A 72,089-nucleotide genomic window follows, 5' to 3' on the forward strand; every position below is an offset into this window, starting at 1 on the left:
GTCACCTCAAGGCGCTTTATATTGTATACAGTAGATACAGAGAAAAACCCAACAATCATATGACCCCCTATGAGCAAGCACTTTGGCGGCAGTGGGAAGGAAAAAAATCCCTTTTAACAGGAAGAAACCTCCGGCAGAACCAGGCTCAGGGAGGGGCGGGGCCATCTGCTGCGACCGGTTGGGGTGAGAGAAGAAAGACAGGATGAAGACATGCTGTGGAAGAGAGACAGAGGTTAATAACAGATATGATTCAATGCAGAGAGGTCTGTTAATACATAGTGAGCGAGAAAGGTGACTGGAAAGGAAAAACTCAATGTATCATGGGAATCCCCGGCAGCCTACGTCTATTGCAGCATAACTAAGGGAGGATTCAGGGTCACCTGGTCCAGCCCTAACTATATGCTTTAGCAAAAAGGAAAGTTTTAAGGCTAATGTTGAAAGTAGAGATAGTGTCTGTCTCCCGAATCCAAACTGGAAGCTGGTTCCACAGAAGAGGGGCCTGAAAACTGAAGGCTCTCCCTCCCATTCTACTTTTAAATACTCTAGGAACAACAAGTAGGCCTGCAGAGCGAGAGCGAAGTGCTCTAATAGGGTGATATGGTACTACAAGGTCATTAAGATCAGATGGGGCCTGATTATTTAAGACCTTGTATGTGAGGAGCAGGATTTTGAATTCAATTCTGGATTTAACAGGAAGCCAATGAAGGGAAGCCAATAAAGGAGAAATCTGCTCTCTCTTTCTAGTCCCTGTCAGGACTCTTGCTGCAGCATTTTGGATTAACTGAAGTCTTTTCAAGGAGTTTTTAGGACATCCTGATAATAATGATTTGTAGTCGTCCAGCCTGGAAGTAATAAATGCATAAACTAGTTTTTCAGCGTCACTCTGAGACAGGATATTTCTAACTTTATAGATGTTGCGCAAATGGAAGAACGCAGTCTTACATATTTGTTTAATATGTGCGTTGAAGGACATGTTCTGGTCAAAAATGACTCCAAGGTTCCTCACAGCGTTACTGGAGGCCAAGGTAACGCCATCCAGAGTAAGAATCTGGTTAGATACCATATTTCTAAGATTTTCAGGGCCGAGTACAATAACCTGAGTTTTATCTGAATTAAGAAGCAGAAAGTTAGCGGCCATCCAGGTCTTCATGTCTTTAAAACATTCCTGCAGTTTAACTAATTGGTGTGTGTTATCTGGCTTCATGGACAGATAGAGCTGGGTGTCATTTGCATAGCAGTGAAAATTTATGCTATGTCTTCTAATGATACTGCCTAAGGGAAGCATGTATAATGTAAACAGAATTGGTCCTAGCACTGAACCCTGTGGAACTCCATAATTGACCTTAGTGTGTGAAGAGGACTCTCCATTTACATGTACAAATTGGAGTCTATTAGATAGATATGATACAAACAACTGCAGCACAGTACCTGTAATACCTACAGCATGTTCTAATCGCTCTAATGGGATATTATGGTCAACAGTATCAAACGCTGCACTAAGGTCTAGCAGGACAAGCACAGAGATGAGTCCACTGTCAGAGGCCATAAGAAGTCGTATGTAGTGAGGAGGTAAAATTATTAACAAGATAATCGACCTCTGTTGGGGGTCAACAACCAGGGACAACAAAGTCAAATTAGAAAGGTATAGTAATCATCCACAACTATTTTCAGTTGCGGATGATAAAGGATTCAGAAAGTTTATTCATGCAGGTCCATATGACAGAGAATGTGCATCTTCTTTTTGTTTTCATAATTTATATTTAATTGTGTTGTGGTTTGCAGTGTTTTGTGTTGTTTCCTTTTAATTTGTTTAAAAGGTAAAAGCTGAAAATTTAAATAGTTAAAAGTTGAAATGTGAATAGTTGTTTTTTGTATTACATGATTCATTTATTACATTTTATGTAGAGTGAATAAATAAAAGTATATTTACGGTGGCCCCTAGAGACAAAGCACGTACAAACTTGAAAACACGTACAAAACACAACAGAAGTGCTCCAGGATGCTAGGGCGCAGTGTTGAGCTTTTGTTACGTAGAGGCTACACAAGCCAGCAAATACCAACGACCGGATTTGGTGTGTGGTAGTAACAGGTAAATGAACATTTTTTTAATTATTTGAATATATATGAATGCTTGTGTATAAATACACAAACAATACACATATGCTTTCAATTGTGTAATATAAGTGATCCAGGTAGCTCTGTTTTGGAAGTTCACTTAACGCTAGAAATGTGTTTTGGAGTTTGTACGTGCTTAGTCTCTAGGGTTCAGCGTATATACAGTGGGGCAAAAAAGCATTTAGTCAGCCACCGATTGTGCAAGTTCCCCCACCTAAAATGATGACAGAGGTCAGTAATTTGCACCAGAGGTACACTTCAACTGTGAGAGACAGAATGTGAAAAAAAAAATCCATGAATCCACATGTTAGGATTTGTAAAGAATTTATTCGTAAATTAGGGTGGAAAATAAGTATTTGGTCAATAACAAAAATACAACTCAATACTTTGTAACATAACCTTTGTTGGCAATAACAGAGGTCAAACGTTTACTATAGATCTTTACCAGGTTTGCACACACAGTAGCTGGTATTTTGACCCATTCCTCCATGCAGATCTTCTCGAGAGCAGTGATGTTTTGGGGCTGTCGCCGAGCAACACGGACTTTCAACTCCCGCCACAGATTTTCTATGGGGTTGAGGTCTGGAGACTGGCTAGGCCACTCCAGGACTTTCAAATGCTTCTTACGGAGCCACTCCTTTGTTGCCCGGGTGGTGTGTTTTGGATCATTGTCATGTTGGAAGACCCAGCCTCATTTCATCTTCAAAGTTCTCACTGATGGAAGGAGGTTTTGGCTCAAAATCTCACGATACATGGCCCCATTTATTCTGTCCTTAACACGGATCAGTCGTCCTGTCCCCTTGGCAGAAAAACAGCCCCATAGCATGATGTTTCCACCCCCATGCTTCACAGTAGGTATGGTGTTCTTGGGATGCAACTCAGTATTCTTCTTCCTCCAAACACGACGAGTTGAGTTTATACCAAAAAGTTCTACTTTGGTTTCATCTGTCCACATGACATTCTCCCAATCCTCTGCTGTATCATCCATGTGCTCTCTGGCAAACTTCAGACGGGCCTGGACATGCACTGGCTTCAGCAGCGGAACACGTCTGGCACTGCGGGATTTGATTCCCTGCCGTTGTAGTGTGTTACTGATGGTGACTAGGGCTGAACGATATATCGCATTTGCGATAATATCGCGACATGATCAAGTGCAATTTTCTAACCGCAAAGGCTGCGATTATACTCTGGACATGTCCAAATTCATGGGCTGCATCCTCCTGAGGCCGCATTTGTAGACCGATTACGTCACAGCGACGCGCCGAAGGCTGTCCAAATTACTACCATATCCCAGAATTCATAGCGCGGCCCAGCCAAACTCCAGTTTCCAGCAATGGCGGCCGCTACTAAGTTTTAAAATTACTCATACTAATCTTTCTGGGTCACAAAATTAACTTTTAACATATTTTCAGGCGAGAAAGTAGTTGTGTAAACATCAAATATCTGCTCGGTTTATCAAGATATCCCATATTTGCAAAAGTGCTTCGACGTTTTCAGAGGCGTCTGCTACCCACCAGCTCGACAGCTAGCTGGGAGCTCGAGGGTTACTGATGCGGCCGAGAACGGCACAACTTCCGGCACATCATTTTCAGATCACCGCGGAGTTTCGCTGCTCGGGTTAAACGTAATATATAAGTCACTTAGACAACCTAAAAATGTTATTGTTGGGCTTTTTTCAGTGTTTTGTTTGTTCGTGAGTAAATCGGTTTGGCTGAGATTAAAGTTATTAGATTAGATAAAATAAAACTTTATTAATCCCCCGGGTGGGTTCCTCCTTGGTTTTCACACAGCTGACTAAACGTCAAACAGAAAACTTATTAAACAGAAGTATGAGACAGTCGAGAATTTACACCAGTGTCTGGTTATATTTTAGATAGCAAGAAGCAGACGGCCGAGTTTATTAAACTCCACCGAGACAGCGGTGACGCTAATCAGAAGGCTAGACCGTCCAATTTCACGCCTTTAAATTTTAAAGGCGTGTTTGTGTGTGTGTCTATACAATTGCTATTATGTTTGCACTTTATGTGTAATGTTACTGACTGCAGAGATCAGTAAGATGTGTGTATTTTTTATTTATTAGTTTTATTTATTTAATATTATTTTTTAATTGAATGACTGTCTAGTAGTTCACAGATGTCGAAAAACTGAGTGTGGTAAAGCCACTGATTTTTTTTATGTATATTTCTGCAATCTGCACATTGTACTGACTTTCATTTTAATGTTTACACCAGGGTTCCTTGTCAGCACTTTATGCTCAGATGTTTGTAAGCTAAAAATAAACTATTGTGTATGTTCAAATATACTGTTGTGATTGAAGAAGTTAAATAAAAATGTCAGTCATCAATTCATGCATCACCTCATGTCATCATAACAGAGGTCTGTCTTCCAGGAAAGAACAGTTTAAAATTAATGTAATATAGTATTGGCCATACTATATGATGTATTGCTTGTCTTTGTTTAATAATACAGAAGACAAAGACCTTAAAAAATAATCGCATATCGCATCGCAATCGCAATATTGGGGCAAAAAATCGCAATTAGATTATTTTCCATAATCGTTCAGCCCTAATGGTGACCTTTGTTACTTTGGTCCCAGCTCTCTGCAGGTCATTCACCATGTCCCCCCGTGTGGTTCTGGGATCTTTGCTCACCGTTCTCATGATCATTTTGACCCCACGGGATGAGATCTTGCGTGGAGCCCCAGATCGAGGGAGATTATCAGTGGTCTTGTATGTCTTCCATTTTCTGATGATTGCTCCCATAGTTGATTTTTTCACACCAAGCTGCTTGCCTATTGTAGATTCACTCTTCCCAGTCTGGTGCAGGTCTACAATACTTTTCCTGGTGTCCTTCGAAAGCTCTTTGGTCTTGGCCATGGCGGAGTTTGGAGTCTGACTGTTTGAGGCTGTGGACAGGTGTCTTTTATACAGATGATGAGTTCAAACAGGTGCCATTCATACAGGTAACGAGTGGGGGACAGAAAAGCTTCTTACAGAAGACGTTACAGGTCTGTGTGAGCCAGAGATTTTCCTTGTTTGAGGTGACCAAAAACTTATTTTCCACCCTAATTTATGAATAAATTCTTTACAAATCCTACCATGTGAATTCATGGATTTTTTTTTCACATTCTGTCTCTCACAGTTGCAGTGTACCTCTGGTGTAGGAAAATGTATGTTTTATATATATAAATATAAATAATATATACATAAATATATATATATATAATATAAAATTGTATGATGGATTATGCAGAAAAAGTAGAATTGGGCTGAAAGATCTATCGCTTTATCACCTATTCAGGTTGTAAATTGTGTTTTTAAAAAGTAACTAAGTAACTAATTACTTTTGAAAATAAGTAATCAGTAAAGTAACTGGATTACTTTTTTGGGGAAGTAATCAGTAATTAGTTACTGATTACTTTTTTCAAGTAACTGGACCAACACTGGTCGCCCGTATCAAAAACTGCTACTGTGTATGATCACATAGAATTTACTGCAACTTTCACACAGTAAACCACCAAAATATAAAGTTTACATCAAACAAACATTACATTTCACCACAAATAGTATATAAAGAACAAAGTTGCTTCGTTACATCCTTGTGAACCAAAATTCAAATCTGGTAAAAACAGATTCTAACACAAAAATCATTTCTATTGCTTTTAAACACAAAAAATTATCGTTAGCAAAATGCTAATTTTAGCAAGAGACTAGCATACTTCTTTAGCAAGCACGTGGTCCCAACTCACCAAGATGGGGTATCAGCACGAACACAGCCACGTGGCCTTTCTAGCTCATGCTCCCGTTAACTTAAAACATTAAAGTTTTCAAGTCAGCTTTCGGACAGTGCAAACACTTGTTTATAACACCTTTTTTCTGTATTAAAACTCACCAAAGCGACTGACAGTTCAGCACGGACCACCTGTCGCTTGTCTCAATTACTTTCAAAGTGTGAAAGACCCAGTAATGCGTGATGGTCATCCGATGATTGGAAGGCGGGACTGCTTCTAACGGTGTGTTCACACCGAACGTGATGGATGCGAATAAAACGCCCCAAACGCCCCTAATTTGACGCGTGTACATTCGCGTCTCAACGCGTGTCCAAGAAAAATCCATCGCGGGTCAAAATATGATATTTTGACACGCGTGAACCGGAAATGTGGGAGGAATGTGGGAGGGAGTTGTGCCAGACCGGTATCTTTGCAAGATGGCAGCTGTCGAGCTAGCGCTTGAAGAGAGAGTCTCCCTTCTCTATGTACTGTGGAGAGCAGAGCAGCGGCGTAAAAGACGTCCTCGCCGTACCTGGGTCCATCAGGTCCTCCAGACGCGTGAGCAGTTTGGTGAGTTTCACCATTTGCTCCAGGAGCTGCGCCTGGATGACGGCAGATTCCAGCGATATCATCGTCTGTCACTCGGCCAGTTTGAGGACCTGCTTTCCCGCGTTGGTCCCAGAATCGCCCGCCTAGACACCAATTACAGGCGCTCAATCCCACCTGCAGAGCACCTGTCCATCTGCCTGAGGTTAGTAAAAGTGTTTATTGATACCTGTGCTAATATATGCTAAACCATCCATTTATACACTGCTAACATGGATGTGCTATGCTAACAGTGAATGCTGTCGGCGTTTACTGATAGCATAGCACATCCATGTTAGCAGTGTATAAACTATCGTTTATACACTGCTAACATGGATGTGCTATAACAGTGAATGCTGTCGGCGTGTATGAACTATCGTTTATACACTGCTAACATGGATGTGCTATAACAGTGAATGCTGTCGGCGTGTATAAACTATCGTTTATACACTACTAACATGGATGTGCTATGCTAACAGTGAATGCTCTCGGTGTTTACCGATAGCAAACTGGTACGAGACGACTGTTTATAATATTTCTAGTGATACTCAGACGGTCTCATCAAGTCCCGATTTAATTCGATTTATGCTGTTATAGTTATGTTAAAGGTAAGTTAGAGAAAGGATCATACTTCCTCTTTTCAAAATAAATATTTTTCAAAATAAAAGAGTTCAAATGCATTTATACAAATAAAAAGATAGAAATAACAAAAGGCGTTTTCGCTACATAAATATCTGTTGATTTGCTAACTCAGCCTGACAGGATTTCAAAATAGATTTTGGCATAGCTGTTAGCAAGCTTGGCTAGCTGTTTTTATTTTATTTGTCACATACACAATCACACAGAGAACACCATGCAATGAAATGCTTGCCCGCTTGGCTATGGCAGGCAGTGAGGTGCGTTTAATGTGTCTCTGTTAATTTGAGTTTTCAATGAAACCCTGATAAACAGGTATTTATGGTTCTACACTTTTATTGGCTGGGTTTATTTTGATAATAGTGTAATTGCAAACCATGCCACATGATGGTTTGTTATATAAAGCTAAAGTAGCATTATATTTTTATGGTGATGTTTCTAAATGCAATTGCCTTTATTTTAATTAGTTCTCACAATGAAGACGCTGAGCGATCCTGATGGCGAACCTGGAATAACTCATCTGTAAACAAAGAACTTGTTCGTGTGGTGGCTAAAAGGAGCAACAACGACTTGTGAGATAATTAACAACTAATAAATACATCTATATTTGTACAGTCAATGTTCATTAAAAGGCATCTGGAGAACTACAAGAAATGTTGAGGAGGTGATTTAGCCATTTGAATCTGTAGCTGTATTTGTAAATGACCTTTAAATTTGGTAAATATTTTTACGTTTGTTTGAAAGGCACTTCGGTTTTATTTTGAAATCCGTGCTTTTATTTTGAAACAGGAAACTGGCACAAAACCGTTAAAGGGCTGTTAGTAACCTTTCTTTTAGGATATGGTAAAATAGTGTGCCTTAAAGTGAAAAATATGTACGTTTACTTTGCCAATTAGTACCTGGCTGACAGTGGCACAATGTTTGTTAATGTTTCCTTTAACGGAATAAGTTACATGCAATCAAAATGTCGTTTAATAGAGTTTATGTTGTTAACCTTGACCTTGACCTTTATGTGTAGTTGTAAGTTAGTGAGGTGATATAATGAATTGAGTGATGTAAATTTGATGTATATGCTATATGTGAGCAGGAGAAATTTGTTTCCTTTGATCTTATGGTATTAATATTGCTGGTTTTGTTTTGCTCCTAGCTCTTACGGTGTCTTCACTGAATGTTTCAATAAAAACATTTCCAATAAAACCTCTGTGAAGCATCAGTATAAGAGACCATCATTCAGCCAGGGATGCTACAGTAAGAGCTTCAGCCTCACGAGTTTCACCTGACTGCCAAAGTCTATGATGAAAGAAGAGGGATTCATTGTGATGGTCTAAATGTGACACTCGCTCAAAATGGAAGCATCTCAGATATTAACTGCAGAAGCAGAAGGCTCAGATCAAATAAAAGACATCTGTCAAACAAGCAAGGATGAGGAACTTTGCAGATCTGATCGCCCAAGAAATCCCACGGAGAAGATGCTTACATTTCAGAGAGAGGAGGCATACAAAAGGGAGAAGCGGCTCATGCACCTTTATGATCAATGGAAGATCCAGGCACGTAAGGCAAGAAATCAGCTAAAGCTAGACATTCCAGAAAGTGAAATCGCAGCTCTCATTGATATCTTAGAGAAATGCATGAATGATATTACGGACATTTATGTACAAATCAGAGATCACCTCACACCATCCAGTGAAACGAGACGTCGTGTTGATGCATGTGAGGCCGTAACAAAGGACATTATTAAAATTGCATATGAAAGAATATCAGGCATAGACGAAGACTATGATAGTGAAGCAGTCAAAGAACGCCTTCGTGAGCTCCTTAACAGAGACTATGCTCATTCCATATATGGATCCACAGTTTCACCTCCAAGTCAACACACTATAGACTCCATTGTCGCAGTAAAAAGAGCAGATGCTGCAGCAGAATTAGCAGCAAAGGAAGCAGAATATGAGTTGTTATTGGCGGAAGGAAAACAAAAGGAAAGGATCCAGCTCTTAGTAGAGCAACAGAAAAGGGATCTTGAAGCTCAAAAACATGAACTAGAAAGACTAAGGGCTGAAAAGGATATAAGAGCAGCACGAGCAAGATTGTCAATTTACAACCAAGATGTAATGCAGGAGGGCAGCTTGTGCTCTGCTAACAGCAAACTAAGGAACCAGGAACATATGCACCCACATCAAGCTGTGTCTCTGGCTCCAGTTCAGCATCTCATAAGATTTCCAGCTTCACCTCCACAGACAGATGTGTCCCACTTAGCTCAAGCAGTACAAGACAGCATAGCCATGAACAGACTTCCAATGCCAGAGCCACCTGTATTCACCGGCGACCCAATCCAGTTCATTGAATGGAAATCTTCATTCATATCCCTCATAGATAAAAGGAACATATGTTCAGCTGACAAACTGCATTACTTGAGAAGATATGTGGGAGGTCCTGCACGAAAGACACTTGATGGTGTCTTTTACAGGGAGGATGATGAAGCGTATAAGGATGCATGGGATCGCCTTAATAGCACGGTACGGTCAACCATTCGTCTTGCAGAGAGCTTTCAGAGAAAAACTAGCTAGCTGGCCAAAGATCCACTCAAAGGATGCAGAACAACTCAGAGCATTCGCCGACTTCCTACATGCATGTCAGCAAGCCATGCCTCATATTAAAGGGCTGGACATTCTGAATGACTGTGAAGAGAACCAAAAGCTGGTCCAAAAGTTACCTGAGTGGGCAGCTTCAAGGTGGAACCGCAAGGTGACCCAGTTTATGAAGGACAGACAGGAATTTCCAGCCTTTCAGGACTTTGTCAACTTCATGTCATTAGAAGCAGAGATTGCCTGTAACCCAGTAACTTCCCTCCATGCATTACGTTTATCAGACTTACCTGCAGAGAAACATCATCTGAAAGAAAGGAAAAATAAATCTACTGTTCTCCATACACAGACACTTACAGAGAATGAGAAGAATGTACCATCCAAGACAAGCTTAAAGCCCCCTTGTACATTCTGTCATGATAACAAACACCGCCTACATAGTTGTCCAGAGTTTAAAGGAATGCCTCTGGAAGAGAAAAGAAAGTATGTAAGGGAAAACAAACTCTGCTATGGTTGTCTGAAACCAGGCCATAATGTTAAAGACTGCCGCCACAGACACTTATGTGATATCTGTAAGGGACGACACCCAACTTGCCTTCATGACGACAGATATTCCAACATGAATGCTGTGTTAGCCTCTAATCAGAATACAGACGAAGCAGTTACGACATTGTCTCTCAATACAGAGACTGAGCACACATCTACGACTACATCCATGATTTTGCCAGTCTGGGTTTCCTCTTCCAACAACCCAGGAATAGAAAGGCTTGTCTATGCTCTGCTTGACACCCAGAGGGACACTGTGTTTATTGATGAAGATGTTAGTCGTAGCTTGACAACCAAGACCTATCCTGTAAGGCTAAAGCTAACCACCATGATCGGAAAGGACACAGTAACACACAGTGAAAGAGTCTCGGGTCTCAGAGTGCGTGGCTATACCTCCACAAATCACATTGATCTCCCTCCTGCCTATACCAAAGACTGCATACCAGCGAATCGAAGGCACATTCCTACCAGTGAAACGGCGAGGCATTGGAATCATCTCAAAGCAATAGCAGATGATATTCTGCCACATTTAGACTGTGAAGTTGGTCTTCTAATAGGTTATAACTGCTCACAGGCACTAGCACCAAGACAGGTCATCCTAGGAAGAGATAATGAACCTTATGCAGTCCGCACAGACCTAGGATGGAGCATCATAGGCTGCTCACCACCTCACCTTGAATCTCCTCCTGTCGCCAACATATGCCATAGAGTAACTGTCAAAGAGCTTCCTCCAGTGACGCCATCCGATGCCATTAAAGTACTTGAGTCTGACTTTAAGGACATCAGCAAGGACAGCAGAACAGTGTCTCAAGATGACATCCTCTTCCTCAATATGCTAAAGGAAAGCATTTACATGAACGCCCATGGTCACTATGAGATGCCTCTCCCTTTTAAAGAGAGACCCTACCTTCCCAACAACAAGCAGTTAGCTATCATCCGGCTCAACCATCTCAAACGAAAGCTGCTGAACAACAAGAACTACAAGACTCACTACGTAACGTTTTTGAATGAGGTAATTAAAAACAATGATGCTGAAGAAGTTCTCTGTGAAGAGAAGGAAGGTGAAACATGGTATATTCTACACCACGGAGTTTATCATTCCAAAAAACCAGAGAAGCTCAGAGTGGTTTTTGATTGCTCGGCGAAGTACAAGGGAACTTGCCTAAATGATCATCTCCTGTCGGGCCCAGATTTGACAAATACTCTAACTGGTGTTCTTATCAGATTTCAACAGAACCATGTTGCTCTGATGTGCGACATCGAAAGGATGTTTCATCAGTTTCATGTGCGTGAAGCGGATAGAGACTACCTACGTTTCCTGTGGTGGAAGGATGGAAACTTCAGTGTGGAGCCACAGGAATTCCGTATGAAAGTTCACCTTTTCGGTGCTGCATCTTCACCGGGATGTGCCAACTATGGGTTGAAACATCTCGCTAAGGAGAACGAGAGCCTGTTTCCTCTGGGCTCCCAATTCATTATGAGGGACTTCTATGTGGATGATGGTGTCACAAGCATAGCAGATGTAGATGAGGCTATTCAGCTTGCAAAAGAAGCCCAAAGGCTCTGTGCTATGGGTGGTCTGCGACTACACAAATTTGTGTGTAACAATGCGAAGGTGCTTGAGAGTATAGCACCATCTGAGCGTGCCACTGAAGTAAAGGCTCTTGATCTTGCCTTTAGTGATTCATCGCTGGAAAGAGCCTTAGGAATCCACTGGCACATTGAGTCAGACAGTTTCAGGTTTCATGCCCATTTGAAAGACCAACCAGAAACCAGGCGTGGTATACTATCCACTGTTGCCTCTCTTTATGATCCACTTGGGCTTATTGCTCCTTTCCTGCTAACTGGGAAAAGGGTTCTTCAAGAAATGTGTAGGCATGGTACAGGTTGGGATGACCCACTCATCAGTAAACTGCAACCAGTCTGGAGATCCTGGAAGAGTGATCTGGCAAATTTGGATAAAATCACCATACCCCGATGCTATGTACCAGCTGACTTTGGAAAGGTCACAAAGAGAGAGCTACATCACTTCTCTGATGCAAGCACGTATGGTTATGGCCAGTGCTCATATTTGAGACATGTGAATGGAAATGGAACTGTTCATTGTGCTCTGATTATGGCAAAGTCCAGAGTTGCTCCAATCAAAGCTGTGACCATCCCCAGGTTAGAACTGACTGCTGCTGTTGTATCAGTTGCAGCAAGCAATACTCTAAAGGAAGAACTGGGAATTTCAGGGATTGACGAATACTTCTGGACAGACTCCAAGGTTGTACTGGGGTACATTAACAACGAGGCACGTCGCTTCCACACATTTGTATCAAATAGGATTCAGAAAATACATCTCAGTACAACTCCTCAGCAGTGGCGATATGTTTCTACTGACAAGAATCCTGCAGACCTTGCTTCGTGAGGTTCTAGTGCAAGCAAGCTTCTGACATCGAACTGGTTTACTGGACCCAAGTTCTTATGGGAGAAAGAGGTATCACCAGAGGTAGAGGTAATCCCAGAAATCCCAGTTGGGGACCCTGAAGTTAATCAGAATCAGAATCAGAATCAGAATACTTTATTCATCCCGAGGGAAATTAGGGGTTACAGCAGGCAGCACGCTAATGGCGCATGCGCACTCACAAAGGAACCTTCTGACCAACTTTATACAAACATCACATTGGGGAGACATGTCAGAAAGGTAGGCTGATAGGAAAAAACAACGAAAAAACACTACATGAGGTAAGAGGAGGAGAAAAAAAACTCCACTCAGACTGAGCTCCTGGTGGGAGAACAGTTTGATAACAGAAAAAACACCTCAGCACAAAAGCACATGACTATCAATACACCATAGAAACACGAGACAAGCAACAGGGGCGGGTAAAGGGTAAGAGAGAGCCGGCGTAGACAGCGCATCCGGTCCTGCAGCATCTGCGCTGGTCCAGTTGACTGCTATCTTCCCCGGTAGGGCACAAGCATCGAAGGCGTTGGAAAGGGAGGGGGATGAGTGAGTGCTTGTCAGTGTAAGTGTGTGTGTGTGTGTGTCCAGAGTTCAGCGGAGACAGTGTCCTTCGCACTATCAGGCTAAGTAAACAGTCTGCCAGCCAACCCAGGTGGCCTTCATGGGACGGGAAGAATAGTCATCACACAGTCGTTATCAGGGAGTTGTTTTGGTGGGCTCCAGCCTTGGGCCTGCAGCTGGCGCCGTGGTGTCCGAATGTTGAATATTGTTGATTTCTGTTTTGTGAGCAGCTCGAATTTTAGCACTCTGAGACTGGTCCCTCAACTTCGCGTTGGAGAGCCGCCTCCCCATGATGGTATCAAACTTCAGTTCCAAGGTGTTGTCAGTCTTTTGATTCTGAGACTTCACAACTGCAGTGATCCGTTCCGCGATGTTTTCCAGCTGTCGCTCAAGGGTGTCATTTTGAGCAGGCCTCTCTCTGATGTTTCCCCTCATACGCTCAATGGTGTTGTTTTGAGCCTTCACAGCAGCAGTAAGCGTCTCCAAGGTGTTGACCATATTACGTTCGTTGTGAGAGGTCGCACCTCGTCCCGGCGCTTCGAATCCAGCGGGCAGCCATGTGGGGGTTTGAACAGCCGGTTCCGCTCTCTTATTTCTCTGATAAAGCAGGGCTAGGCCAACGCCGATCAGCATGAACCCTGTTATCATGGGGTTCAAGCACTAAATTTGGAGTCTGCAGAACAAGTGACTCTTTCAGACCGCTTGTCAAAGTTTTCTTCATGGTGTAAGGTCAAACAAGCTGTTGCGCGACTTCTTCGCCGAACCAAGAGTGACAAGTCAACAAGTCACAGCACAGTTCAGGAGCGAGAGGATGCACAGCGCATCATTATAAGAGATTTACAGAGACGAGTGTATCGAGATGAGATCCAGCTACTTAGTAATGGCTTACAACTTTCACGGCAGAGTAAACTGTTTCGATTGGATGCCTTTCTTGACAAAGATGGAATCCTCAAGGTGGGAGGAAGACTGAAAAATGCATCTCTCCCTGCCTCTCAGAAACATCCAATGATCATTCCAAAGGACCACCACATAACGAGGATGATAATAGCTCATCATCATGAACAGGTTAAACACCAAGGAAGGGGTATAACCATCAACGAGATCAGATCAAATGGATACTGGATCCCAGGAATGAACAGAGCTGTTGCATCTTATGTGCATCAGTGTGTCAAATGCAGGAAACTCAGGGGATCAGTGGAAGAGCAGCGAATGGCAGACCTGCCATCTGAGCGGGTGGATCCATCTCCACCTTTCACTTATTGCGGAATGGACTGTTTTGGGCCATTTTTTACAAAGCAAGGGCGTAAGGTGAATAAGCGTTATGGTCTGCTTTTCATATGCCTTTGTTGTAGAGCAATTCACATTGAAATGGTGAATGATATGTCAGCAGATGCCTTCATTAATGGCCTCCGATGTTTTGTTTCCATAAGAGGAGCAGTACGACAAATAAGATGTGACCAAGGAAGCAATTTTGTTGGAGCTAAGAATGAAATGTATAATGCACTGAAACAGATGGATGTCAATCATCTGACTGCATTCTTGGCTGAGAGGCAGTGCGACTTCATTATGAATGCTCCCCATTCAAGCCATGTTGGAGGTGTCTGGGAGAGACAGATCAGAACAGTAAGAAATGTACTTCGGTCCACTCTTTCACTCTCACCTGGAAGATTAGATGATGCCTGTTTGAGGACATTGTTTTACGAAGCAATGTCTATTGTGAACAGCCGTCCACTCACTGTGGATAACCTGAATGATCCAAATGGTCCAGAACCGCTGACTCCTAATCACCTACTCACTATGAAACCCACTGGAGCCTTACCACCTCCCGGGACGTTCATCAGAGAAGACATGTATGCTCGTAAGAGATGGCGTCATATCCAGTATCTAGCAGAGCAATTCTGGAACCGCTGGAGAAGAGAGTATCTCTCTAATATTGCCACTAGACAACGTTGGCATATTTCTAGAAAGAATCTGAAAGTTGGTGACATAGTCATCGAAAGGATGGATGATCTGCCACGGAACGAGTGGAGATTAGCCAGAGTTGAAGAAACAGTCGCTGATAAAGATGGGCTTGTGAGGAAAGTTAAGATTCGTCTTGGGGACCAGAAAATGAAAAGGGAGGGTCAATGTTCTGGCAAGCCATCCATTGTTGAACGGCCCATTCAGAAACTGATCTTGCTCTTAGAGGCTGTCTAAGACAACGACTATACCCTTTATTGTATGAAAACTTGTGGACATTACCTGCAGGCTCATGCATGGATAATTCTTTGTTTTCGTTATGTAAAAGGCCTTGTGGTTAAGGTCATTTGTTTTTAAAAATCATTCGTGTTATAGTTCTCCCTTTTGCTAAAACACTCATGATTTGGTGGGAGTGTAAATGACCTTTAAATTTGGTAAATATTTTTATGTTTGTTTTAAAGGCACTTCGGTTTTATTTTGAAATCCATGCTTTTATTTTGAAACAGGAAACTGGCACAAAACCGTTAAAGGGCTGTTAGTAACCTTTCTTTTAGGATATGGTAAAATAGTGTGCCTTAAAGTGAAAAATATGTACGTTTACTTTGCCAATTAGTACCTGGCTGACAGTGGCACAATGTTTGTTAATGTTTCCTTTAACGGAATAAGTTACATGCAATCAAAATGTCGTTTAATAGAGTTTATGTTGTTAACCTTGACCTTGACCTTTATGTGTAGTTGTAAGTTAGTGAGGTGATATAATGAATTGAGTGATGTAAATTTGATGTATATGCTATATGTGAGCAGGAGAAATTTGTTTCTAGCTCTTACGGTGTCTTCACTGAATGTTTCAATAAAAACATTTCCAATAAAACCTCTGTGAAGCATCAGTATAAGAGACCATCATTCAGCCAGGGATGCTACAGTATTGGCTCAAGGACACATCTAAAACCTGCAGGAGACCGGCCCTCGAGGCCTGGAGTTGCCCACCCATTGCCACTGAGTCTTCACTGTCATCACAGACAACATACTGTCCTCTGTGTTTCTTGACGGGAAAAAAAAGTATCATTAGAGTGTAAGATCTTCTCCATGTGCCACATCTCAGTAATAGAATAAGCTGAGTTATAAACGTCATATTTTGTTTCATTCAGTGTTTGAAGTACTTATATCTGGAAGTTTATTTTTTTCAGGAACGGCTTGAATATCAACCTCCACCAGTAAGTTTCCCAGATTTATTTTTCTATATTTCCTAATGTTCATGCAACTTAATGCCCTTAAAACAGTGGTTTCTAGGTAGGGTCTCTCTCTCTATCAATATCTATCCTTAGATATTGATCAATATACATATGTATCTCGATAGATAGATAGATAGATAGATAGATAGATAGATAGATAGATAGATAGATAGATAGATAGATAGATAGATAGATAGATAGAATGAGATCTATATACACATCCAGTCTGGACACACCTTCTCATTCACTGGTTTTATTTTTATGACTATTGTAGATTCTCACTGAAATAATCAAAACTATGAATAAACACATATGGAATTATGTAGTAAACAAAAAGTGTGAAATAACTCAAAACATGTTTTATATTATAGATCAGTGGTTCTCAAACTTTTCACAATGAGTACCACCTCATAAAATATATGGCTCTGGAAGTACCACCCTTATGACCGACATTAAAGTACATGTCACGGTCCTGGGCCATGTTGGCCCAGTATTCTTAGTTCTCATGTATCTTTGTATTCAGTTCCCTGTTTAGGCTCTGTTTCCTGAGTTGCCCTGTTGTGGTGTTCCCTGAGTGCTTTCCCTTTATGACTCTACCCCCTGTGTGCCCCTCTGTGTATTCATGAGCCCTCGTCCCCTTTCGTGTTTATTCCGTGTCTCCCCTGCCCGTTATGTTGGTGTTCTACTCGTGCTCTCTCTCCTCCTGTCTGAACCTCTGTACTTCCTGTTTCGCCTCGCCCGTCTCCCCGCCAGTGTTGTGTTCACTCCTGCCATGTCTCGTGATTATTATCAGTGTCACCTGTGTTCCCCATGTGCTCCCACTCCGCTCGTTAACCCTTGGTGTATTTATGTCTGCGTCTCCCTCAGTGCTGTATCGCGTTCTCCCTCATGTTGTGTGGATCTTCCTGTGTCTACCTGCGAGTGTTGGTTTACTTTCCCCAGTTTAGTTTTGTATTTCCTGTGTTCTGCCGTGCCAGCATTAAAGCTGTGTTTCTCGAGTTCATCCCCGTGTCTGTGAGTTTTGCATTTGGGTCCTCCTCCTGCTTGCCACACAGCGATCCATGACAGTACAGTAGTTTAAGCCTATTTAACACCATATACGGTTTACACAGATAATTTTATTTCTTATATTAATGTTATTTATTTTAACTGTCATAAACAGAATGTGACAAGTGATGATAATAATAACAACTGTACTGTATTAAAACATTCACAGCAGGCGGGATATCCGGTCTTTAAGTGACGACGTATGAACCACCACACAGCACATCATTATATACCAGCTAGCCCAACTTCAGTAACCCTACAAACGTCACTGCTGTTTAGTTGTCTGTCTTCATTTATGTCAGACGTGATAGCAGAAAAGTACCTTTTAAATTTTCAGAAATACCTTAGTCAGAACATGGTGTATTATTTCATCTTAAAAATAATTTCTGGAGACTCCCCACGTACCACTAGAGGGAGCCCGTACCACAGTTTGACAATGACTGTTATACATTATTCAAAATAGTCACCCTTTGCTTTCATTACTGCTTTGCACACTCTTGGCATTCTCTCAATAAGCTCGATGAGTCACCTGAAATGGTTTTCCAACAGTCTTGAAGGAGTTCCCAGAGATGCTGAACACTTGTTGGCCCTTTTGCCTTCACTCTGCGGTCCATCTCTTCCAAACCCATCTCAATTGGTGACTATGAAGGCCAGGCCATCTGGTGCAGCACTCCATCACTTTCCTTCTTGGTCACATAGTCCTTACACAGCCTGGAAGTGTGTTTGGGGTCATTGTCCTGTTGAATATTTTATGATGATCCAACTAAATGTGAACCAGATGGGATGGCATGTGGCTGCAGGACGCTGTAGTAGCCATGGTGGTTCAGTGTGCCTTCAGTTTTGAATAAATCTCCAACAGTGTCACCAGCAAAGTACCACCACACCATCACACCTCCTCCTCTGTGCTTCACAGTGAGAACCATGCATGTAGCGACCATCCATTCACCTTTTCTGCATCACCCAAAGACACAGTGGGTGGACCAAAGATCTCAAATTTGAACTCATCAGACCAAAGCACAGATTTCCACTAGTCTAATGTCCACTCCTTGTGTTACTTAGCCCAAACAAATCTCTTCTGCTTGTTGCTTTTCCTTAGTTGTGGTTTCTTAGCAGCTATTCGACCATAAGGTACATTTTGTTAAATGAACTAACTGTTGTGGAAAGTAAAAATCACAGTGATTTAACATTAAAATCTGTTTAGAATTTGCAGATTGATGATGATTAATTTCATGAGTCTTGACACATTCCTTTCCCCTGCATAAGCTACCTCTACGAGTTTAAACTATTGGTACTGGTATCAGCAATATTGGTGCTGCATTTATCACAGTACTGCACAGCACTACTAAGTGGATTCAGTGACAGGCAGTTATTGCCATACCCTTTTTTTACAGCCCTCCTGCCCCATATAAACCGCTCACCTGCCTGCAGACTTGTCACTGGAGGCATAACCCACTGAAGATCAGACCTCAGCACAATCCACTGAACACCATCACCATGGTACGTGGACTTTCTCTGCGTGAACAATAATCTGCATCTGTTACCTTAGTTGTGGCATTATATTCTATCCTGATGTATGTGACCATTTGCTTTGATTCTGTGGCTGAACCTCATACTCTGCCGTTCCATGGTTTACTTTTCTCGTTGCATATACAGTAGTCAAATAGTCATATATTTCAAACGCATAGACTCAATATTAATGAGGCTGAGGAATAAAAAAGCTCAAAGCTTGTGTATCAACCAGTAATATTAATAGAGCGTGTTTTATAGAAGTGATGATGGCTACATATATTCTGTGAACATGCGTTTTGTATACAATAGAGAATCTCCCTTTGATTTTGATTTTGCTGAGGCTATAACCAAATTTAGGCTTTAAGTAACAGTCAAGAAAATACGTAACCCTTAAACTGATTGTGCTCACCTTACAGTTATAAGTATATAAGAGATAATTCTCGAGTCACAGCCTGGTAACAGAAGAAAAATCCTATTCTAAGATTTACCATATGTCACAGTTGAATAATCTGAATAATTCAAATCCCACAGAGGGATTAATAATGTATAGCTTGACTTAATGATCTTCCATCAAATTCCCTGTGAAGTCAGTGATAAACCAGCATGAATCTGAAATGGGTGAGCAGATTAAACCGAGGAATCTGTGGGTGGAGGACTGGAATATAGGGTCCAGCATGATGAACTTCTCGTTTGCCCATCAGGTGATGCCCAGCACATAAATAGGAAGATTAGATGAAAAGAAGAACAGTTTATTGCTTTATTGATCAGGTGAACAGGTTCACTGACTTTGTTAAACATTGTTTAAATGTCATGTTGGGTTTCTCATTTGTATACATGTGAAATCGATCTTTAAACACATAAAATCAATTTAGCCTTACTTCATTTCTCTGTTTGTATAATTGTTAATGGGCACATATTGTACAAAGACATGCTAGACATGACTAGTGTCTGAAGAGCTATAAATCACTGTGTGGGTGTTTTTTTTTTTTTTTTATGGCGACCACGTCAGTGAACAAATACGACACCTTCCTGTTTTGTTAATTTTACAACCGTGGGTACATTGTTTTACCTCGGTTGATCATCAACTGCTAAGATAAGACAAGCGCTAATCATCAGTTTGCTCATGGCAGTTCCGCTGTCTCAAACCATCATGTAGATAGTTCCTAAAATTTAATAAATAAAACTGATAGACCAGATCTATACACACTTCTACAAGGAAGAGTTTTATCATCCAAGAATGAGCATGAGTACTGAAATCTTCCTATTATTATTATTATCATTATTTCATCCTGTCTTCCTTCTAAGAAGCAAACTAAAGTTCCCACCAAAAAGCTCTGAAAGAATGCAAGAATTGGTTTATCTTTCAATGTGTCTATTCCTATGTCGCTTTCCTTTACAGAAAATCCAGGATATGTCAATCAAGCAGGGCTTGGAGTTAAAAGTCCGTGTCAAGCCTGGTGAGAGTGGTGACAGGTGAGACCTTCTCCTAAGATGTTCATGCTGAGAGTGTCCTGTCCATTTCACACAGCAAAGTCGATTTAGTTATCTGTCAGGAAGCAGCGAGTCGAGTTCATGTTCCTTCCTCTCCTCTCCTTCCCGCATCTGTTGCAGTTTTGCCATCAACATCGGTCATGATCGTGAGAACATCGCCATGCACCTCAACCCCCGGTTAGACTCCAACACCATCGTCTTCAACTCTTTATCCGGGGGTAGCTGGGGTGACGAGATCCACGAATCAAACTTCCCTTTCAGACGTGGAGAAGAATGCAAGGTTTGTATGAAGACGTGTGGCGTCTGAAAAATGTAGTCACCAACACACAATACACTCTGAAGAGGTTCGAATGGTTTAAGAAGCAAGGCTTTTACACACTGACATAACCAGTTTAACATCAATGCAAATGCTAAAACACAGTTCTCCAGACGACAGAGAACAAAGTCATCTGTGTTACTGGACTGAGTGCCAATTTCACAATATAAATGAAAGCTCATAAAAGTTACAACGTCTCAATTGTGTATATCAGTCAGATGATAACGTTAACTAAGACAGGGCCTTGATTTGCTGATCCTTTGATTTATAACATCTTTGCATGTCACTCTATGGGCAAGGTTTTATAGCTGATAGCTTTAAAAAATGTAATTGTACTCTTAGACACACACACACACACACACCTGCTGCACTTTAATTTAAAGAGTATTCAGGTAAAGCACACCCTGGGTAAATGAACTGCATTTCCAAGCTGTTATCATTTCTTTGACTATCAGGGTGTAATTAATGGGTTTGGTGCCTGCGCTGTAAGCTGCTAGGTCAACGGGTAATCACGACAGGCTTTATGGGCCCATAAAAGTTAATAGCTGTTGAGAAAGATTGCCCCAGATGTTTCTGGAGGAGGATTTTCTGTCGAAACTGCAGCTTTCTTACAGTTGTGTAACAATGAAATTCAAGGAACTGTTTACTTTCTTGGAAGGGGATCTGCTTGAAGTACTTATCTATAGTCAGTGAATCATCTGTAGTAGATAGCTGCATGCATGGCCACGTTTGGGAGAGGCAGGAGTTAAAGCATCTAACTGCAGTATACTGTGGACAGAGTCAGAAGCAAATGATATAATATCAGCATCTGATTTGTTTTGTTTTTTAATTTGAAGATTCTTACTGTTTTAGCTTGCCTTCAGCCATGTACACAACCGGAGATGGTTGGCGCTGTTAAACAGAGGCGGCCAGAGTGCCAGGCGGCATGGACACCCAAGACTGTAAATGCGATAACTCAAGAAAGGGTCGATATAGGTGTATACCATAGGTGTATCTACAAGGAGGCTGAGGGGTAGCACTTGTGTCCACATGTATTTTTAAAATCTGCTTGGATGACACACACAGTCGTGCTCATGTCACCTAGTTGATCCTTGATATGATATTGATATTTATAACCTGGGTTTTTGTTTTTTTAATAGATGGCTAAAATAAATTTGCAGTTGACTGCATCCACAGCAGCTTAGGTTCTGTCCGTGTCTGAGCCCAAGCTTCAAAAAAACAAAGGTATCCTTTTAACCAAACGATAAATGTCATTCACCTCTTTTTCTCCCTCTTGCTTTTTCTTACTTCTTCAGTTTTACATCAACTTCAACAACGAGGAATTTTACATCAAGCTTCCTGACGGCAGCATGATTACCTTCCCCAACCGCCTGGGTGATGTCAAGTACAAGTACTTCGATGTGAGCGGTGATGCGAGAATCATCGGCCTCAAGCTGAAGTAGAGGCTGACCTCTTCTTAAGCCCCAACCCTTCACCTCTCTACGTTTTGCTTGTTGCTAAAACATTCTCATGTTTTTCAATAGCTGAAATTAGGCTTGACTGCTAATATGAAATCTGAAAAGTAACTCTGGAAATGTCAACTGCTTTAGATTGCTGATGTTGTAATTAGAGGAAATGGCCTTAAGATGGAGCCCCGGCACATCTTACCTTACTATGGTTGGAGGACAGCTCAGCAAAGCTGGATTTGTTAATAAAACCCTAAAAGAAAAGAGTCTTCTTCATTTACTTCCTCTGAAATACGAAACACCACATGTAATTTACACCTACATGTTCTAAAACATATTTCAGACCTGTTTCAGGGTTTAATTTTTATATCATTGTAACGTACAAGAGTAAAAGCAGTGGGTGTTTAAAAACACTAAAAGAAGATGCCAACGCATTTTTGTCAATGTCTGTAATTCAAAAGCAGAATTATTATTTTTGCCTCTTTTTTTAAAGTTATGCAAAGTTTAAAAAAGAGGGAGAAAAAAGAAAACCCAGAATTGTATTGGTCATTATCTTTAATATGTGATGAGGAAATAGGTTAAAAAAAGAATAAAGGTCGACATGGAAAAGGAGGTGAGGTGGGAGATGTAGCACACACTTATACAGACAATTTACAGGAGGACTCAAAAGACAAGCGTCTGGAGGCTGAGGAATGTGGCACAGTGCAACGACATTTCATAGATAGAGATGAAAAGTATTTGTCTGTAAAGCTGTTGGCAAATTGGGCCATTACAAAAATATGAAAACAGTTCTCATTCACTTTTCTATTGTTTTGTTTTTACAGCAGTTTCACTTTAATTGTTACACAGTAAAAATATGTGAAAATACGGTACCAACTTTTTCCATTATTGTAAACTACACATTGTATTTGATCAATTACAGAAACTGTGGATAATGTATATAAAGAGTATTTATGATTTTTTAAAATGGATAAAGTACTGCAGAACATTTTCTGGTCATTTTCTTGTGTTCAGTATTTTGTCCAAAAAAAAGGCCTTCAAAACTTTTCTGTTTTGTACTAAACTGCCAATTCAAATACTTTTTAGATAAAATACTCACATTTCAACCTCTATATCAGTAAATCATAGATGTCTATCTGCTCAACAGAACATAACAAATAGAAAGATAATGAACACAGTGAATTCTAGTCAGTTTAGTCCATGCCTCTCTGCACTTATAATTTTATTCATTATTTAACATTTGAGATATCTCATGTAATTTGGTACAAAATGAACAAAGTTGATAAGATGATTCGTCCTAACCTGATTCGTCAGACTGAGGAAATGTAAATGGAGTCAGAACCATGTTTGTCATTGTGATTGAAATGCATTTGATTCAGCTAAATGTCTAGTTTATTAAATGCATTCAGTCAAGTTTGGTTAATTCAGCTAATTCTACTTTCTCAAAACCCACAAAACCTTAACAAGACTAGTTAACTCTCTCTTTAAGACAGGAGAGGAAGTTAGGTTTTAGCTGGGTCAACTCAATGTAGATAATAAAAAATGGCCTCTCTGAATCAAAACATATTATGACTGGACAGTTTAGTATTATTAACCTTTATTTAACCAGGAAAAGTCCCATTGAGATTAAAAACCTCTTTTTCAAGGGAGTCCTGGCCAAGAGGCGACAACATGTTAAAATTACAAAGTTACATACATATTATAAGTAACAATTACATTTTAAAAAACATTTTTCTCTGGCTCTCTCAATTTGGACTTAAAAGCATTTAATGAAATAAGATATGCTATCTTCCAGTCTTTTTGCATCATGTTCCATGTAAAAGGGGCAGCATAAGTAAAAGCCCTCTTTCCCAGTTCAGTTCTGGCAAATGGAACATTGATCAGAAGAAGATCGCTTGAACGCAGGCTATAAGTAACAGTTAATGCTAATTCACTAAAAGTCCTGCAGTGGGGTTGTCACAGCTGACCCGGGATCAGCCCTGCTGGATCCTGATGACTGTCCTTTCTGTGCTAAATAATCTTTGTAGTTCCGAGTCAGTAGAGTGTAGAGAAATGGATTTATACAGCTGTTTCCATACGTGAGACATGTGACAAAGAAATTTACATAATTATGAGCAGCTGGAGACAAAGCTTTGAGGGACTCTGGAGAGAACAGTTTGGCTAACTGCCATCCCCAAAAAGGCAAGAAGCAAGTCCAGTAAGCTACCACAATGCTAAAGATCATTGATACGACTTTTTGTTTGAGTCGTGTCCTTCTGGCAGAGTGGCTGCTACCCCCTAAGTTAGCCTGTGCTACCCAGTAGCGCCTAGCTAGCCCTGCATACAGTCCAACAATTACCAATCCAGGGACTAAAACACTGGTGAAAAACAGGGCAATGATATAAGCCTTGAAGGCCTCAGGGGTCCAGGTTGGATAGCAGATTCTCTTGACTGAACCAGCCACAGTGGGTTTGCCCTCCCTGAGTCGGATCATCACCATCATGGGAAGCGTTAGCAGAAAAGATAACCCCCAAATAATTCCTGACACTAGCCGTCGGTTGCGGGACGAGGTCTTGTGTGCACTGAAGGGTTTAGCCACAGCACGATACCGTTCCAAGCTCATAACACCCAAAATGAAGACACTGGCATGCATGGTGAGGAGGTCGAGACTCAGTAGGATGCGACATCCGGCCTCACCAAACAGCCAGTCGTGGGCAAAGTAGGTGCAGACTACAAAAGGGATGGTGCAGAGGTACAGCAGGTCAGCCAGAGCTAAATTAATGATGTAAACGTACATAGAACCTGTGCGTCGCAAAGCAGCTGAGCGTGTAACAATAAGTGTGTATGTGTTGCCGGACATGCCCACGACACACATGATAATCAGTGTAGTACCAAGCAGGAATGTCACCCACAAGCCACCACTACCTCCAGCACCAGTACCACTCCCTTGGGACTCGTCAGCTCCTGTCCCTGGGCTCAATCCAAGACCCAGCTGGGGAGTTAAGGTGGCATTAAAAGTGCAGTTCATTTTGAGTTCATGCAGTTCAGTGCAGTTCAGAGAGGTCAGAGGTCAGGCTACAAAACTGAGGAGCCAGTTTACACAAGATTATTGACTCTTACCTCACAGGAAAGGTTTCATCTCTGTGGAAACATTACAGTGTGAGGTGAACTGCAGAAAGAAGATGCCAGTGGACATTACAGTCAAATATTTCTGTTAAAATGAAACATTCAACACAGTTCCTTCCAACTTGTAGTGCTTATTCCCAAATAAGTTCGTGATCAATAAAGACTCCAGCAAAGATTTAAGTCATATGAACACCCCAGACTTAAGAGATGTTTTTAGTTGGGCGTAGAACTTAAGCAGATCCAAGCTGGGTCATTTAAGAGCAGTGGGGAGCAGCACTGCCTTTTAGCTGGACAAACTGTGCTCAAAGTCCCTGATAGAAAGTCCCTCCTGTGCTAAGATGTGCTTGAGAAGGCTTAACTGGCTGACACCTCCAGAGCAGTCTCCACAGCAGGGCAAAAAAATAATCCTTTCTCCTATATTAGCATAGAGTGCTGTGTGGCTCTTAAAAATAAAAGTTGCTTTGCTTGTGCAAAGAAAGATTCACTCAGCAGCTTTAGTACATCCATTCACATTCTCCGTGTTTTTGGTCTTCTATGTTACTGTCCTAATGTGGATTGACATACAGAGCTTTAAGATATCCTTTGTTTTATCCAAGTCATCCATATTTTTTCTGCATAGCTCTTCCAGACCTCTGCGGATCCACTTGGTGACAGATGAAGCTTCAGTTTCTCCCTGAAAATTGAGCCCACCCTTATCTCCAAGTTTTGATACTGCTGTGCTGTGTCTTTGAAGTTGCAGGGTTGCACTTCTCTCCTCCCGTCTCTCCTCAGTGCTCCCTCCTTCTCACCACGGTGAAAAAATAGCAGGGACCTATAGATTCATGTGGTATTCGTCGTGGGCCTCAACCTCCAGTCTGTGTAGTGAGGGTGTAGTTACACAGTAACCAAACCTCATCAATGTTTAGCCTAATGCTTAAATGTAAAAGACATCTATTTTTTCAAAACTTGCATCACATTATTTTTACACTTATTTATTTTACTTTTACTCATAAGTACCTCATCCTTAGTGAAATATTTGAAGAAAGTGATGGTGTTAAGCTCTAACACGTCACTGCAGACATAATTAAAACAGTTTAATGGTTAAATAAAGACACACAAATCTATGCGGAGATCATTTGACAACATTTTAAACATTTCTTTTATTCATGGTCAGCAACAATTTCATATTCTATGGCAGCCATAGTCAAGTATATGCTTAAAAATGCACATATCAACATAGACGAGTACCTTTTAACCAGATGAAGGAAGCGAAAAAAGAAAAAATGTCAACTCAAATGTCTGATTTGGGGGTTTTTTGACACTGATGACAATGTAGACAAAATAACTTAATGGCATTCTTGTCTATTTTAAAAAAAGATTTGAATATATATGCACTTTATGTCACATGAAGGAGCTGTTACACCATCCAAGGTTTTGTTGTGTTAACAGCTTTTCTGCAAACCTGCTTTACTGTCTTTCCAACAGATCTTTGACAGACGACTTTAAAAATATATACATTTGTGTTTGCTTTGCTTGCAGAATAGATGATTAAAGAAATGCCTAAGTACATTATATTGCTTTTAATTAAAAGAATAAAATTACAAAAAACAAAAAACCCTACACATACCTCAGTTTGATTGTACCCACAGTAACTGGATGATAAATGATATGTTCCTGTTTGACTGTGTCTTTTTTCACAGCAGACATTTGGAATTATCACAGTACCAAAAGCACCAAGCAGTAACTGAACAAACCAAGTCAGAAAATGAAATTCAGGTGTCATTAACTGTATAATTTTCACCTGTGATTTTCTCACTGTGACATGTCAAAATGTCTTTAGTGAAAACAGGCACATTTGACTACCTGCACCTCATTAGCGTTACCCAATCATTACAACACATTATACTTAATACAAGAGGACCAAAGCAAATACTTCTAACTTTGAAAGTGTTTTTTGTTAGAATATATGTTTGACATACGTTTAATTCTACTGTCCCTATTTTGTACAGCAGTATTTACATAGCATACCACAGGTCCACGAGAAACAATGGATAGTATTATTTTGTTTACATAGTATTTTATATGGGCAGTGGCCACCATGACCATGAGCCCAAAGAATGCATTTGTAAGTTAAAAAAATAAAAATATTACAAATTTGGTTGAACCGTAAGTAATTTTATCTTACCACTTTCACCAATAAAAGCTAATATCATTGACAATACAATGGTCTTATCAGTCATTACTTTCTCTTATTTGCATTCTTAATATCCTGTCATCCCATTTGAATTATGAAGCAAGCTCCAGTGTGACCACAGTAACAAAGAAGCTGAGACTCCAGGTCCGTGACGCAGAAGCGAAGCAGGTCTTTTGTCGCACTGGTCATGAACTGAGAGGGGAGGTGGTTCTTCAGGCTTCTGATCCATCAGTGCTTATGCCTGAATGTGGCCTCCACTTAAAAAAAAAGAAAGTCCAAAGTTAGGAAAGAAGATGTTCAGTTAACCCATAAAGACCAGTCAATTTGTATGACTGGTTTTTGTTGGTATTGTCATTAAAACTTTGAGTTGTTGACATATGTAAACTGCCATGATGTACTTTATGTTCAGCGCTAATTAGCATGTATGCTAACACGTGCCCCAAGAACACAGTAAATATAATAATAATGGATACTTTATTGATCCCCATGGGGAAATTACTTGTTTTTCTCTGCATTTGACCCATTCACTCAGTGAAGCAGTGGGCAGCCCACTAAGCAGGCGCCCGGGGAGCAGTGTGTAGGGACGGTACCTTGCTCAGGGGTACCTCAGGGTAGCCGTTAAGTGGATTCGAACCGCCGACCTTCCGATCATGGGGCGACCACTTTACCTACTGAGCTATCCCTGCCCCAATATGCAGTTATTATTACTGTCAGTCAGTTAACACGACAACACATCTACTTATTAGACTACTAATGTTAACATACAAACTTTGGACTTTAAGGAAAATTCAGCTTTTTCTACACACTTTGGCCTTTCATCAATATATAAATGACAAGTCACTCAAAACTTTATAAAAACTTGTTGACATCAGACAGTGCACCATGTTGTATTATATATTTTATTATATTGTATTATTGTATTATACTTTGGTTTTTCTTGGTTGTGCCTGATGCTGCTTTTTGTATTTTTGTATGCATGGAGATATTTTCAAAAACAAAGCGGAAAATCACTGTTTTTAAAAAAAAATACCCATGTATGTGTATCCATAAACTAGAAGGATACATTTGTGGAAATGAGTACACTAACTAGTGTGTTTGAAACTTTCATAAATGAAATGCTAGAGTATCTGTGATATGCACAAAGCTTTTTTACTAATACTAATATTTCTGAGGATTTTGTTTTTTACCTTCTTTACACAATTTATGTAAAGAAAACACAATTTCTTAAAATGAAGGCTTGGTCCTTCTCAAGCTGTAAAATCAAACACTAGCAAATAATGCCAAAAAGTCTGATGTGGCAGACTGGAACAATAATTTCAGACCAGAAAAGTTAAAAAAAATTTGGCCACCATGTTTATTCAAATACAAAGTTGATTTAGAAAAATGATACAAACCAATAAGCTTACCTGAAAACTGTTTCTAAAACTGAGAATCACAGCCCACACAGATGTAAAAGGGATGCAAAATAATTAGTCTACTCTTTTTATGAGTGTCTGGGAAGCATTCAAGCATCAAGGAAAAGCATGTTAACAGTCAAATTAACACAGAAATTGAACAAAGGCTATAGCAATGTACCTTTAACAAAATAAGTATGTACGATTTGGCAGGTGTTTTTGAGGGACCCGTCGCTGTCCATCTATCCATCCATCCATGCATTCATCCATGCATGGATGAAGATGCCTGAAGCACCTTGTTCAGGAGGCATCCATGAGGCTTCCTAGTCAAATACCCAAACCAGTCCACATCCTTTAGATCAGGGGTGTCAAACTCAAATAAACAGTGGGCCAAAATTCAAAATGGAACAAAGTCGCGAGCTAACATTAATATTTATTGAAAAAAAAATCTTCCTCCAGATATAAGAATGAATCTTTTCTTATGGACTCAAATAAGTTTTGCTGAAAAACTGAATATGGAACAAGCAAAGCATAATACTAAACAATATATATATATTAGCTGTATAATACCAGTAGGCCAGCTCTAATAGTAATTTGGTATGGCTTCGCGGGCCAAATGTAATTAGGCTGCAGGCCAAATTTGGCCCGCGGGCCAGAGTTTGACACCTATGCTTTAGATGTAGAAGAGAAGAATTCTCTCTTGCATGACTTAACTCATCATCCCATCTCTGAGGTTGAGTCCAGCCAACCTTCACAGGAAACTAATTTCCACAGCTTTTATATGCAGTCTCATTCATTCAATCACTACACAAAGATTGTGGCCATGGTTGAACATAGATCAACTGGTAAATTGCTTTCACCTTTCTTCACCATAACAGATTACAACCTTTGCATCATTGCTGATCCTGCACCAATCTCTCTGTCAGTCCACTCTCCCTTCACATGTGAATTTGGCCTGGAGTACTTCCACTTGGACAAGTAACTCATCTCAGACTTTGAGTGGGTACTCCACCCTTTTCCAGGTGAGAACTGTACCCTTGGGCTTAAAGGTGGTAATTCCCATTCCTGCCACTGCACACACGGCTGAAAATTGCCCTAGTGTAAGCTGATGAAGCCACATAATGAAACCAACATAAACACATCATCCTCAAATGGTAAAGATGAGATCCTGAGGCTGTGATCAAATGCTTTCTCTAGATCTAAGTCCTTCTCGAGCAGTCTGGCATAGGCCTTCTTTGGAAGGCTGAGAAGTGTGATCCATGCAACCCTCTGGTTACCCTTCTCAAAAAGGAGAGCCATCACCCCCAGTCTGCCAATCCAGAGCCACAGCCCCAAACACATTTCAGAGACATGTCAACTAAGACAGGCCCACAACACCTAGAGCCTTAATTAATTCAGCACAAATCTTGTTAGGTGGACAAGATTGGTGTCCATCTGCATACAGGTTTCTGTTCAGTCCCATTACCCACTGCAAAGCTACATTACATTGACTTAGCAATGGTGGTGCAGATTTGGTCCGCTCATACTTAGTGTCCCCAGTCTCCCTCAGAAAGCTAACGTTTTGTTAGGTGGGAATTGAAGATTTCACGAACTGTGGCCTCTGTTTTAGCTCCCAGCTCAAACTCACTATACGTTTGGGTAAACCACGCCTGTCTAGCATCTTCCCCCATCGCCTGATCCAACTCTCCATCAAGTAATAATGATTTGACAGCGCAGCTCCATTACTTCACCGAATGTCCAAGATACATGGCCACAGATATGACTGAAGATCTATAATTACAAAATTGATTATCAACCTAATCTATCCCAATCCCACATGCACTTTTGAGCACCATATGCTAAAACATGGTGTTTGTTACAGACAAACTGTAGTTGGTGCTGTAATTAATAACGATCATTTAAATAACATGAAAAGCCATTTGCAAAAAAAGAAAAAGCAATAAATAGATTTTTAGTCTTACTTAGAATATAAAAGTCTTACTTGTATATTCCTGTGGGGACATCTGAGCACTCATGATATCATTGAAGTGCTTCAGCCAGTCCTGCTGGTCACTTTCTGTCTCGCAAGTAAACAGAAAGCAGCGGTCAGGTGTTTGTATGGTGATACCATATTCAAAGGCACCATTGCAGTGGGTGCCAGCAGGCAAGCCGGAGGAGGCACTGTAACCATAGTTCTTGTTCCCAAGGAAAACTTCACCTTTGGCAAAGGCATCCTTCACGTAGAGAATAAGAGAAAAAGAAGTCAGCTGTATAGACTTGTCATCATGTATATGAGAGTGTTGATTAAGAAATACACCCCTTATTTCTTTGGGAAGTAGGTGCAGCATTTTTTTTTTAAATGTGCACAAATATACATTGAAATACAGTATTTAAGGCAAAAACAGAGTTTCTACTATTCTAACAAGCTTGAAAGTCAATATTTCTATTCATTAACAGCCTGAAGTCTCTTAAGAATTCTCAAAGCTTTATTGTAATATCTTTATTTTCACTGCTTTTTGTTCTGTTATCTGATGAGGCGATTCCACATTGCCTCAGTGTTGAGAACCAGACTCTGCGAGGAGACCAGTCAATGACTAATAGTGTTCCTTTGTGCATTGTGCCAAAGAATGCCTTCTTGATAGCCTCATTTACACTGTGACCAGTTTTATTGAGGCTTCATCAAAAAGTAGATGGTTCAGCTGAAAGGCCAGATGCATGTTTCAGGTCCTGCATCAGATCTTGTTTTCTTGCTATTCCTGAACAACATGACTTTCAGATGCTGTTCATCTACTGTAGCTTGCTGCTTCGTCTTTTGTCAGGTTTCCTCAATTTCTTTAAGGACACACTGCACACCCGGTTGAGATATGTCGTGTTTACACCTAACAACTCTTAGTGCAAAAGTATAATATCATGCTTGTCAAACTGTGTTATCTGTGGCTTTTTTATGGGTTCAGTTAAAGAAATTGGAAAAAATCTTGTGTTTATGTGACAGGTAAAAGTGACTGAAGAAATGTGGTTCTCTATAATGAGTGGACACAAAGTTAGTTCATCCTATGAGTTAGGCCTTTTTTATGCTTGAATGATTCAAATGTAAGACTCTGATGGTCAGGTACAAAGACTGGCCTGAAAATGAGTGAAAAGTTCAAAGACATGCTATGAAACACCCTCAGAAAGCCGGAGAACTATTACTCAAGATAATATATAAAGAAATGTGAAGTTACTAAAGATTTTGCACAGTACTATAGGACAATAATCTGCTATCCTATAAACCAAATTATTTATTTTAGTATGTTATTATGATTCCAAATCGAAACGGTTTGTAATACTGTGTAACCAAGCATTTGCCCCACAGTAACAATATAAAGAGTAAAACAATGATTATATTTACACCTGGTCACTTTCAAGTGTTTGTGTTGTAGGTTTCAGTGATTCGTTTTGGGAGCAACAGTGATAAAGTGGCAATGTTTGTTATGTGAAAATGCAAAATTGGAAGAATATTTCAAATTTAGTTTATTTCCTCTTTTTTCTCTTCAAAATAAAAGCTCATTATTATCTGCATGTTTTCTTTTCTTCATCATCTTATTTTTTCCTCATCACCTATCTAAGAACGGGCATTTTGCTTCGCTTTTGTTTTTAAAGCTTTGCATTCACACAAATACAGCCTTTGAATTACGGCATAATGCTTTAAGGAAAGCACGTGGTAGAGGCCAAGGGAGTAAAATGTGCATCTTTCAACTGCAAGACATTCAGTTAATTTGCATATCTTAGCCACTTTAGGAACCCCAAGCCATCACCAGAAGTTTTCTGAAATGAAGCTGACCCTGTTTCAGATGCTTTGTTATGGGATTTAACATCACGATGGCTCTAAAGCACCTGAACTAAAAAGCAGCAAATCATTTCAGCCTCAGTTCAAAGCACTTGAACTGAGGCTGAGGAAAATTAGCATTTTTACTTAAAAAGTGTTTGAAATGTGTGATCTTGTGTCAAAGTTTGAGCTTGTAAAATATGGTGGTTTAAAACTACCATGTTTTGCAAAGCTCACACACACACACACACACACACACACACACACACACACACACACACACACACACACACACACACACACACACACACACACACACACACACACACACACACACACACACACACACACGCACAAGATTATCACTAGACTTCCTCTTTCTTTCATCTTCTAGATTTCCTTGTCTCTCTTGGGGTAAGTTGGACAATTCAGGAACTTCTATACGTCTATAATTATTACACCTTTCCACTGAACTATTGCGTCACCAGCAACACTTAGATAATCTGCTTTGGTTATCTAATGTTTTTAACTCAGACTTGGGCAATCTGAGCTACCCCCTCTTAAGGTCTTTGGCCAAGTCTGTATGATAATAAAATTGTCTGTAATCATTCAGGATTTTCTCAAACAACATCTCAGCATTACTCAACATCAGCTATCTGATAAAATAGGGTGTCTGCACACAGCGTTGTGTGTAGAAGTGTCAGTGTAGCACATTCCAGGCTGCATCAAGGCACCTCTGTGCTCCACAATTTGTGGTCAGAGTGAACCAACCACATGCCTAAAATACAGCAGTCTTTCAGATGTGTGCAGGTCTTTGTAAAGAAGACATACCAGTGGATCTTTGAAGTACATGAGCCGCCTTTGGTCCAGTGTAAACCAGCGTTTCTTGAAACCTTCTGTTTGCTATGTAGACAAAGAGGCAGACGAGTGAGTAAGACAGACAAAGACTGAGAAAGACTGCACAAAGATACAATGCAGCATTGTGCTTTTAAATAAGAAAAGTGAGTCTGTCCCGTTTGTGTAGTCTTGCAAGACTGTAAGTTCCGACACTTCAAAACAAGGTCTTCAAATTTAGTCCGACCAATAGTCTATGATATGCAATATATAAAAATGGAGCTGTTACTCATTGGAGACGAATCATGTCAGCTGTAAACAAATTTGTATCAAATACGACATTTAAATACTGAAAATTGATGGAAACCGTAAGAGCATGCAATGACTGTTTTTATCCCAACTGTGCAGGGTATTTTACTTTTCATGAATGAGGGGTGTAGCCTGCTTTCGTATCTGTGATTTAGCCATGAATGTGCGTTAAAGCTGATCTCAAGATTTCAACGGTGATATGAAAGCATTCCTTATTGTTAGGCACTTAACATTGTCAAACAGGTTTCCTCTTGACAACTCCCATCTGAATGTTTATCGCACTTCTCTCATAGCACTCATGTTTAATTTGAAAACTTGTCACGGCTGAAACTTTACACGAGTGCTGCATTTTCAAATCCACTGTGAAAGCAGCTATCGAAGAAAAGCGAAGCACGGCACCTTTGGAGAGTTTACTGAAGTGCACAAGCAGCTTGAGCTCTTTTCAAATAATCAGGACGCTCAGGTCCCCGACTGCTGCCAAACTGTGCTCGTAAAAGTGTTTGATATTGTCATTGTGCTGAACAACTGACTGTTCCCTTCTCATTTTGCAAGCCGACTCCTTCCACAAGGAAGGAAATGAATTATGACATCTAGTAAATCAGCCCAACGCAGCAAGTTGGTGCCTTCTTTCATCTCTCAGCCCGACAGACCAAGATTAAACCGAGTGTTTGCGTTTGCATGCCTCTGAATGCAGAGTCGCTCGTTTCGCGGAGGATCAGGTTGCTGTTTCCTGTGCAGGTACTTGTGTCTGAATGATTCCTCTGTGTGACAACAGCTGCCTGTCTGTGCAACCGTGTGTGAGTACGTGCCTGTGTACAAATCCCCTCTTTGCACGTCTGTGTTTCATGTGTGCATTTGACACCTGGGAATTTAGTCCAGCCTCAGCTGGAAGCCCTTCATTCCCTGTCGCACAGATGCAAGTAGGTGCTCTCAGCTGTCACTCAGCCTGTTAGGCAGAGGTGAAAGGCAGACGCGCTGACGGCTCAGCTCGTTAGCCTATTATCCCAGCTCCTATTCAATTAACGATGGGAGAGTGAGAGCTGGGATCACTGAAGATTTAAAGGAAGGAACTGTGTCTGACTTGTTGAACAGAAAGTTTGTCTCGATCCTGGTTTAGTACTCAAATTTGGCTGAGGTATTTATTTTGCTAAATTCAATAAATAAGGGATTTTAACATTTTTCCCTTTATAGGTAACATCAGAATTGCCACATTAAGAAGTTATCTATAATAGAGATCTCTTCTAGATTATTTAAACTGAAAATCTTGTTTTAAAGTGGTAACCATCTAGGCACTGCAGTTGCATCATTACTACATGACTACTAAAAGAACACCACCTGACATTTGCCGGCTGTAAATAGGATTTTTACCGAGCCTGCCTCTGTGTTAAGATGTATGCATAGCTCCAGAGGAGGTCGTTTCCTGATTCACCACAACAAATCACCTCCCTCCATCTCACCCTATCTCCATCACCCTCATCTGTCACACTAATAATGTCTTTTTTTATTCATTCTGTCTCCTGCACATACCTCCACCTCTTCAGGCTGTCTTCGACTTGCTCTCTACTCTCACAAACATTATAGTCCACGTGGACTCCTACCTGGCCTGATTTGTCAACCTATCCATCATTACTGCAAACACGAAGGGGCTCAGAGAATATCCCTGATGTAATCCCACTCCTACCTTTAACCCATCTGTCACTCCTACTGTCCTGTGCTGTCCTCACACATGTCCTGCACCAGCCTAACAAATCTCTCCGCTACTCCTGACTTCCTCATGCAGTAGAAGTTCCTCTCTTGGGACCTTCATAGCACATAATCACATGCTTTCTCTAGATTCCAGGAGAGGTCTGGTTATCAGCAATAAATGATGGCTGGATAGCAATGACAAATCTGAAGCCATTTTAAAGACAGATTTAGGGAAGTCCCACACTTGGTCATCAGAGTGTGACATTATGACCATAAGGAGTGCTTCCCAAACCTTCCTATGTGAGGAGGTGGGACTGAGAGTATTCTCGCTATTGCGGAGACAGATGCATTAGGGCGTCTACATAACCTTGTCTGTATCTCTGGCAAAATGGCAGGCTTGCTGATTATGGCTCAGAGAAATGTATATAATTTGTAGGCTGATGTAATGGTATAAAGCACAGTTCCTACTACCTACGTGAGAGCTATTAACAAGTAAAGTACAGTGGATTTAATGTAGATTATTAACCGGGTCTATTGACCCACTGTTGAGACAAAAACTGCAAGCATGTGGTTAAAAAAATAAGAAACAGCAGACACCACCAACACCAAGTATACAGCTCTTCCTTATTTTTAAGTATATTTAGCAAAATCTGCTTTTATTCTTTTGTTGTTCTTGTTTTTTTTTAATGAATTGTAAGGTTTTTTTCAGTATCTCTAAATCTACATTTTTTGACTTGTGGAAAATATCCCCGTGTGTTTGAGACTGCCACTGTAAGGGTCAGTGGCTGCATTGAGAAATAGAAGGAAATGGAAAGGCTAAATAAAGCAAAAAGAGGTATGAATCCATAAATGTTTACTTGCCCTGGGACCTGTCTTTTCCATATATCCTTCCTTGATAAAGTTTCGGGTAAGTCTGGGTACCAGCTAAGAGCAACAAGCAAAAAGAAAAAACAATGGGATTAAAAATAAAGAATATTATAAGAATATTATTGTTTTAGTGTAATGGAGTTCTACACTTCAGACATAATATTCATGAGCCTGCCTATTAAAAGAAACCTAAAAACAATGTAAATATTTATTTTAAGGTAGGTGGGCGTGCATGTGTGTGTTTACCTCAGCATCGGTTGCCCCGGGAAAGGCCACCTTTAGATAGTGAAGCTGAACAGCACGAATTGAATTAAACCAGTCTACAATCTCCTGAAAGGTTATAGGATAAAAAAGACAGTATTTAGTTCTTACTCTATTTTTCTTGTCGTTGTCATTTAGAAAAGAGGAGGTACATTTTTTATTTTTTGGACCAAATTATAGGAAAATCCAGGAACAGTTAAAGCCAAAAATGTTAACCTCACTGACTATAGGATGATTATCGCCCTCATTATGACATGAAATGGTTTGTCAAATCCAGTTTTGAAGCCTCTACTTTGAGATTTTGCCTTTTTGATGTGTTGAGTCAAAAGTGAACAAGTCTGAAGCAGAGTGTGAGGGGCAAGTGTTTAGCTAATGCTTGCAAGCTTTGTTAGCACCTATCCATTTGTTAAGTCTAATGGCATCAACAATTTCTGGGTCCAATGCTAACTCTGGCAGTAAGAAGCTAGCAGGTGGTTACCTAGCTAGTTTTAACCTAAAGATGATATACCATGTTATGACTGAACTATTTCTAAAGAAAAAAAACCCCCCACAAAACCCCCCTAAAACCTATGGCTCTGCTTTCACTTTGGACATAGGCGAAGAAGACTAAATACCAGCAATGTTTGGAGGATTAGTGAAGTTGGGCTTGTTGGCATATAATCTAAGCTACAACATGCTAAAAAGATGAAAGCCTCTAGCTGAACTGAACAGATGTCTGTCTGTTAGTACAATAACTGTAACTACATTAAAATTATCCAAAATACACCAACTGAGCACAAATAGTTCAGTTTAGCGACAGTTGGCATATATAATAGCTATTAGGTAGCTACTGGCTGTGTGAATCTACCTGTTAGCCAAAACCCAAATGAAATAGCTGAGTTATATAAAACATAGTTGTGACATGTGTACATTTGTTATTATGAGGAATAAAAGCACTATAAGGTTTTATAGCTGTAGAGAAATCAGTAAAACACTTCAGGAAAGCACACTGAAGACAGTTTTACTAGCATTTACCTGTTTGCCACTGTTTACCACGTGGATTTTCCTTCTTTGTACTTTGTATCATTATTTTTTTCAATTTTTATCTTTTATATGTTTTCAGATATAAATATATATATGAGTAATATATGAGTTTTCTTATGCCAAAATGTGCAATATTATGTATAGACTGGAACAATGACTTTCCAAATCAGAAGGGATTTTATGATAGTGATGTGATTTTGCAGGAGACTCGAGTCAGCTACAAATAACTCCTCGGCCTGATGGCAGTTCTGAACTGCTCCATAGTTTCAATGTGGTCTGAGTGACACAGAATAATGGATGCCATGCTTCAATGTCATCTGCAAATGGATTCCGTCAGCCTGCACAAATTGGTACAGATGGTTTTGTAAAGGTTTGGAGACTCTCCCCCGATGACAAGAGCCAGGTAGTTTCGAACACGTCTGTCTCTGTGACAGATGACAAATATCCGATACCACCTTCTGCTGTTTAAATTAGTGGACAGTCAAGAATACACAAAAAAGCTTTAGATTTTCTGTAAGAAAGGTATTGTATTCATTCAGTCTGAGAGGTTCACACTGCTTCAGTGCAAAATTCCTCACTATTTCTCCTTAGGACTTTTACTACATGCTGATTGATTATAAAACAGCGATTACAGAAATGCAGACCTTGCCATTGTCATGGTAGACAAACATATTTCGGGTGCTGTAGTCTTTGAGGTAAGTAATCTGCAGGCCGTTGGTGTTTCCTATCTTCTCTGGCTGGAAGGTTGCATTGATGCTGTCCACCTTTATCAGTGCTTTGGGCTCCTTAGCCTGCAGGAAACAAGAGGGAAATGACTGTGTATTTGTATGAAATGCAGCAGTTTGCATAGATAGATAGATCTCATAATAAGCCATGGTTAGAGCTGTTTGACCTATTATTTCCACATGTTTTATGCTGTTTAACATAATAATTAACATGATTAATTGAAATATAAGATTTTCTAACCAAGGCTGTTGTTACATGCTCCTGCTATATGTGTAAAAATATGCCTAATGCATCTTGTGGACACACTCTGATAAATTACTACAGTGAAATTAATTTGGGATTCAGGGAGTGAAGTGCTACAAAAAAGTGTTGCTATCTCAAATCATAAATATATAGAGCACATGAAAATCCACTCTTTTTAATCATGTTTTATAGAAAAGGCCTCAGAGATTCCAAAAAGAAATAATCCTGCAATTTTCTTTTGTGGTCTTCAATGACTAAACATTTCTCTCTGGGACAATCACACTTTTACGGTTTTGAACAGGTGTGGTAATAAAAATAATAACTTTTTTTCATCACTGCTTAACCAGAAAAAATGTATATTGATGCAGTGAGTATCTGATTGGCATCACACCCTAAGCCTGTATTTTGTGTTGTGTCACTGCATTCAAAGCTATTATCTACACATCGGTCCGCATCACTGATAACCATCATCTCTAAGACCGACACTAATCCCAGCAAACATGTTTGTGGATGCTGTGCTTTAATCTTCCCTGACTTGAATTTAGATGGGCATCTTTAGAAGCCGAATCTATGTCCGTTCTTTTGTCCTTGCCTTTCACAAAGAACAAATACAGCTATGGTTATTTATGAAAGATTTGACAGTTGATGACAATTTCCCTACTTGGTTTGGGTTTTGCCTCTTGAGCATGATAAATCAGCAAGAAATGTGAAACTGGCTGAGGAGCAGCCAGTTGGAGCTGAACATTTTGCATACCTCAAGCTTTTCCTGAGTTCCAACCAACCTAACAGCATAGAAAATCTAAAAAGAAATCTAATGACACTTTTACCTTTACTACTTCTCACACTGCATGAGATTTGTTTTTTAATTGTTTGCTATAGCATATTCAGCATGGCACCTACTTTCCCCCCAAAAAATATATTATTCCCTCTTCCCCTGAGCTGGTTTACTGTGACAAACAAAGTGCTCCCAGTGCTTCAAGGCCTAATTGGTTTGGGTGGTGTACAGCTTAGTGAATCAGCCACACTGACAGAGAGGACAGACTGTTGGTTAAGCTTGTCTGAGCACGCTTGAATGCAGCAGAGGGTGCAAGTACTTATTTTGCTCTCTCTTGGTAGGTATACATAATTAATAAGAGTGTGTATAACAAAATACTGCATTTGTGTTGTGGTATTATGAATGGGAATTGGTACCTGCAAGAGCCTTGTCATAAAAAATTCTTACATCATATTTGGTAAAATACTTCAGAGTCCCCTCCGTCTCTGAAAGGACAAATCGTCTGCTGAGGAACTGCCCGTTGTCCCGCCCTCTCTTCATCAACATGCCATCTCTTATTCCTGCAGGAAGCCAACAAGGTCAATCATGAATTTGAATTTGTTATAACACAGAGGCGGTTTGTGTCATTATACACCTGTGCACTCACTTTCTTCATAAGTGAAGTTTCCAGGCTCAGAGAACTCCCTCCTTTGGTACTTTGCTCGTATCCACTGCTCCCTCAACACCCTGAGCACACAGATGAAGTGTAAACAGAACTCGCTTGCAAAGCTTGTGCTTGTGCAATAAAAGCACACTAATAGTCCTGTGTATTTTGTGAACAGTAAACACAACACCAAAAATGAAAACCAATTCAGATACACGAGAGACTCACAAAACAGTCCTTTTTAATATTCCTACTTTATGTGAACTGCATGCCTAAACAGTGACATTTAAAGTCTTTAGAAAGATGACTCTGGCAGCATCTTCTTTCAGCTTGTTAAATTGCAACTATCCTGCAGTTATATATCCTGCAGAAATTACATGCAGATTATTGCCTTTGCAAGTAGCATTGCACCTGCTGCGTTAGGCTGATAGACATGAACAGACACACGCCTGAGTGAAAACATCAATCCTGGTCTGACTGTAATTTACTGCATCAGTGTCAATTAGAACTTGCATATGCTACTTTAAGATGTACAGCAACACTGAGCAGGTTAAAGCATCCTAAAAATCTCCAAATGAATACATAAAAGGATATCGGCAAAATGTTAGCATTTTCCATTAGCAAAATGCTAAGGCCAAATATTGAGGATCATTTTACTCATAAATCATAGAAAGCTATCGAAGGCTTCAGTCACACCAGAGTCAAAATAGGACAGCAACCTCCGCAGCTGGGAATGATTGTGAGTACTTGCAGCTGCCAACTGAGCGCCCAAAACATGAGGCTGCAGGGCTTCAACCACTGAGCGAACATTTGTGGTTACAGGGCACCTGATTTCCAGCCTGTTTCAGTCAGTCTCAGACTGATTACAGTCACTCTCAGATAGGTCTGCAATTAATTGCTATCTAATTTAAAAACAATAAAAGCAATAATGTGTGTGATAGTTCCCACTAGGAGTGTTTATTTATTTGGCATTAGAATGAGTTATCAAAAAGGATGTGCAATCGGCACGCCTGGATGGCTCAACGTTGTGAGCGCAGTGCCAAAACCTTTACTCTGTAATAATCTGTTTGGCACAAGCCCCACATATTCCAAAAACAATAATACCAGAATGTTTATTGAAACACAGCAGAATTGAAATGAAGTTATTTCATTTTTAACCTTAATTTATATTTTATTCCTTCCTAGTTAAATTTACCCTTATTCATAGCCTTTTCCTTTTTTTTCTTTAGGTCACGAGCAGTTGTCCAAGCATTTCACTACATATCGTACTGTGTATGACTGTGTACGTGACAAATAAAATTTGAATTTGAATTTGAAGTTAACGCTGTGTCTGAGGGAGGAGGACAATCCTGACAAAAGATGCATACAAGAATACAGCCTGTTTTCCTTTCCACAGTGAGCAGAGATGCCAGTATTTCAGGCTTTTAGTCACATTTTTACAGAGATTAGTACATAATGAAAACATCTCCCCATCTTTTCTCAACGCAAACACAGAGCAACATTCATCTTTCTTTCAATTCCCTTGAAAAGGCGCATATTACACAATATATGTTTGTAGCTATTAATGGGTCTGTGTTAGTGTGCTACAATAATGTGTAAATGTTGCAAAATGTTAGGGGTGGTTAAATTCATATGTGTAGCATTCGAGTAATCTCGATATAGGGAATGGGACATCGTGTTATATTTACAACAGCAGATATTTGGAGTTTGAAAACTAACAAATATGTGACAATAGCTCTGTAACATGTTTTACAACATCATGGGCCACAGTGAATGATGGCCAGTTTATGGTTTAGCGTTTCACTCAGGAGCGTGGCTGTTCCTCTCTATCAGCCCATCACAGTGCCTGCCTAGACTATGGGATGTGAGACATCAGCCTCATTGCATATTTATACTTGAAAGAAAAATGGTGCAATACTTGGCTCCATTTTGAGCACCAAATTTAGAATTCCCTAGGCAGATATCTGGTTATTATTTAAATAAACTAGCTGCATGTGTTTGTTTATAAATGTATAAATTTGCCCAGCTTAAATCTGGCACAGCCTGTGGCTGAGAAAGTCACACATGAGCGTGGATAACCACTGACGACGAGTCCATACCGGCTCCTGTAAAGCGCTACTGACTGTAGATATAGATGCCAACAGAATTCGAACAGAAGGCAACACATTTTTTCTTAGTTAATTGCAGAATAATTGCGAACAGAATGTAAGTGCCAAGTTGACCAGTTCACTTAAAAACTAGCAGACTAACTCCATTTTATTGCCATGTTATTCCAGTTTCACCGTCATCTTGACCCACCAAAGTCAGTTTGACGACAGCAACTGACTATGAGTGGTCTCAGACTTGGACTCCATCTTTAAAGCAACATTTCAAAGGCAAGGAGACTGCAAGAGTTTCAGTAATTTGGTCACAGATTGGTCTCCAGCCGCTATCTTCCACTATATTCTAAATGACATAATGAATTTGCAAAGATCCCACTGTCAAAGGATACCCATGAAGAACTAAGCGCTGTAACATTAGAATCACAGAAGAAAACATATGTAAACGCAGGCGTCTTAAAGATAGCAGCAAAAAGAGTGGAAATAATTTACCACCTATTTAAGAGATATTGTCTGTGTTAGGCTGAGGACAGAGCAATATTTTGGTCAAGAGTAACTGATTCACAGCAGAAAGCCGACAAAAACATAACAAAGCCAAAAGTAAATAAAAGTATTGATGCAACTACCACCCTGCATAATAACTTTATTACATTGATGCAGTGCTGACTGAAACAATTACACAATTCACCGAAACAGATCAAATGGATTTAGACTCTCCACCTACTTTTATTCTATGCTAATAAAAATAAATGCTGTTAGGATTCTCTGTATCCTGTGGATTATCACTGCAGAGCAAAGGCTAGATTAGATAATTACAACCGGTCCAAGAAATAAATCAATTTAACCCCATATATGTCGCAGGAAAATGACTCAACAGGGTCAAACTAAAGGCTGAATATCTGGCCTGAGTTTTATACATAAGCTAAGTACTGAACTTACTTCAAAAAAGAAAAGAAAAAGACAGCAGCGCTGTAAACAACGGTAGACTGGTGGGTAATAAGCGAATGAATAATACAGAAAACAGAGATTGGAGACAGGAAACTGTTCTTGAAGTATAGAGAGAGATAGAGAGAGAGCTAGCTGTGCATGAAGTGTGATTTTAATAGTCGTGGAAGCAAAACAGCAAAATTCATGACGACATTGATCGAATGTGAAGCGCAGTTTGCTGCTTCTTTTGCTGCTGGCTCGGTGAATTTTGGTTGGAGAGAGACAAAACCTGCAGCTCAGAATCAGCGCAAAAAGACGTAATCACAGCGCGGACCGGACGCATCAGAATCGCTAAGCTCCGACAGCGTGTCCGTCTACGGGCCGCCCGAGAAAGACAAAGCTGATTCTGATGCGTCGGGTCCGTTCTGTGTTTACGTCTTCGTGTGGAATCCGTGTACGTGCTCTCATTTGCTGTTTGGTTGTTGTTGAAATGGTTTTGTGAGCTTTAATCTGAGAATCTGGCGTTTCTGGCAAAACACAGTTATATTTAAAAGTCGATTCAGGATTTAATGAATTGATATCGCTTTATTCAAGCTACTCACCTCCCACTTCCACCTGCACTTTCAACTGGACCACGGCCAATGAGAGAGGTCCCGCCCCTTACTATCTCTGATTGGTTTAGTCCACGATAGGGGCAAAATGTGTGTCTGTTGTTGACCACAGGGAAGATTGCAGATTTTTTTTTTTTTTTTTTTTGCTACCCGAACAGTTGGTCGCACAGGTGCAACCAAATATTTTTTTTAGTCGCACCACTGAAAAATTTGGTCGCACTCTAGAGCCCTGCAAGAGCTCCTGTAGATTTCAGCCACAGGAAGTGAATAGCTGTTCACTTTACACTGAAAGATTTCAAAGCTGAGCGTGTGGGGATAAAGTGCAACGTAACAACACGTCAGCTTTGCAGGGAAATGAGAACATGGATGTAAACAGTCAGCTCCATGTAAAGGTATTTATTGGGAGGAACCGTTTAAACTGTGTAATTATCAAGTTTATTGCATCCAATCACGGGCGAGTGTTTTGAGCATATCAGTGTTCCCCTTCTAGTCAATTATAGTTAATTAATTATAGTTAATACTTATAGTTTGGCTGGAAAACAGGAGATTTTTCTTTAAAGAAAAAAAAACACACTTAGGTCTAAAAAATAACTCATTGCATGCACATTTTTTCCAAAAACCTGTCCAAAATAAGTTATGTAAGTGTGATATATGTGTTACTATGGTTACTCACTGGCAGTCCTTGTGGGTTGGTTTGTAGTAATAGACTGGAACAGCGGCCTCATATTTGCTCTTCATGAGCTCATTGCCATTCTGTGCCATGAACTATGAAAACACACACACATACACATACATGACATAGACATATTATTTGAGGATGAATGACATCTTGGCAGAGCTATAGACAGTTTTACGGCTAAAGGACACATTTTCTCATCTCCTCAGCAGAAGCATTGAATTCCTAGAATAAATCTTCACTGATGTTACTGGGAACCGATTTCAGTTATGGGAAGATGACAGATGTGGCAACTATTTTAAGATAAAGATGTTCAGAGAACCCACATCCTTAATTATCTGATTTCCATGAATCCAGTATAAAAATGTTGTGGGCAGGAATGCAGTGTTTTGACATTCCCGAGGACTGATTTATCATAGTGATTTATAATAAAGCATTTTGAAGCAAAATTCTTGAAGCTAATTTTTTGTCTATTTAAAAATGTGGTTTTTGGTCGTCTAGGTTTGTGAAATGTGTATGTTAGATTCTTCTCAAAGTGAAAAGCCCACAGGTGAGCCCATCAAAGACTTGTGGCATCATACCTGATCTGGAGGCCAAAGCTTCTCTAAGAAAAAAGACTACACAGGTAAGTTCACCTTACTTCACAATGGGCATCGACCTAGCTCTGACAAAAAAAATGACTGGTTTCCATTAAGGATTACAAATAACTGCACAAACAGTGTAAATAAAACCCTCAATTGCTCATTTTAAAAGGTGATATCTTGGTTGGTATGATCAAAAATCACTGTATCATTATTAAGATCGTTTCAGGATACATGGAGATATACATGGGGGAAAAAAAAACCACGAGTACAAAACAAAAAACAACAAATAATGTATAATTAGGCTCTGGTCTAAGCATATAAGGAATAAGGAAACCACTTGGTAACTTTCGTTTCTTGAGAACAGGTGGTTGACCAGCCGTGGCTGGAGAAAAACAAGTAAAAAGAACCTCCAACTCATGGTCCTCCCAGCGGGACAGGGTCAGCGACTTGACCTTGCTGATGTCAGGAATGTTGCGGTGAATTCCAGAGCAGGCCAGGCAGATGAACACTCCCAGGGTGCAGGAGCCCCAATTAGGGTCTGCAGAGAGACAGATGGAGAGAACAGTTACAGTATGGTAGGGCACTACCTTTGTCAGACACAACAGACCGAATCTGAAGCTTCATCAGATATAAGAAAAGAGACAGTATGTCTATATTTGATAAGCTGGATTCACACAGCATCACTGCTCTTTTGTTTGTTTTCTACATGGGCTTTTTTAAATGACTTGTATGACTTCTTGACTAGCTGTCTGTCAATTTTTCCAACCAATACATTTACTGAAAAATGAATAGAAGCCTTAAGGCTAGTAAAAAACAAACCAGTCCAAAATGCACATTATTCTTACATTTTGAAAGCTAAATTTTAAAAAATATTTATTTTAAAAATCCAGGTTAACGTCTTTAAGTTGTCTTCTGTGGAATGTTTTCATACATGATTTTCATTCTTCCAGCTTGATAATTTATGTTTTATCTCCTTGAGATTTAAACGTAGCAAACAACTTTTAATGCATCACTGCTTAATAGCATAAGAAGATGGGGCTTCCTTTTCATTTTTGTTGTGACAGAGATTCTCAGTATGCCAATGTGCAGACTATATTTCAAGGTACCAACACAAGCTAGCAGTGCGTTGCTACATTTTAATAGTAATTTAAAGATTAACATAGCCACTGTGATGTCACCCTGAAAATCTATGGACATTTGATGCCCCAGTATTAGTGTTTTAGCCTTGCCATGTAGTTTTTGGGGGGGTTTGGGACAAGAAATAATCTAATTTGGGGGCGCTAAGTTAGCTAATGCTAGCAGACTTTGATTAGCAAGCTTCTAAGTATATGTGTGCTTTTCACAGGTACACACATCTACCTAAGTAACAGACAAATAAAGAAAGAAAGAAATCAAACAGCACAAAATATAGATGTAAGGTTCAGGTCAGTGACTCAGATTAGCAGAGGTAAAGCCTAGCAGCCAGCTATTAGCTACAAGAGCCTGTGTCAGCATCCACTTGTAATCTCAATGTGGCCACTCTTCAACTTAATCATTAAGAAAATCTAAATACGTGAGCTATTAAAAATAAATAAATAGAATTTGCCACCTTTAATTTGCTAGGAAAGAAAATTTACAGACCCAAACAGTCCTTTCTTTTGTGCCAGACTGTAGACATTGTTTTACAGTCATATTTGGCTCTTTAAATACTGTAAATTTAGGCACTTTAAACATAGGCGACATAAACTCTGCAAATATCAGCCAACACCTGTTGCAAGACCTAGACAGCTGACAGCTGGAAAATTTGAACATATAACAAACCAGTTATCACTACAACATGCCTCACACTTAAGGCTCACACTAAACAGGAGAAAGCATTTTGTCCAAATCAATACAAGCCTTATGTCGGCAAGCATATTGAAATCTCTGAGCTTCCAACCAGATAAATGGTACAAAGCGACAAGCCTGAAACCTATAAGGGCAATTTATCTGCCTCACCTCTAAACTCAAAGATACGAGAAACATTTTCTTTGCTCTGGCCACACCTGTCTTATCTTTCTGAGAACCTTTCGAATTTCCTAGTAACCAGCGCGAGGGAGGCTTGGTCTTATCAGTATAAATCACAGATGTCTGAGCAATGAGGGCAGTGTTTAATTTCCCAACCATAGAAGGCAGATTGGAATACAATGTGCCTGGCTGGTTAACTCATGCCTAATTTTTTGCAATGTTTCACAATGGGCAGACACAGCAGAGTAAAACGAAACCAGCCCACGTGCGCACGGGGCATCAGAAACATAAAGGGATTCCCTTTAGTCTCTAAAACTGAGGACACATAGTAAATATGCTTGAACGTAGCCAGAGCCGATGCTGGGAATCGGTAAAACCTGTCTTTGAGCAAGGAAGTTCCTCTCCAGCAATGCATGCCTGGCTTCTCAATAGTTTTTTTTTTTCACTATACAAAGATTAGGAAGCGAGATACTATCTCTCTTACATGTCTCCAGGGCATACATTCAGTGATTATTTTGGTTTTTTTCCTTCTGATGTACTGAAACACATTATGTGCTGTGCATGACGGCTCTCAGCATACTGTAACACATACAAAATGTAGTGCCAGCATGTTTGGGCAAAAATAACTTTGTGCCATTTTAACTGCCACAGCAGGTTATTTCTTCACACATGGATAGCTTGTATAACCTAAACTACTGCTCCACATTCCACACACTGACTAGATAATCTGTCAATCACGGAAGATGGCCTTACAGGCCTTCAGTTTCTCTTGGTTTTCTCATAGATACCTTTATATTTGCATCATCCAAAGGCAGAGGCCAGAGGTAATTATTTACCTACATTGTCTGCTGATCATTTCTTAGCACAAATAATCAGCCTAAAAATATATTTAACAAAGAAAAGTCCATTACAACAGCCCAAAAGAAAACCTATTGTTATTATTATCATTAATTATCCACTATCTACACATCTTATATACAGATATGGCCTCTTTATAATGGAGTTCCCCATATGTCCCCATTGTGTAAATAGTTTCTATTAAAAAACCTATAACCAACTAAAACAAAAAAGATCACGAAGAAGACCTCCACTGCTGAGCTCGAGTGGATAAGGGTGTGTGCAGGCCCTTGTACTGCATGTCGAGACATGATCAGCGCTGAACTTCTCTTCTCTTGGCTCCACCACATCGCTTCACTGCTTCAGCTGCGATCTTCTACACCTTCAGGGAAACTCCTCCCTCCGTTCCTAACTCACCTTGTTACACTTACAGTCAGAACAGCGCCGAGCATGCCTGGAACCCTTTGAAATATGTTAAAGGTCTAAGCAAGCATTTAATCCTATGCCGTAGTGACTGTAGCATAAAACGAAGGAGACATTAAGGTGCACTTTAAAAAACGGCTTTATCAGCAACGTTATCATAGATCCCGCATAGTCTGACTTTCCACTTTCTTCTCCCCCCCAACCTACCTGGTGCGCCACAGTCTGCGCAGGCGTCATTTCCAGGCTTCTGCAGGATCTCTCTGAAAGCTCGGGTCGATCTTTCATTTGCGGACATTTCAGCGAGCTGATCTGTTATTCCTCCGCTTTCAGAGAGCGGTAGAGACTGGGTTGGGGCGGCGAATAGCCAAAAAAACAGGGAGAGGTGTGTCTGCTTGGGTTTCACGCCCCTACTCGGGGTGCGGACAAGTCCGCACAGGTGGCCTCCTCAGCGCAGAGGTATGCCTCGCATTGAAGGGGATGAAAAAAGAAAAGAAAGAACGTGAACTTCAATGTCCTTCACAAAGTTTCCACAGCAAAAAGTCCCAGTATCTCTCTTTGTTTGCTGAGCCCAAAGCCCACTAGTGGCACTCTTCAGGTGCGTCTTCAGTCTGGGACTGGCTGAGCGGAGCGGATGGCATGAAACTCTACACTAGGAAGTGAAATACAGAGGTTGTTGAAACTTGCTTTTCCGCATAATTCGAGGTTAGATTGCATACCGCACCGGCGCCAACTACACAGGGCTTATTCACTTAAAAAGCGCCTGTCGGACTATTATAGGCCTACCCGGTGAATAATGATAATGTAAATCACTGCAGATTTGGATCTGATGTCAAGTCAATACAGAGTCAGTATTGCCGATACTAATAATGGCAGCTTATGTATGGAAAAGCAATGTGTTGTGATTTATGAGATGAATCATCATTAACGTATCAATTCACACACATTTTAATGACCAATAAATCACTGTGATTTTTCCAAAATACTGAGTAATACAACAAAACACACAATTCAGCTTACATGGAATATAACTGTGCCTGTCTCTAAAGGGTCTTTGGGTCAGCTTCTGTTGTTTAAATCTGCTATAGGCAGTAAATAAAATAAACTTGACAGTTAGCACGAAAAGGTTCAGGCATTTTTCCCCCCCTAAAATACCAATATCGTAAGTTGGTATCAACACTATTGGTAGTTGGATCAATCTGCGGACTGTAGTTTAAATGTATATTAAAGCATGCTGTTATCTTTACTCCAGCATAAAAGAGTAGAGATAACAGGATGTGGTTAGAATATAGGTTTTGGGTTGTTAGTGCACACAGCAAAGTGCAGCTGATTTTAACACCTTTTCACCTTCTAGATAAGTGTTGTCTTGTCTCTGACAGGAAACACAGAAAGCAGGAGTTTCGAACCATGATTCTGCCCCTTTATTCTATTTAAGAGAAGACGATACAAAGACTAAGTTTGTGGCAAGTGGCTATTTGGGGGAGGGGGAGAGGGGCTTTTGACTTTGTTCAACAGATCTTCATATGTTTAAAAAAAAATAGAAAAAAACATAAAGATATGTGTAGAATTTGACCAGACCCTCATTAACCACCAATGGTCTTCTCACTCATGTTGTTGCAATTGAATATCGGAAATTTCTGCAGCCAGGTTTGGTAAAAGGTAAGCACCAAAAAGCTGTTAAAGCAGACAGTCTATCCCCACATGTGCAAATTAAAAGTCAGCAACAACATGTGCATCTAATATTTATATATGGGACACATTTATCATTGCATCCATTTTGTTTTATAGCTTATTGTAGCTCCGTATTTGGCCTGTAGATGGCAACAGCTCACTACTCTTCTGCACATATGAGCACCAGGATGCCTCCTGTCAGTGCTGCACCTTTGTAGCCTCATATAATGTCATCAAATATCACTCTCCTACTCTCTGGATCATAGAGAGTGTGAAGCCCTGCTAGATGCTTAGGCTAGTGGGAGGGTGCCTGATTACACGACTAATCAGCACCTCGGTAGTCTTCCCATTACTTCCCAAGGAAATGATAATCTGTAGAAATATAATGGCAGGAAACAAAAAAAAGTTCCCTTGCACCCGAACGTTCACTCTCCTAATTTGGTTCCCTAAGTGAGACAGATAATGGTTAGGCCGATTTGACAGTCAGTGAGGGTTTGATGTCATTTTGCACTGGCGGATTTTCCCTGTGACAGCAAAAGGCTAATGCCCCTTTACCAAGCTCATTTGTCAACACCACTCCAGCAGTGAGTCGTTTGTCTATTTTTCTAATGCCTCAGTCCCTAAATCTTCTTTTTCTTCTGCCAGTTGTTGAGTTGGAATCTGAAAGCTGTCAAGTTTTGGGTTTGCTTTGCAGCAGCAAATTGATTTGGAGTAAACTTGGTGTCAGTGAAGGACAAGATGTGTTGAGGAACAACTTCAATCAAATGTTTTTTCACAGATAAAAATTAATTAAGGAGATGATTTTGTTATTGTGAGTGAAAGCAGTGACAGTTGTGTCTCGTATCTGTTATTTTTATGTTTGATACCTCTTTGACCCAGTCACAGTATAGTAAAGATCTCTGGAGTTATTTGTGATTTGTCATTGTATTTTATACAACAGTGTTTATTACTTGTACTCTTTCCTTTTTCCAAAAAGGAGTTGACAGAACACCATCTCCATGAAAATACTTGCTTATTACTTCTTTAAAAATTCTTAGTTTTCATAAAAAGTTAAACATTATTATTATTATTGTTAATCTCAAGTTGCATTATATTACCAAAATTATTCACTTGGCTGCCTTCACACACATGAACCTGAGTAACATCCCACCTTAGTTCATTTACAATGACAGCAGCCCACCTTTTGCAGCTATAACTCTTTGGAGCTATAAGGCTTTCCACAATGTTTAAGAGTGTTTATGGGAATTTCTGACCATTCTTCAGAAGCACATTTGTGAGCTCAGACACTGATGTTGGATGAGAGGGCCTGGCTCAGAGTCTCTGCTCCAATTCATCCCAAAGGTGTTGAGGTCAGGACTCAAGTCTTCCACACCAAGCGCATTCATCCATGTCTTTATGGACCTTACTTGTGCACTTGTGTGCAGTCATATTGAAACAGGAAGAGGCCATCCCCAAACTGTTCCCACAAAGTTAGAGGCATGAAATTGTTCAAAACGTCCCTGTATGCGGAAGTATTAAGAGTTACTTTCACTGGACCCGAGGAGCCGAGCCCAAGTCCTAAAAAACAACCACACACCATAATCCCCCCTCCACACAACTTTACACTTGGCACATCCAGTTGCACAATCACCGATCTCCTGGTAACCGACAAACCCAGACTCAGATGGAGATGTGGTATCGGTTATTTCAAAGATCACGTCTCCACTGCTCAAGATTCCGGTGACAGTGAGCTTTACATCACTGCATCCAACACTTTGTATTGAGCTTGGTGATATAAGGCTTGGTAGAGTCCAATTCTGTCTTCCTGTACTTCTGCCAATCTGGTGATTCTGCTGGCTGGGAGCCGGGAGGGAAGAGAGTTCAGCAGTCTCACAGCCTGGTGGATGAAGCTGTTGGTGAGCCTGGTAGTGCGGGAGTGGAGACTTCTGTATCTCTTTCCAGAGGGCAGGAGGCTGAACAGACAGTGCGCGGGGTGGGTTGCATCGTTGACAATTGTGATGGCTTTGCGGGTGAGGCGAGTGGTGTAAATGTCTTGCAGGGAGGGGAGTGGTACACCAACTACAGTGGGGCAAAAAAGTATTTAGTCAGCCACCGATTGTGCAAGTTCCCCCACCTAAAATGATGACAGAGGTCAGTAATTTGCACCAGAGGTACACTTCAACTGTGAGAGACAGAATGTGAAAAAAAATCCATGAATTCACATCGTAGGATTTGTAAAGAATTTATTCGTAAATCAGGGTGGAAAATAAGTATTTGGTCAATAACAAAAATACAACTCAATACTTTGCAACATAACCTTTGTTGGCAATAACAGAGGTCAAACGTTTACTATAGGTCTTTACCAGGTTTGCACACACAGTAGCTGGTATTTTGACCCATTCCTCCATGCAGATCTTCTCGAGAGCAGTGATGTTTTGGGGCTGTCGCCGAGCAACACGGACTTTCAACTCCCGCCACAGATTTTCTATGGGGTTGAGGTCTGGAGACTGGCTAGGCCACTCCAGGACTTTCAAATGCTTCTTACGGAGCCACTCCTTTGTTGCCCGGGCGGTGTGTTTTGGATCATTGTCATGTTGGAAGACCCAGCCTCGTTTCATCTTCAAAGTTCTCACTGATGGAAGGAGGTTTTGGCTCAAAATCTCACGATACATGGCCCCATTCATTCTGTCCTTAACACGGATCAGTCGTCCTGTCCCCTTGGCAGAAAAACAGCCCCATAGCATGATGTTTCCACCCCCATGCTTCACAGTAGGTATGGTGTTCTTGGGATGCAACTCAGTATTCTTCTTCCTCCAAACACGACGAGTTGAGTTTATACCAAAAAGTTCTACTTTGGTTTCATCTGACCACATGACATTCTCCCAATCCTCTGCTGTATCATCCATGTGCTCTCTGGCAAACTTCAGACGGGCCTGGACATGCACTGGCTTCAGCAGCGGAACACGTCTGGCACTGCGGGATTTGATTCCCTGCCGTTGTAGTGTGTTACTGATGGTGACCTTTGTTACTTTGGTCCCAGCTCTCTGCAGGTCATTCACCAGGTCCCCCCGTGTGGTTCTGGGATCTTTGCTCACCGTTCTCATGATCATTTTGACCCCACGGGATGAGATCTTGCGTGGAGCCCCAGATCGAGGGAGATTATCAGTGGTCTTGTATGTCTTCCATTTTCTGATGATTGCTCCCACAGTTGATTTTTTCACACCAAGCTGCTTGCCTATTGTAGATTCACTCTTCCCAGTCTGGTGCAGGTCTACAATACTTTTCCTGGTGTCCTTCGAAAGCTCTTTGGTCTTGGCCATGGCGGAGTTTGGAGTCTGACTGTTTGAGGCTGTGGACAGGTGTCTTTTATACAGATGATGAGTTCAAACAGGTGCCATTCATACAGGTAACGAGTGGGGGACAGAAAAGCTTCTTACAGAAGACGTTACAGGTCTGTGAGAGCCAGAGATCTTCCTTGTTTGAGGTGACCAAATACTTATTTTCCACCCTGATTTACGAATAAATTCTTTACAAATCCTACCATGTGAATTCATGGATTTTTTTTTCACATTCTGTCTCTCACAGTTGAAGTGTACCTCTGGTGCAAATTACTGACCTCTGTCATCATTTTAAGTGGGGGAACTTGCACAATCGGTGGCTGACTAAATACTTTTTTGCCCCACTGTATCCTCTCAGCTGTTCTCACAATGCGTTGTAGAGCTTTTCTGTTATAGTCAGTGCAGCTACCGCCCCACACAGTGATGCAGCTGGAGAGGATACTTTCAATAGTTCCTCTGTAGAATGTAGTCAGGATGGGTGGTGGAGCACTTGCCCGCTTGAGTTTGCGCAGGAAGTAGAGGCGCTGTTGTGCTTTCTTGGCCAGTGATGCTGTGTTGGTGGTCCAAGAGAGGTCCTCACTGATGTGCACCCCCAGGAACTTGGTGCTGCTCACCCTCTCCACCGCAGCGCCGTCGATGGTCAATGGGGGGTGACAGGTGTGGCCTCTCTGGAAGTTGACAATAATCTCCTTGGTCTTACTGACATTTAGCAGGAGGTTGTTGTCTCTACACCACGTGGTCAGGAGCTCAACCTCTTTCCTGTAGTGGGTCTCATCGCCCTTGGTGATGAGCCCCACCAGCGTTGTGTCGTCCGCAAACTTCACAAGGTGGTTGGAGCTGTAGGTTGGTGTGCAGTCATGTGTCAACAGGGTGAAGAGCAGAGGACTGAGCACACAGCCTTGTGGAGCCCCCGTGCTCAGGGTGATGCTGTTTGAGACCTTGTTGCCCACACGCACCGCTTGAGGCCTCTGGCTGAGGAAATCCAGCAGCCAGTTGCAGAGGGAGGTGCTGAGGCCCAGTCTGTCCAGTTTACAGATGACTTGTTGTGGTATTATGGTGTTGAATGCTGAGCTAAAGTCTATGAACAGCATTCTCACATATGAGTCTTTCTTGTCCAGATGAGTTAGGGCCGGGTGGAGGGCAGAGCAGATTGCATCCTCTGTGGATCGTTTCGCTCTGTATGCGAACTGGTGTGGGTCCAGGGTGGGAGGTAGGGTGGATTTGATGTGTGACATGACTAGTCGTTCAAAGCACTTCATAATAATGGGTGTCAGTGCCACGGGGCGGTAGTCATTGAAACAGGCTGGGGATGGTTTCTTTGGCACAGGTATGATGGTGGCAGTCTTGAAGCATGATGGGACAGTGGCTTGCCTCAGGGAGGTGTTAAAGATGTCTGTGAAGACATTCTTCAGCTCCTCTGCGCAGTCTTTCAGCACACTACCAGGGATGTTATCTGGACCCGCTGCTTTCCGGGCGTTGATGGTGATGAGTGTCCTCTTCACGCTGGCAGCAGACAGGCACAGAGGCTGGTCGTGTGGAGGTGGTGGTGTTTTCTGTGGGCGTGTGTTGTTCTGTGCTTCAAATCGTGCAAAGAAGCTGTTCAGGTTGTTGAGCAGAGTGGTGTCGCTCTCACAGCTATGCGCTACAGGCTTGTAGTCTGTAATAGCCTGGATGCCTTGCCATAGGCTTCTTGCATCCTTGCTATCATTGAAGTGGGAGGTTATCTTGTGTGTGTAGTCCTGTTTCGCTTTCCTGATGCCACGGGACAGGTTGGCTCTCGCTGTTCTCAGGCCTATTTCATCCCCAGCTCTGAAGGCCTTGTCTCTGGCCTTCAGCAGCCTGTGGACATCTCCTGTTAGCCATGGCTTCCGGTTGGCTCGAGTTGTGATACTTTTCACTTGTGTTACATCATCAATGCATTTGGTGATGTATGAGCTCACCGTGTCTGTGTACTCCTCGATGTCTATGATGTTATTGTAGGTGGCTGCTTCCTTGAATATGTCCCAATCAGTTGACCCAAAGCAGTCTTGAAGAGCAGAGGTGGCCTCCTGTGGCCACACTCTTACCTCTTTCATAACAGGTTTGATGACCTTCACTCTCTGTCTGTATGCTGGCATTAGCATAACAGTGAGGTGATCAGAGGTGCCGATGTGGGGGAGGGGGATGGCTTTGTATGCTCCTTTTTCCTGTGTGTAGACCAAGTCCAATATGTTGTCTCCCCTTGTTGGAAAATGTACATGCTGATGAAACTTTGGGAGAACAGTTTTAAGATCAGCATGATTAAAGTCTCCTGCGAGGATGATGAAACCGTCTGGGTGTGCTGTTTGTTGCTCACTGATGGCCTGATACAGTTCGTTCAGCGCCGCATTTCTATCGCTGTTGTTGCTAGATGGAGGTATATAGGTAGCGACCAACAAGATCGAACTTACCTCCCTGGGCAGATAGAAAGGGCGACACTTCACGATCATGAACTCCGCCAGTGATGAGCAGTGTTTGCGTACTACAGTGGCATCACGACACCACTCGTCACGGATGTAAACACAGACCCCGTCACCTCGGGTCTTGCCTCCGTCTACGAGAGCCCTGTCGGCTCTGTAGCATGCTAGCTGCTCCAGTTGTATGGCCGACTCCGGAATGTTGTCATTAAGCCATGTCTCGGTGAAAACTAGCACACAACAGTCACTTACTTTGCGATTCGCTGATCTCAGAAGTCGTATGTTGTCCATTTTATTGTCCAGAGATCGTACGTTGGCTAAGAGGATCGATGGTATGGCTGGGCGAGTTGGCTTAGCCTCAAGCCTGACTCGGACACCTCCGCGCTTGCCCCGCTTCCTTGTCCTAGCGCACCGCTTTCGACACCTCCTTGCCCGGGGAGGGTTAGCAGGCGAGTCCGGTGAGTTGCTAGGCCAGCTAGCAGGCTGTCGCAGAAGTCCTATCTCCCTTAGCATCTCAACGTTAGTGTTCAAAACTTGGCAAATCTTGCTTCTCCGAATGTGTAAGAGAGCCTGACGACTGTACACATATTCCGACGTGGACTGGCGAGAAACACTTGCAGAAAGACACTTACTTGACGAACAAAACATCGCATTTTCAGGAGAGCGTGAGGTCGCTGCGTCTACACGCGCCGCCATGTTATAATTGAAGGCCGCATGAAGTTTAGAGGTCTGTAGTTATTGATTCTGCAGAAAGTTTGTGACCTCTGCAACCTTCTGCCATGATTTTACATGGCCCACCACTCTGTGGCTGAGTTGCTGTTGTTCCCAATCACTTCCAGTTTGTTATAATACTGCTAACAGCTGACTGTGGAATATTTAGTTGTGAGGAAATTTCATGAATGAACTTGTTGCACAGGTGGCATCCTATAATGGTACAATGCTGGAACTCACTTAGCTCTGAGCTCAACCCATTCTTGATTTTATACACCTGTGACAGTGGAAGTGATTGAAATACATTGATTCAATTATTTAGATTACCGATTTAATACTTTTGACAATATAATGTATGCTTGAGGAAATTACAGCATTGTGCAAAAGTCTTGAGCCAATATTCATTTATGATCATCTTGCAAAGAGAAGAGAACAAAAAAAGGAAAAATTCAAAGAGGAGCCTTGAATTTCTTTCAAGAAGCCTGGAGAACTGTTCCTGAATGAAATGACAAGAAAGCTGTCCCATGCCTTACATACTTTAATAATCAGAAATTTCCCCTTTTCCCAGCAAAATATTAAAAAAATGTGGATCAACTCTAGACAAATACAGTATGTGTTATTGTATGCTTTTTTTTTCTCATATTTTTATTGAGAGACAAGTGTACAGTGGTTTACAATGACAATACAATCTGTTCCCCTCACATATTTTTTAGTTTTTCTTACATGAACAGATACGATAACACACACACACAGGCACACCCACACACACGCTTAAATAAACAAACAAAACAAAACCTAATAAGAAACCCAAAACAAACACAAACAACAAACCCCAAAACACACAAAAAAAAAGAAAAAAAGAAAAGGGGGGGGGGGGGGGGAAGAGATATGATATTAATCAGCTGGTAGAGCGTGTAATGACTTGCAATAGTCTACGAAGGGGCCCCAGATACGATAAAATTCTCTGTATTTGCCCTTCGCCACAAGGCCTATCTTTTGCAATTTAAGAAATGACATCACATCTCTAAACCAAAAAGAAACTGAAGGTGGCTTTGAAGATTTCCAAAGGAGTAAGATGCAACGTCTAGCCAAAAGTGATGTAAAGGCTAAAATTTTGAACTGTGTAGGGTCGGTTAGACCAGTGTTGACTGGAAGCCCAAAAACAGCTAGAAAAGGGTCCATGCAGATTTGGGTCCCAAGAGCCTTGGAAAGAATAACTGAATACTGACTCCAGAAGCCATGGAGTCTTGGGCACAGAAAGAACATATGGCCTAGGTCACATGGGGTGGCATGACATCTCTCACACTGATCCATCACTTGTGGGTAAATCTCAGACAGACGAGACTTTGAATAGTAAACCCTGTACAACACCTTGAACTGGATAAGTTGTAACCTGGCACAGGACGTACTATAACGGACATTGGATACTGCCTTCTCCCATTGCTGATCCGAAAAAATTACTCCTAACTCCCGCTCCCAAGCAATTTTAGCAACTGAATGGACATTTAAATCCATAAGTTGTTTATATATTAAAGATATAATTGACTTCTTATTGGGTTTAAGGGATAAGAATTCCTCCCACGGTTGGACATTTGGAAGAAGAGGGTAGGAGGGGAAGAGAGCAGAAGTGCAATGCCGTGCCTGAAAATAACGGAATAGATTGGTAGCCGGAAGATTTGTTTCTGAACACAGGTCTAAAAAAGTTAAGAAAGTACCATCTTTATAGAGATCCTTAAACGTATTAATACCATGATGCTTCCACTGTACATAGGTACCATCAATGAGGCCAGGAGTAAACAGATGGTTCTGCGTGATGGGCATGTGTACTGACGCAGAGATGTACTTAAAATGACTCCTGAATTGTGACCAGACCCTTAGACTAGACTGTACCACGGGATTTTGGGTGAAATGAGAAGGCTTAAGTGGTAGTGGAGAGAACAATAAAGCTTCTAAGGATGAGGAAGTGCACAACAGGCGTTCCAGTTTGCACCACAGCAGTTCTTGAGATTCAAGCCAATGGGTCAATTTGTGAACATGAGAGGACCAATAGTAAAATAAAAAGTTAGGCAAGGCAAGACCACCATCAAATGTCAGTCTCTGTAATAATGATTTCCTCACCCTGGGGTGTTTCCCTCCCCACAAAAACGATGTAACTAGCTGGTCTAACTTTTTGAAAAAAACTTTAGGTAAAAATATAGGAATACTCTGAAACAGAAATAACAATCGAGGCAAAATGTTCATCTTTACAGCATTGATCCGACCAATTAGGGACAAAGGTAGCGATTTCCATCTCTGAAAATCCAATTGAATTTGAGTCATTAAAGGGGAGAAATTGGAAGAGTATAGAGAAGACAAAGTACGAGTCACGTTAACTCCCAAATACTTAAAGCCGGCAGGGCTAAGTCTAAAAGGAATGTCAGATTGTTTAAGTGTAAGACTTAAAGAATTTATGAGGAAACATTCACTTTTAAGAAGATTTATTTTGTAACCTGACAGAGAGCCGAACTTGTTTAATGGAGACACAATCGATGGTATGCTAGATAAGGGATCAGAAACATATAGAAGCAGGTCATCTGCATATAAAGACAATTTTACGTCAAGGCCTGACCGGGAAATACCACGAAAATGAGGAAGAGCCTTCAAAGCTATAGATAGGGGTTCAATTACAATAGCAAAAAGTAGACTCCTAAAATGGCGGCGCGTTAGCTAGACGCACACTTCCCTCCTCCGTGAATCTTTGCCAAGACACCTAACGTAAAATCAACTTTTGAAGTTAAACTCTAACGGTATCCGCGCTTAGGACTCTTTTATGTCGTCTGCACCAGGTAAATCGGGCAGGGGTCGTGGTAAACCCTCACAACCTAAAATTGATTTTGGACCAACTAAACAAAGTGGAAAAGCTAAAGCTAGCGCCATGTCGGAAGAGTCAATTAGCGCTGAAGAGGAAGGACCAAGTCACGCTCCGATTCTTGAAGCTATCAAAGACTTGAAAACCGACTTCTCCAACAGGTTTGACGGAATAATGGCTGCAATTGAGGGAGTGAGAAACGAGGTCGGAGAGTGTAAGGAGCATATTGTAAATGTCGAGACATGCATTTCCGACACTGAGGACACGGTCGATAGCCTTCAGAGAAAAGTCCAGAGTCTCGAAAAGAAAACCAGAGATATGGAGGACAAAGTAATGGACTTGGAAACAAGGGCCAGGAGGGCTAACCTGAGACTGGTGAATTTACCGGAGAAGGTGGAGGGAACGGATGCTTGCGCATTTCTGGAAACCTGGATCCCGGAGACGCTGGACATCCCTCTGCTGAAATCAAAGCTATTCCTGGAAAGGGCGCATCGAATCGGCCCGAGAAACGACCCAAACGCCCCCCCAAGAACACTGATCATGAAATTCCTGAGCGATAGGGATAAGGCAATGGTGCTGAAAGCGACCAAAATCAAAAAGCAAATACTCTACGAGGACAAACCGGTGCAGTTTATCTCAGACCATGCCCCAGCCAGTCTGGTCTATTTGGATCCAGGGCTAGTACGAGATCCCCCAAAATGGAAATTTCAGCAAAAATGGATAAAGGACAAAGACTTACTGGCGTACCTTGACAAACAAATTACTGATTACTTTAAGCTCAATACTTCTGAAACATCTCCGTGTATTAGATGGGAAGCATTCAAAGCCTTCATTAGAGGCCAAATAATTAGCTTCACAAGCTCAAAATCTAAGGAGGCCAGACAAGAGCTGAAATTATTGGAATCAAAAATTAAAGCTACTGAGGATATGTACTTTAAGAACCCCTGTCCCAAGCTGCACCAAAGTTTGCTGTTATTAAGAACCCAATATAATGAAATCTCAGCTTCAAAAGCTACAGCTAACTTATTAAAACTTAAGCAGTCCGTTTTTGATCAAGGGGAGAAATCAGGTAAAATTCTGGCTTGGCGTATAAAACAATTCCAATTGGAAAGATCAATCACTGCACTTAAAAATGATAAAGGGGAAACGATCTCTGACCCTGCTGCAATAAGTGACTCTTTCAAGGCCTATTATGAAAGGTTATACAGTTCTGACTTAAACCCAGGTGAACCAGACCCCAATTTTTTCACTTTTCTTGACAATATGAATATCCCCAGAATAGAAGAAGAGGAATCCTTGAGACTGGGGGCTAAATTGACTCTGGACGAAATCTCAGAGGCAATAATGAGTATGAATTCTGGAAAGGCTGCAGGGCCAGACGGTCTGCCAATTGATATCTATAAGAAGTTTGTATCCAAATTAAAGGCACCCCTTTTGGAAATGTTTTCTGAATCTGCTCAAAAGGGGATACTCCCACCCACTCTGAGAGGGGCCTTAATTACACTTCTTCCCAAACCTGGAAAATCTAATGATAAATGTGAAAACCTGCGGCCAATTAGCCTCTTAAACTCAGATTTAAAGGTACTCTGTAAAATTCTAGCAAAGAGACTGGAGGGCCTTTTGCCAGACATCATCAAGGAAGATCAAAATGGGTTCATGGTTGGGCGTCAGGGATTCCACAATGTTCGACGAGTGTTAAATATTTTACACGAGCAAGGGGGGTCTTCAGATACAGCTTTCTTGGCACTAGATGCCGAGAAGGCTTTCGATAGGGTCGCTTTGGTTTGGGAGTGGGATTCTGTAACTGGGTCAGGCTTCTATATAATAACCCATATGCAGAAATAATTACCAATAATGTTATCTCAAAACCAGTTGAGATTGGAAGAGGTTGTAGACAAGGTTTCCCCCTATCCCCCCTTTTATTTGTAATTGCAATTGAACCACTTGCTATTGCTGTAAGAGAACACTGTGTGATCACGGGTATAGAGATCGGAGGGTTCGACCATCGAATAGCTCTTTATGCTGACGATGTGATCCTCTTTCTTAAAAATCTGGGAAAATCTATTCCAGCCATTTTAGACCTAATTGGAAAATTTGGACATATTTCTGGTTATAAAATCAATAAATCAAAATCTTCTATAATGCTTTTGAACTCAGAAGAAAGGATGAATCCACCTAAATACACCTGCCATTTTAGAAATGTGAATCAGTTTACTTATCTAGGTATTCAGATTGTCCCGAAATTGGAAGAGGTGGTGAACCATAATTATAGTCCAATTATGACTGACATATCCAAATCAGTGGAGAGATGGTCGAGTCTCCAAATTTCACTGATTGGTAGAATAAATATACTAAAGATGAACGTGCTCCCTAAGCTTCTGTATCTGTTTCAGAATATCCCCTTGCCACCCCCCTCAGACTTTTTCCTTAAAATAAGAAAACTGTTTAATCAGTTTTTATGGAATAACAAGCGTCCCAGACTTCGCTTATCACTTTTGTACTTGCCCTTTGATGCAGGAGGGCTGCAATGTCCTAACATGGTTTGGTATTACTGGGCAGCCCAGTTAAGAACTATAATGTTCTATTATGCTGCAGAAAAGCCCCCCGCATGGAGAACTATTGAGTCTCTCTCTCTTAGGCTTCCACTTCCTACATATGTATACTCTGATAAATATAATAAACTCAAAGACATTACGCTTAATCCTATAGTTAAAAACATGATTTATATCTTACATGTCACTCAAAGATATTTAAACGTAAAATCTCCCCTCTCCGTTTTTAGCCCGATTTGGGGCAACAATTATTTTGCCCCGGGTAGGGCGGACGGTGGTTTTAAAATGTGGGCAGACTCGGGGCTGGGACTGGTGAAGGATGCTTTCGGGGGTGATGGAAGACTTTTAAGTTTTGAACAACTAATCTCTAAATTTAATATTCCCCGAAAGCACTTTTTCAAATACCTACAGTTTAGGAGTTTTATCAGGTCTTATCATAATGATTTTACACATATTCCCCCGCTGTCCACATTAGAGAACCAAAAACCCCAGTGGTAGAGGGATGATATCAGAATTATATAACTTGATGATGACATCCTCTCCTGATTCATCTGCTGCTAAGCTTGAAGCTTGGAGGTATGACTTACAGGAGGACTTGACAGTGGAACAATGGAGTAGAGCATGTAAGCTAGCCCAAACACAGACAGGGAACACATGTCTAAAATTGCTACAATTTAATTGGTTGATGAGAGTGTACATAACACCAGAAAAACTTAACAAATTTAATATGCAGATTCCTGATATCTGTAATAGATGTGAAGAAGATAAGGGCACATTGCTCCACTGTTTATGGTCATGTCCAAAAATAAAGGAGTTTTGGGAAGAGGTTGGAGCAATGATAAAGGAGATTTTGTCAATTAAACTTGTGATGGATCCCAAACTTTTCCTACTGGGATTATATCCTGTAGGGTGTAACATAGATCATTTTGAAAAAATCTTCATAAACATGGGAATACTACAAGCAAAGAGAGTGATAGCTCTAACATGGAGGAGTCTTGGCAAACCAAGTATTTCACATTGGTTCAGAGAATTGTCTTTATGTTTACCATTAGAGAAAATTACATATACTCTAAAAGATAAACAAGAAATTTTCCAGAAAATTTGGGGGCGCTACATCCAGTATATTGGGAATAAAGATCTATCTGGTTTACTGTGTGAGACAGGGACAGCCTAGCTATTCCCTGTACAGGACCACAACCATATGCTGCAATCTGAAAATTATTCTTTAAAATCTGTCAGAGGTCTCATGGACTCAAGTGCTTTCATTGAATGTACCTTGTGTTTCGTTTATTGTGTAAATTTGTTTGTGTATGTACTTTATATATGTATATATGTAAAACTTTAATAAACATAATGTTGAAAAAAAAACAATAGCAAAAAGTAGGGGGGACAGGGGGCAACCCTGTCTCGTGCCGCGTGACAATGAGAAGTAGCCAGAGGAAACACCATTTGTATAGACACTGGCTTGGGGTGCCTTGTACAACAGTCGAATCCATGAAATGAATCTGTCCTTGAAACCAAATCTTTGCAAGACCGCAAAGAGAAAGCTCCACTCCACACGATCGAAAGCTTTCTCAGCATCAAGTGAGATAACTACTTCTGAATTAGTGGTCGAGTGTTGGGAAAGAATGACATTCAAAAGCGTGCGGACATTAAAGAACAGCTGGCGGCCTTTAATAAAGCCATTCTGTTCATCTGAAATAATAGTAGGAAGAACCTTTTCAAGGCGAATTGCTAAAATTTTAGCCAAGACTTTAACATCAACATTCAGCAGTGAAATAGGCCTATACGAGGTGCAAGACGTAGGATCCCTACCCTTCTTTAAGAGAACAGTAATTAGTGCTTGAGACAATGTAGGGGGCAATAGACCACGTTCAAAAGATTCATTATACACTGAAAGAAGTAGTGGGGCTAACTTGTCTACAAATGTTTTTAAAAATTCAACTGAAAACCCATCAGGTCCTGGTGCCTTACTATTGTGCATGGTCTTGATTGCATGCACAATTTCATCCAACCTAAAAGGGGCATCTAACAGCTATAACAGGATCGACAGTGGGCATTATAAGACCGTTAAAAAAGAAATCCATCTCAGAGGCGTCAGCAGCAGATTCAGATTCATATAGGGAGGAATAATACGTCTTAAACACCTCGTTGACTTCCTTTGAATCAGAGACCAAGTTGCCTGCCGCATCTTTAATTTGAGAAATTAATCGAGAAGAGGCCTGACGTTTTAACTGATGGGCCAAAAGCCTTCTGGGCTTATCACCATGTTCATAATAAGTCGCACGCGCACGAAGTAAGAGTCGTTCAGCATCTGCTGTAGAAAGTAAATCAAATTCGGTCTGCAAGTCAAGTCGTCTTTTATGCAAATCAGGAGTGGGACTGTCAACAACCTGTCTATCTATGTCACAAATTTGTGTAGTCAAAGTTTGAAGTTTGGCTTTGTGGCTTTTAGTGGAATAGGCAGAGAAAGAAATTATTTGCCCACGCACCTATGCCTTAAGAGATTCCCAAAGCAATGACCTCGTAACAGTATCGCTGTCGTTAAACACCATAAATTCATCAGTTGCGGATTTGATAAAGGTAACAAACCCCTCATCCGAAAGCAACAAAGAGTTAAATCTCCAGGGTGAGGAAAAAGAGGACTGGGCTATGAGCTTGATGTCAACGCTAAGTGGTGCGTGATTGGAAATGACAATAGGATGATATGTAGATGACAGTACTTTTGGAATAAGGGAACCGTCCACAAAAAAATAATCAATCCGCGAAAAGGACTGATGTACCTGAGAAAAGAAAGAGTACGCTCTGGTAGTAGGGTTAGAAAACCTCCAGGGATCTACAAAACCATTCTGAGACATAAACTCTGAAATAGACTTGGACATAGAGGATTGGGTCAGGGTCCGAGGATTCGAGCGATCTAAGGCAGGATCAATAACACAGTTTAAGTCACCACCCAATATCAAAAGATGAGTATCAAGGGGAGGGAGACTACTCAAAAGTGCATCTGTAAAACCTGGATTATCAAAATTTGGCGCATACACATTGACTAAGAGGACGGGTACATTGTACATGGTGCCTACAACAACCAAATATCTCCCGTTTTTGTCAGCTTTAATCTCAGAGGCTGTAAACTGTGCCCTTCTGTTTATTAAGATCGCCACCCCCCTGGCTTTTGAATTAAACATTGAATGGAAAGTATGACCCACCCATGGGCACCTGAGCCTAAGATGATCCCGATTTCGCAAATGGGTCTCTTGCAAAAACATTACATCACTCTTTAAACGTTTAAGATGCGAGAATATTTTAGATCGTTTAATTGGGCTATTCATACCTTTGACATTCCAAGTTAAAAATCTAATACCACAATTGCCTAAGGACTGACCTGAAGTACTGGTCATTGCAGAAAGATAAAAGAGAAAATACTTATTTCTTCACCCCCAAAGAAAGAACAAGTGGGAAAAACACACTCACACTCACCTTGGCCTCATCTGGCGAGACGAAGTCGCGCTGCATTCCTTGATAAGTGATCCGTAGTCTTGCCGGATAGAGGATCCCAAATCGGACTCCCTGGATGCCGCGAAGCTGGCGACGGACCTCATTGAAAGCCGCACGGGCCCGCGCTGTCTTAGCGGTGTGGTCGGGGAACACAGAAATGGTCATATTATTTATCTGCACCCTCTGCAGCTCCCTGGCCTTCTGGAGAATCCTAGCACAGTCCGCGTAATAGTGCAGCTTCACAACCATAGCACGGGGGCGTTCACCGGTGTTAGGTTTGGGGGCCAAAGTTCGGTGGGCTCTGTCTACAAGCGGCTCCTTCCCAAGCTGAAATGCCTCCATCAACAGCACGGACACATCTGTAGCGGACAGGACGTTCTCCTCTGGCACACCAACAATGCGTATATTATTGCGGCGAGACCTGGACTCCAAATCCTCGCATTTATTCTCCAATTTGGCCAACTCCTTTGACATCGCATCCACTTTGGCTTGGAGGTGGACAATATCATCCGTGCATGTGGAGAGAGACTGTTCCATCTCCGTAACTGTGCTCCTGAGGCCAGCGAATTCCTGCCGCATGGTAGTTATATCTGAGGAAAGGTCCGTTTTTAGTTGCTGTATGTCGGACCTGATAGACGTGAGATTCTCCGCAAACGCTGCCGTCAGTTCCTTTTTAAACAGTGCTGAAATTTCTTCACGAAGTTCAGAGAGGAGTTCAGCCTTCGTGAATTTTTCCGTATCGACGAGCGGCGTGTCGGGTGACCCAGGCAGTGGCGAAGTTTTACCACGAGGCGGGGATGCAGTGTTAGCAGCAGGCCGCAAGTTCGGCTGAGAGGTGCTTGCGCTCTTATTAACCTTACGCGACATTGTAAACACAAAAAGCAAAAACAGTCTTGTCTCGGAACTATACAAAAAGAAAAAACCCGTCAAAATGTGCCTGGAAATGCTAGATAATAACTAGACTCTGCAGGAGCTACACTCGGTGCGACCTACGCCATAGTCACATAAACCGGAAGTCCGTGTTATTGTATGCTTGTCCCTTTTAACACCTAAATATACAGTGGCTTGCAAAAGTATTCGGCCCCCTTGAACTTTTTCACATTTTGTCACATTACAGCCACAAACATGAATCAATTTTATTGGAATTCCACGTGAAAGACCAACACAAAGTGGTGTACACGTGAGAAGTGGAACGAAAATTATATATGATTCCAAACATTTTTACAAATAAATAACTGCAAAGTGGGGTGTGCGTAATTATTCAGCCCCCTTTGGTCTGAGTGCAGTCAGTTGCCCATAGACATTGCCTGATTGATGAGTGCTAATGACTACATAGAGTGCACCTGTGTGTAATCTAATGTCAGTACAAGTACAGCTGCTCTGTGACGGCCTCAGAGGTTGTCTAAGAGAATATTGGGAGCAACAACACCATGAAGGGATAAAGTTATTGAGAAATTTAAAGCAGGCTTAGGCTACAAAAAGATTTCCTAAGCCTTGAACATCCCACGGAGCACTGTTCAAGCGATCTTCTTTGCAAAACAGCTCCAGCTCAGTCAGATTAGATGGACAGCGTTTGTGAACAGCAGTTTTCAGATCTTGCCACAGATTCTTGATTGGATTTAGATCTGGACTTTGACTGGGCCATTCTAACACATGGATATGTTTTGTTTTAACCCACTCCATTGTTGCCCTGGCTTTATGTTTAGGCTTGTTGTCCTGCCGGAAGGTGAACCTCCGCCTCAGTCTCAAGTCTTTTGCAGACTCCAAGAGGTTTTCTTCCAAGGTTGCCCTGTGTTTGGCTCCATCCATCTTCCCATCAACTCTGACCAGCTTCCCTGTCCCTGCTGAAGAGAAGCACCCCCAGAGTGTGATGCTGCCACCACCATATTTGACAGTGGGGATGGTGTGTTCAGAGTGATGTGCAGTGTTAGTTTTCCGCCACACATAGCGTTTTGCATTTTGGCCAAAAAGTTCCATTTTGGTGTCATCTGACCAGAGCACCTTCTTCCACATGTTTGCTGTGTCCCCCACATGGCTTGTGGCAAACTGCAAACGGGACTTCTTATGGTTTTCTGTTAACAATGGGTTTCTTCTTGCCACTCTTCCATAAAGGCCAACTTTGTGCAGTGCACGACTAATAGTTGTCCTATGGACAGATTCCCCCACCTGAGCTGTAGATCTCTGCAGCTCGTCCAGAGTCACCATGGGCCTCTTGGCTGCATTTCTGATCAGCGCTCTCCTTGTTCGGCCTGTGAGTTTAGGTGGACGGCCTTGTCTTGGTAGGTTTACAGTTGTGCCATACTCCTTCCATTTCTGAATGATCGCTTGACCAGTGCTCCGTGGGATGTTCAAGGCTTAGGAAATCTTTTTGTAGCCTAAGCCTGCTTTAAATTTCTCAGTAACTTTATCCCCTCATGGTGTTGTCGCTCCCAGTATTCTCTTAGACAACCTCTGAGGCCGTCACAGAGCAGCTGTACTTGTACTGACATTAGATTACACACAGGTGCACTCTATTTAGTCATTAGCGCTCATCAGGCAATGTCTATGGGCAACTGACTGCACTCAGACCAAAGTGGGCTGAATAATTACGCACACCCCACTTTATTTATTTGTAAAAAACGTTTGGAATCATGTATGATTTTCATTCCACTTCTCACGTGTAAACCACTCTGTGTTGGTCTTTCACGTGGAATTCCAATAAAATTGATTCATGTTTGTGGCTGTAATGTGACAAAATGTGGGAAAGTTCAAGGGGGCCGAATACTTTTGCAAGCCACTGTAGATGAACTGGTGACGCTGTAACACAACAAACTAAGAAGAATACATCTGAGTGCCACATTTAACTAGAGGGCTGGGGTGATAAAGTAAACCAACTTGGTCACTTGAAGGTTAATCAGTTCAGCAGACACTTATTGCCCCAGTAGTCTTCAAAGTGACAACATGCATTACACTCTTTATAGCATAATTACATTTTGACAGTCTCATATATGGTTGTAAATCCTCCCCTTATCTGTAACAACAACTGGAGCTAAAAATGCCCACTTTATCCCTTTTCTGCACCTCCCTCTGATGATTTATATGCACGCAGTTGGTGGCATTTTGAAGCTCACTGAGTATGACAGGGACTAAATGGCAGGAAGTCCAGGCCATTAGTATGTGTCTTGCTGGGTGCTGCTGACATATCATGCCCTGCGCGTGGCCCTGCCTTTGAGTCTGGACTGTTATGTGATATATCGCCACAGATTAAGCAACAGGAGTCCAAGAAAGTTGAAATCAATGTGGACTGATAATCGAACAGCTGAAGACTTTCTATTTTTAACAGTGCTCAACTCTGACGTCATGTCAGGAAGGGTACAACCAGTCATGGTTACAGCGCTTAGAAAATCCAACAAACAGGAGGCAATCAGGAGCTGGCACTAGCAGGCAGAAAACCGTATTGGCAGGCATCAAGGGTAAAAGCAGAAATAAAAGCACATCAAGCAGGCAAAGACTGTCATTCACTGAACTGGTAGCCTCACTGGGACTGAGAGCCCTAAGAACAAGTTGATCAGGAATTGTCAACACAAATCAGGCCGACAAGATCATATGTAGCACACAGTATGTAAATATGGCACTCTGAACTAACTGCTACACATATAGATGCAACAAATAGATTGCTTTTTAAAGTGCAACTGCTGTTTAATGACCATGTTTACCTAGCATGTGTTATGTGAATTACAGGAAAATATCACAGAGTCTTTGCCTGTGTGGTTCACAGCAGCGGGGGTTCTTAACTCAGAAAATCCTTCTAAAAGGTTCTTTGGTTTTTTTGGTTTTATTTCAGTTGTTGGATTCTGCTGTAAACCAGACTTACTCATTTCAGAGTGTTACAGAACTTTCTGTAATGCAGAGCTATTGTAATGACTCTTCAGCAGGCCTCATTAAATGAAGTCTGGTGGGTGGTTGTTGCTACACCAACTGCACATTTAAGCTGATGTGACTGCAGCACTGCAGATCTGCCTCTCTGTGTTCCCGTTGTGTACATGTCTAATAAGAGCAATGTTCTAAACGGGTTAGGCAAACCGTGATTAAAAAGAAGAATATGCAGTAATACAGTTAAAATACCATTATAGCAATTGTCCATCATATCTCAGCATAGGGCAGCCTTTATCCTTAGACTGGACTGTCCCAGGCTCACTCTGTTGGGCTGTTAGACTTATGTAGCTAGTGTGCGTAAGGGGATTAAAAAGTCTTTATTCGAGAGGTAAAAACTGAGTGACGATAAAGACAGTCATTCACATATGTCCACAAGGCTGCAGGCCCTGATGGCATCCCCGGGCGTGTTCTCAGAGCGTGTTCTGGGGAGCTTGCAGGAGTGCTCACAGACATATTCAATCTGTCCTTGGCCCACGCTGTGGTACCGGCCTGCTTCAAATCCACCTCCATCGTCCCGATACCCAAAAACTCCAACCCATCTTGCCTCAATGATTACCGCCCAGTAGCACTCACCCCCATCATCACTAAGTGCTTAGAGCGACTGGTCCTAGCACACTTCAAATCCTGTCTCCCCCCCACCCTGGACCCCCACCAATTCGCATACCGCCGGAACAGGAGCACAGAGGATGCAGTCTCCATCGCAATGCACTCTGTCCTCTCACACCTGGACAACAACAACACCTACGCCAGAATGCTGTTTATAGACTTCAGTTCAGCATTCAATACAATCCACCCCTCACAACTCATCAGGAAACTGACAGACCTGGGTATCAGTTCCCTCATCTGCAAATGGTTACTGGACTTCCTGACCAATCGCCCCCAACATGTCCGGCTGGATAACCGCTGCTCATCTACCATCACAATGAACACCGGTGTACCACAAGGCTGTGTGATGAGCCCTTTCCTCTACTCCCTCTTCACCCACGACTGCAGACCTGCTGATGGTTCCAACACCATCATTAAGTTTGCAGATGACACCACGGTGATTGGCCTCATCAGTGACAACGATGAGGCCGCCTACAGGGAGGAGGTGGATCGTCTGGCTGAGTGGTGCGACAGAAACAACCTGCTGCTTAACACCGAGAAGACCAAGGAGCTCATCATGGACTACAGGAGGAATGCTGACCCACATCCACCCATCCACATTAAGGGGACGGCTGTGGAGCGTGTGAGCAGCTTCAAGTTCCTGGGAGTCCACATCTCCGAGGATCTCACCTGGACGACCAACTGCTCCAAGCTGGTCAAGAAGGCTCACCAGCGCCTCTTCTTCTTGAGGACTCTGAGGAAGAACCACCTGTCCTCAGACATCCTGGTGAACTTCTATCGCTGCACCATCGAGAGCATCCTGACCAACTGTATAACAGTCTGGTACGGGAACTGCTCTGCCTCGGACCGGAAGGCGTTGCAGAGGGTCGTGAAAACTGCCCAGCGCATCGCCGGAGCACCACTTCCTGCCATAAAAGACATCTACAGGAAGCGGTGTCTGAAAAGGGCTGGGAAAATCATCAAAGACCCCAGTCACCCATCACATGGACTCTTCACCCTCCTGCCCTCTGGGAGGCGCCACAGGAGCCTCCGGACTAAGACCACCAGGTACCGGAACAGCTTCTTCCCCACAGCTGTCAGACTCCTGAACTCTGCCTCCTGACATCTGACCCACGTTAAACTCATGGACTGAACATACACACACCCACAATGGACAACTGTACCCTCAAACACAATAATAACATGGACTGAACCACCACTCACAACCACTAGCACTTTATATAGCCTCTGTAGGAATTATATCTCACTTATCTTAACTGCACTACTGTATAGCTCTGTGTAAATAATCATTCTGTACATTCGATAATCTTTAATCCTACAACTGTTTACAACTTGCATAGTTCCCATTTCTGTATAGCTGTATATCCCAGATTCTGTAAAGTTATTTATTTCATATTCTGTATAGTTTTTCATATTTATATCCTGTTCATATCCTGTACATAGCTTGTACTCACTACAGCCTGTACATACTTATAGTTATAGAATATTCACAACATACTTCATACCGTGTACATTATAACACACCATAATAGACCCATTTCTGTAATATACTCACATATCTATATTATTGCTAATATATATTGTAATATATCTATATCACTAAAGCACTTCTGGATGGATGCAAACTGCATTTCGTTGCCCTGTACCTGTGCATGTGCAATGACAATAAAGTTGAATTCTATTCTATTCTATTCTATTCTATATGACAAGGAAATTGTTGCAGAGTGCTCCCCCAATAGCTGTAATTTGGAAATAGTTGGCTTTTCTAACGCTGTGTAAGTATTAGAGCAAGAAGTTCTGGTGACCTGCGTCCACAAAGATGGAAAAGGTCCCTTTCACTGTTTTCCATGCCACCGAAGACAAAAATGTGTGTTCTTAAACCACTACGCCACAAAAGCTCGCTAATAAACATCCTGTCGTAACTGGGACCAGTATCAATGTGTCACTTTGGGAGCTGCATTTTTCTCATTAATATATTCTTATTTGGTTAGTATTATGTGTAACATGCTGTATGTTGATTATCTCCAAAACAAAAACTACTGACAGGTGAAGTAAATAACAATAATCTTCTCATTGCAACATATTTTTTACTTTTAAACTTTGCTACAGCTAACCTATAGCCCACCTTCCCAACGGCAGAGCAATGCACCTTTGCAAAAACTGTTAAAAGATCAAGAAACCACATCACAATACAATCAAGCATAAACAGCTCAGTCCAGGGCTCAAACGAGCTGCTGCCTGTACCCTGGTGCCGCAGGATATCCCCGGAGGTCCTTTGTCCATGGACGGGTCAGCACTGTTTCAGCAGCACAAGAGGAACCTATGGAATATAAGGGA

At 41.4% G+C, this 72,089-nt stretch overlaps 3 protein-coding genes across 3 annotated transcripts; 1 reads left to right on the forward strand and 2 right to left on the reverse strand.

The window, feature by feature from the left end:
* The first annotated feature begins 18,891 nt into the window (after positions 1–18,891).
* On the forward strand, positions 18,892–22,503 carry lgals2b (galectin 2b). The gene is made up of 4 exons (XM_085458474.1): positions 18,892–18,975; positions 20,387–20,460; positions 20,599–20,758; positions 22,090–22,503. Exons 1-4 carry the CDS (start codon positions 18,973–18,975, stop codon positions 22,234–22,236), a joined length of 384 nt encoding a protein of 127 aa, XP_085314600.1. The 5' UTR covers positions 18,892–18,972; the 3' UTR covers positions 22,237–22,503.
* Positions 22,504–24,172: 1,669 nt separating this feature from the next.
* uts2r4 (urotensin-2 receptor 4) lies at positions 24,173–25,246 on the reverse strand. The gene has a single exon (XM_085460731.1). It carries the CDS (start codon positions 25,244–25,246, stop codon positions 24,173–24,175), a length of 1,074 nt encoding a protein of 357 aa, XP_085316857.1.
* Positions 25,247–26,455: 1,209 nt separating this feature from the next.
* Positions 26,456–48,835, reverse strand: LOC146707140 (arf-GAP with dual PH domain-containing protein 1). Its single transcript, XM_085458475.1, has 11 exons — positions 48,413–48,835; positions 45,367–45,497; positions 44,373–44,464; positions 40,066–40,145; positions 39,867–39,979; positions 38,320–38,466; positions 36,638–36,721; positions 36,386–36,448; positions 33,527–33,598; positions 30,893–31,124; positions 26,456–27,774 (listed from the first exon to the last, which is right to left on the reverse strand). Exons 1-11 carry the CDS (start codon positions 48,498–48,500, stop codon positions 27,746–27,748), a joined length of 1,131 nt encoding a protein of 376 aa, XP_085314601.1. The 5' UTR covers positions 48,501–48,835; the 3' UTR covers positions 26,456–27,745.
* Positions 48,836–72,089: the final 23,254 nt, after the last annotated feature.

Source organism: Copadichromis virginalis, linkage group LG6 (assembly GCF_057382275.1).
Source record: "Copadichromis virginalis isolate Kocher_CV1m ecotype Utaka linkage group LG6, C_Virginalis_male_GT1.1, whole genome shotgun sequence".
Lineage (NCBI taxonomy): Eukaryota > Metazoa > Chordata > Actinopteri > Cichliformes > Cichlidae > Copadichromis > Copadichromis virginalis.

Bases quoted from the DNA above. Each gene is read 5' to 3' on its own strand.
- lgals2b (XM_085458474.1), top strand. The intron at 20,461-20,598 runs GTGAGACCTTCT...CATCTGTTGCAG, and splicing joins CCTGGTGAGAGTGGTGACAG to TTTTGCCATCAACATCGGTC. The intron at 20,759-22,089 runs GTTTGTATGAAG...TTACTTCTTCAG, and splicing joins GACGTGGAGAAGAATGCAAG to TTTTACATCAACTTCAACAA.
- uts2r4 (XM_085460731.1), bottom strand. From the start codon at position 25,246: ATGAACTGCACTTTTAATGCCACCTTAACTCCCCAGCTGGGTCTTGGA.
- LOC146707140 (XM_085458475.1), bottom strand. From the start codon at position 48,500: ATGTCCGCAAATGAAAGATCGACCCGAGCTTTCAGAGAGATCCTGCAG. The intron at 36,449-36,637 runs GTAAACACACAC...TGTTGCTCTTAG, and splicing joins CCGGGGCAACCGATGCTGAG to CTGGTACCCAGACTTACCCG. The intron at 27,775-30,892 runs GTAAGACTTTTA...TTTTTTTTTAAG, and splicing joins GTCCCCACAGGAATATACAA to TGGAGGCCACATTCAGGCAT.